Source organism: Bos javanicus, chromosome 3 (genome assembly GCF_032452875.1).
Source record: "Bos javanicus breed banteng chromosome 3, ARS-OSU_banteng_1.0, whole genome shotgun sequence".
In the NCBI taxonomy this organism is placed as follows: Eukaryota; Metazoa; Chordata; class Mammalia; order Artiodactyla; family Bovidae; genus Bos; species Bos javanicus.
In genome coordinates this window covers 46862949-46935037 of record NC_083870.1, presented here as the reverse complement: position 1 = coordinate 46935037, position 72089 = coordinate 46862949, and the positions used below count along the sequence as shown (strand labels likewise).

The 72089-nt window shown below is 39.8% G+C and overlaps 1 long non-coding RNA gene and 1 other non-coding gene across 2 annotated transcripts; both read right to left on the bottom strand.

Moving 5' to 3' along the window:
- Nucleotides 1-18930: 18930 nt before the first annotated feature.
- TRNAF-GAA (transfer RNA phenylalanine (anticodon GAA)) lies at nucleotides 18931-19002 on the bottom strand. Its single transcript has one exon. It is a non-coding gene; the product is annotated as a tRNA-Phe (tRNA).
- An 11550-nt stretch (nucleotides 19003-30552) lies between these two features.
- Nucleotides 30553-64537, bottom strand: LOC133244244 (uncharacterized). The gene is made up of 3 exons (XR_009735340.1): nucleotides 63944-64537; nucleotides 59120-59312; nucleotides 30553-30758 (listed from the first exon to the last, which is right to left on the bottom strand). It is a non-coding gene; the product is annotated as an uncharacterized LOC133244244 (long non-coding RNA).
- Nucleotides 64538-72089: the final 7552 nt, after the last annotated feature.

The following is a 72089-nucleotide window of genomic DNA, read 5'->3' as shown; positions in this document are numbered from 1 at the left end:
ATAAAGGAACAGGATAAATGCCCACCAAACCAAACAAAAGAGGAAGAGATAGGGAATCTACCTGATAAAGAATTCTGAATAATGATAGTGAAATTGATCCAAAATCTTGAAATTAAAATGGAATCACAGATAAATAGCCTGGAGACAAGGATTGAGAAGATGCAAGAAAGGTTTAACAAGGACCTAGAAGAAATAAAAAAGAGTCAATATATAATGAATAATGCAATAAATGAAATTAAAAACACTCTGGAGGCAACAAATAGTAGAATAACAGAGGCAGAAGATAGGATTAGTGAATTAGAAGATAGAATGATAGAAATAAATGAATCAGAGAGGATAAAAGAAAAACGAATTAAAAGAAATGAGGACAATCTCAGAGACCTCCAGGACAATATTAAACGCTACAACATTCGAATCATAGGGGTTCCAGAAGAAGAAGACAAAAAGAAAGACCATGAGAAAATACTTGAGGAGATAATAGTTGAAAACTTCCCTAAAATGGGGAAGGAAATAATCACCCAAGTCCAAGAAACCCAGAGAGTCCCAAACAGGATAAACTCAAGGCGAAACACCCCAAGACACATATTAATCAAATTAACAAAGATCAAACACAAAGAACAAATATTAAAAGCAGCAAGGGAAAAACAACAAATAACACACAAGGGAATTCCCATAAGGTTAACAGCTGATCTTTCAATAGAAACTCTTCAAGCCAGGAGGGAATGGCAAGACATACTTAAAATGATGAAAGAAAATAACCTACAGCCCAGATTATTGTACCCAGCAAGGATTTCATTCAAGTATGAAGGAGAAATCAAAAGCTTTTCAGACAAGCAAAAGCTGAGAGAATTCAGCACCACCAAACCAGCTCTCCAACAAATACTAAAGGATATTCTCTAGACAGGAAACACAAAAATGGTGTATAAATTCGAACCCAAAACAATAAAGTAAATGGCAACGGGATCATACTTATCAGTAATTACCTTAAACGTAAATGGGTTGAATGCCCCAACCAAAAGACAAAGACTGGCTGAATGGATACAAAAACAAGACCCCTACATATGTTGTCTACAGGAGACCCACCTCAAAACAGGGGACACATACAGACTGAAAGTGAAGGGCTGGAAAAAGATTTTCCATGCAAATAGGGACCAAAAGAAAGCAGGAGTAGCAATACTCATATCAGATAAAATAGACTTTAAAACAAAGGCTGTGAAAAGAGACAAAGAAGGTCACTACATAATGATCAAAGGATCAATCCAAGAAGAAGATATAACAATTATAAATATATATGCACCAAACACAGGAGCACCACAGTATGTAAGACAAATGCTAACAAGTATGAAAGGAGAAATTAACAATAACACAATAATAGTGGGAGACTTTAATACCCCACTCACACCTATGGATAGATCAACTAAATAGAAAATAACAAGGAAACACAATCTTTAAATGATACAATAGACCAGTTAGACCTAAATGATATCTATAGGACATTTCATCCCAAAACAATGAATTTCACCTTTTTCTCAAGCACACATGTAACCTTCTCCAGGATAGATCACATCCTGGGCCATAAAGCTAGTCTTGGTAAATTCAAAAAAATAGAAATCATTCCAAGCATCTTTTCTGACCACAATGCAGTAAGATTAGATCTCAATTACAGGAGAAAAAACTATTAAAAATTCCAACATATGGAGGCTGAACAACACACTGCTGAATAACCAACAAATCACGGAAGAAATCAAAAAAGAAATCAAAATTTGCATAGAAACGAATGAAAATGAAAACACAACAACCCAAAACCTGTGGGACACGGTAAAAGCAGTCCTAAGGGGAAAGTTCATAGCAATACAGGCACACCTCAAGAAACAAGAAAAAAGTCAAATAAATAACCTAACTCTACACCTAAAGCAACTAGAAAAGAAAGAAATGAAGAACCCCAGGGTTAGTAGAAGGAAAGAAATCTTAAAAATTAGAGCAGAAATAAATGCAAAAGAAACAAAAGAGACCATAGCAAAAATCAACAAAACCAAAGGCTGGTTCTTTGAAAGGATAAATAAAATTGACAAACCATTAGCCAGACTCATCAAGAAACAAAGGAAGAAAAATCAAATCAATAAAATTAGAAACAAAAATGGAGAGATCACAACAGACAACACAGAAATACAAAGGATCATAAGAGACTACTATCAACAATTATATGCCAATAAAATGGACAACGTGGAAGAAATGGACAAATTCTTAGAAAAGTACAACTTTCCAAAACTCGACCAGGAAGAAATAGAAAATCTTAACAGACCCATCACAAGCACAGTAATTGAAACTTTAATTAAAAATCTTCCAGCAAACAAAAGTCCAGGTCCAGACGGCTTCACAGCTGAATTCTACCAAAAATTTAGAGAAGAGCTAACACCTATCCTGCTCAAACTCTTCCAGAAAATTGCAGAGGAAGGTAAACTTCCAAACTCATTCTATGAGGCCACCATCACCCTAATACCAAAACTTGACAAAGATCCCACAAAAAAAGAAAACTACAGGCCAATATCACTGATGAACATAGATGCAAAAATCCTTAACAAAATTCTAGCAATCAGAATCCAACAACACATTAAAAAGATCATACACCATGACCAAGTGGGCTTTATCCCAGGGATGCAAAGATTCTTCAATATTTGCAAATCAATCAATGTAATACACCACATTAACAAACTGAAAAATAAAAACCATATGATTATCTCAATAGATGCAGAGAAAGCCTTTGACAAAATTCAACACCCATTTATGATAAAAACTGTCCAGAAAGCAGGAATAGAAGGAACATACCTCAACATAATAAAAGCTATATATGACAAACCCACAGCAAACATTATCCTCAATGGTGAAAAATTGAAAGCATTTCCTCTAAAGTCAGGAACAAGACAAGGGTGCCCACTTTCACCATTACTATTCAACATAGTTTTGGAAGTTTTGGCCACAGCAATCAGAGCAGAAAAAGAAATAAAAGGAATCCAAATTGGAAAAGAAGAAGTAAAACTCTCACTGTTTGCAGATGACATGATCCTCTACATAGAAAACCCCAAAGACTCCACCAGAAAATTACTAGAGCTAATCAATGACTATAGTAAAGTTGCAGGATATAAAATCAACACACAGAAATCCCTTGCATTCCTATACACTAATAATGAGAAAACAGAAAGAGAAATTAAGGAAACAATTCCATTCACCATTGCAACGAAAAGAATAAAATACTTAGGAATATATCTACCTAAAGAAACTAAAGACCTATATATAGAAAACTATAAAACACTGGTGAAAGAAATCAAAGAGGACACTAATAGATGGAGAAATATACCATGTTCATGGATTGGAAGAATCAATATAGTGAAAATGAGTATACTACCCAAAGCAATTTATAGATTCAATGCAATCCCTATCAAGCTACCAACAGTATTCTTCACAGAGCTAGAACAAATAATTTCACAATTTGTATGGAAATACAAAAAACCTCGAATAGCCAAAGCGATCTTGAGAAAGAAGAATGGAACTGGAGGAATCAACCTCCCTGACTTCAGGCTCTACTACAAAGCCACAGTTATCAAGACAGTATGGTACTTGCACAAAGACAGAAATATAGATCAATGGAACAAAATAGAAAGCCCAGAGATAAATCCACGCACATATGGACACCTTATCTTTGACAAAGGAGACAAGAATATACAATGGATTAAAGACAATCTCTTTAACAAGTGGTGCTGGGAAATCTGTTCAACCACTTGTAAAAGAATGAAACTAGAACACTTTCTAACACCATACACAAAAATAAACTCAAAATGGACTAAAGATCTAAATGTAAGACCAGAAACTATAAAACTCCTAGAGGAGAACATAGGCAAAACACTCTCTGACATACATCACAGCAGGATCCTCTATGACCCACCTCCCAGAATACTGGAAATGAAAGCAAAAATAAACAAATGGGACCTAATTAACCTTAAAAGCTTCTGCACATCAAAGGAAACTATTAGCAAGGTGAAAAGACAGCCTTCAGAATGGGAGAAAATAATAGCAAATGAAGCAACTGACAAACAACTAATCTCAAAAATATACAAGCAACTCCTACAGCTCAACTCCAGAAAAATAAATGACCCAATCAAAAAATGGGCCAAAGAACTAAATAGACATTTCTCCAAAGAAGACATACAGATGGCTAACAAACACATGAAAAGATCCTCAACATCACTCATTATCAGAGAAATGCAAATCAAAACCACTATGAGGTACCATTTCACACCAGTCAGATGGCTGCGATCCAAAAGTATACAAATAATAAATGCTGGAGAGGGGGTGGAGAAAAGGGAACCCTCTTACACTGTTGGTGGGAATGCAAACTAGTACAGCCACTATGGAGAACAGTGTGGAGATTCCTTAAAAAACTGGAAATAGAACTGCGTTATGATCCAGCAATCCCACTGCTGGGCATACACACTGAGGAAACCAGAAGGGAAAGAGACACGTGTACCCCAATGTTCATCGCAGCGCTGTTTATAATAGCCAGGACATGGAAGCAACCTAGATGTCCATCAGCAGATGAATGGATAAGAAAGCAGTGGTACATATACACAATGGAGTATTACTCAGCCATTAAAAAGAATACATTTGAATCAGTTCTAATGAGGTGGATGAAACTGGAGCCTATTATACAGAGTGAAGTAAGCCAGAAGGAAAAACACCAATACAGTATACTAACACATATATATGGAATTTAGAAAGATGGTAATAATAACCCTGTGTACGAGACAGCAAAAGAGACAGTGATGTATAGAACAGTCTTATGGACTCTGTGGGAGAGGGAGAGGGTGGGAAGATTTGGGAGAATGGCATTGAAACATGTAAAATATCATGTATGAAACGAGATGCCAGTCCAGGTTCAATGCACAATACTGGATGCTTGGGGCTAGTGCACTGGGACGACCCAGAGGGATGGTATGGGGAGGGAGGAGGGAGGAGGGTTGAGGATGGGGAACACATGTATACCTGTGGCAGATTCATTTTGATATTTGGCAAAACTAATACAATTATGTAAAGTTTAAAAAAAAAAAAGTTTATACTGTAAATGCCTATTCAAAAAAACAAACAAAAAACCCTCAGACAATCTAACTTTACAACTTGAACCTACAAAAGAACAAACTAAATTCAAAGTTAGAAAAAGGAGAAAAATCAATAAAGCCAAAAGTAGAAATAAGTAAAATAGAAGATAGAAAAAGAACAGAAAAAAACCAACAGTTTATTTTTTTTTTTTTAAGATTAACAGATTTGACAAACTCAGCTAGATGAGGGGAAAAAGAGAGAGAAGATTCATATAAAATAACAAAGCTAGAAAGAACAGATAAAAAGATGAATATTTCAATTGATGCCACAGAAATAAAAAAGGATTGTGAGAGACTACTATGAACAATTATATGACAATAAATTGGATAACCTAGAAGAAATAGATAAATTCATAGAAATATACAAACTACTAAACTGAATCATGAATAAATAGAAAATCTGAATAGCTCAAAACTAGTAAGGAGACCGAGTCAGTTATCAAAAACCTCCCAACAAAAGCCCAGTATCAGATGGATTCACTGGAAAATTCTTCCCACATTTAAAAAAGAATTAAAACCAACCCTTCTCAAACTCTTCGAAAAGTTGAGGAAAAGCTTCTAAACTTGATTTATGAGGCCAGGATTACTCTGATACAAAAGCCGTACAGAGAAATGAGAAGGAAAACTATAGTCCAATATCTCTGGTGAATATAGATATTAAAATCCTCAGCAAAATAATAGCAAACTGAATGCAACAGCACATTTAATAGACTATACATTATGAACAACTGGAATTTATACCTGGAATGCAAGGGTGTTTCAACATTAAAAAAAAATCAATGTGATATACCACTTTGACAGCACTAATGGTAAAAAAAAATTACATGATAATCTCAAAAGATTCGGTAGAAGAATTTGTGAAAATTAAACACCCTTTCATGTTAAACAAAAACACTCAGCAAACTAGGAATAGAAGGAATGTTAAAGTATCTCAACATAATATAAACCATATATGAAAAACCCACAGCTAACATAATGCTCAATGGTAAAAAACTGAAAGCTTTTCCTCTAAGATTAGGAAGAAGACAAAGATGCCTAGTCTTGCCACTTCTGGTCAACATAGTACCAGAAGGCCTAGAGAGAGAAAGCAGATAAGAAATCCAAATCATTCAAATAAAAAATTAAGTAAGATTATCTCTGTTTGCAAATGATATGATCTTGTATGTAGAAGATTCTAAAGATTCCACAAAAAAACTGTTAGAACTAATTGAGTTCAGCAAAACTGCAGGATACAAAATCAGCATACAAATATCATCACATTTTAAACAGCAAAAATGAACAATTCAAAAAAAATTTAGAAAACAATTCCATTTATAATAGTAGCAAAAAGATTAAAGTACTTAGGATTAAATATAATCAAGGAGGTAGAAGACTTGTACATTGCAAACTACAAATCATTGCTGAAAGAAATTAACACACAAAAATGGAAAGACATCCTACGTTCATGAATTGGAAGACCTTAATGTTGTAAAAATGTTCATACTACCTAAAGCTATCTACAAATTCAGTGCAATTCCTATCAAAATCCCACTGGTAGTTTTTGTAGAAATAGAAAAAACAACACTAAAATTTGTATGTAACCACAAAGAACTCTAAATAGCCAAAATAATCTTGAGAAAGAACAAAAGTGGAAACCTCACACTTTTTGACTTCAAAACATGTACAAAGCTATAGCAATCAAAATAGTATGGTTCTGGCACACAGGCATATAGAAATGGAACAGAAAAGGGAGCCCAGAAATAAATCCATATATATATATATATATATATATATATATATATAAACCCATGATCCTTTACAAGGCTATGAAGATCACACGCACTGGAGAAGGGATATACTCTTTAGAAAATGGTAGTGAGGAAACTGAATATGTGTATGAAATGGAATACAAGATCATGTCATTGACAATGGAATGTAAATGGACATTCATCCTACACACAAAAGTCAACTCAAAATGAATTAGATGCTTAAACATAAAACTTGAAACTATAAAACTTCTAGAAAAAGTAAAGGAAAAGCTTCATGACATTAGACATAGAAATGATTTCTAGATACAAAAAGCACAGGCACTAAAAGCAAAAATAAACACGTAGGACTACATAAAATTAAATTCTTTTGCACAGCAACAGAAACTATCAAGAAGACAAAAAAGCAGTCTACTAAATAGGAGAAGATATCTGCAAATTATATATCCCATAAGGGACTAATATTCAAAATATACGAAGAACTTATACAACTCAACATAAGGAAGAAAACAACCTCATTAAAAATGGGCAGAGGACCTAAAAATACATTTTTTCCCCCCAAAGAAGACATATAGATGGCCAACAGATACATGAGAAGATGCTGAACATCTCTAATCACCAGGGAAATGAAAATCAGTCATGATGGGCTATCACCTCTCATTTGTTAGAATGAGTATAGTCAAAAAGACAAGGGTTAAATGTTGGCAAGGAAGTGGAGAAAAGAGAACCTTTGTTCACTGTTTGTGGGAATATAAATTGGTGAAATCACTATGAAAAGAGAGTGATGCTCCTAAAAACTATTAAAAATAGAACTCTCATGTGATCCAGCAACTCTGTATCTGGATATTCATCCAAAAAAGCTGAAAATAGGACTCAAAGAGATATTTGGACTCCCATGTTTACTGCATCACTATTCACAACAGCCAAAAGGTAAAAACAATCTGAACATCCACTGATGCACAAAGGAAAAACAAAGGGTAATATAAACACAGAATGGAATACTGTTCAGTCTTAAAGAAGGAAACTCTCTCATGTACTACAATATGGATGAATCTTGAGAACATTATGCTAAGTGAAATAAGCCAGTCACAGAAGGACAAATATTGCATGACTTCATTTATATGAGGTATTTAATGCAGTCAAACTCATAGCATGGAAAGAAGATTAGTAATGGCTAGGGACTGGGGAAAAAGGAAAATGGCAATTTCCTAGGCAATGAGTATAGAATTTTAGTCATGCAAGACAAAAATGTTCTAGATATCTGTACAACAAGGCGCATACAGTGAACAATACTATACCACACACTTAAAACTTGTTAATCAGGTAGATTTCATAGTATGTGTTTCAACCACAATTTATTAAATTCTATTATTCAATCTTGAGTTTTTCCATAGTTTAGTGTGTATTCAGTGTTATATACAAATGTTTTATGAATGTTTGGAAAAAGTGTTCTTGTTATTTTTCATTAATAAATCTTATTACTTAATAAATCCTATTGATTACATTGTTTGAACCATCTATGTTACAATTCGGGCAACCAAATCTTCTACAGACTGATAGTGGCTTGTGTTCTTCTATCTATAATTGTATTTCTCTCAATTTCTTCCTCCTCCATGTTTCAAACAACTTTTCTTCATACTTGTGTTTTTATATATATGTTCAACTTAATGCTCTCTTCCTTGGCTTTGCCTTCCTTTTTGTTTCATGTATATATGGTTTCTCTTCCCCTCCTCTCCCTTCTCCCTCCCTTCTGTCCTTTATCCTTTCCTTTCACCCTTCTTTCCTTCATGTTTTTGATGTCTTAACACACCTTTAATCATTTTTTCTTTTTAATTTTATTATATAGACTACTTTCCTTTTATTGTCAAATTTAATATTTTCCCTTTCCAGCTTGTTTTGTGCTTTCTAGTTTCTTTTTTTTTTTTTTTCGTCTTTTGATAAATATGTTTTTCTTATTTTTATTTCGGAGAAGGCAATGGCACCCCACTCCAGTACTCTTGCCTGGAAAATCCCATGGACCGAGGAGCCTGGAAGGCTACAGTCCATGGGGTCACTGAGGGTCAGACACGACTGAGCGACTTCCCTTTCACTTTTCACTTTCATGCATTGGAGAAGGAAATGGCAATCCACTCCAGTGTTCTTGCCTGGAGAATCCCAGGGACGGGAGAGCTTGGTGGGCTGCAGTCTATGGGGTTGCACAGAGTCGGACACGACTGAAGTGACTTAGCTTAGCTTATTTTTATTTTCTTTAATGATGGCAAGTTATTTTAAATTCTACCTCTAATTTGCTTATTAAATACATATGTAATCTTCATTTATCCATTTATTAAAATCAAGAACCAAGAAAAGATGACATCCTCTTATGTGCTGAGGAATTTATCCACCATTCTACTTCTTCTCCACAGAGTGATCTTTGAAGACCATAAAATTTAGAAGTATTGTTTGTGTGTGTATAATATATGTCCATAAAAATCTTGTAAATGTATTTGGAGAAGTTGCATTGATTGATTTTAATACAATGTTCCCATTCTTGATTTCTTGATTTTGATTATCTTTTAGTAAGCAAGAACATCTTTAATTTTTTCTAGAGACATTTTTAAGTGGCATAATTTGAGAATATCATTCTGTTTTCATTGTCTTTTGGTGTTTAATGATTTAGGAAAAGTTGGAGGTTAGCCTGATTTTTGTTCTGAGTCAGAAGCTTTGGTACTTGTAGAATTTTTAGTTGTTATCTTACAATTAGCTTTAATAGCCTGGCTACAGCCAGGTGTGCTTTTTTTTTTTTTTTTTTAATTACCCATGTCTAGGACATAGTGATCTCTGGGTCAGGAAGATCCCTAGGTCAGGAGAAGGAAATGGTAACCTGCTCCAGTATTCTTGCCTGGGAAATCCCATGGACAGAGGAGCCTGGTGGGCTACAGTCCATGGGTTGCAAAAGAGTCTGGTACGACAGCGACTGCTGCTGCTGCTGCTAAGTCGCTTCAGTCGTGTCTGACTCTGTGCGACCCCATAGATGGCAGCCCACAAGGCTCCCCTGTCCCTGGGATTCTCCAGGCAAGAACACTGGAGTGGGTTGCCATTTCCTTCTCCAATGCAGGAAAGTGGAAAGTGAAAGTGAAGTCGCTCGGTTGTGTCCAACTCTTAGCGACCCCATGGACTGCAGCCTACCAGGCTCCTCTGTCCATGGGATTTTCCAGGAAAGAGTACTGGAGTGGGGTGCCAGCGACTAAAGAACAACAAAAACAAGGACATAGTAAGCTCTTCCAGTTTACACACTGTATGTTTTCTTTCAACCTAAGGAAAAATTTCATTGAACATGTATTTGACTGTTGCAGTTAATGACTGATGATGGTATTGATAAGAATTATTCACTGAGTGCTTGAAATGCCTATTTTGAGGCCTTTCCCCAGGCTTCAAGGTTGAATTCTTTCTTCCTTTTGGTTTCTGCCCTCCTAAGGTTGATCCAGTGGTTTGTGTAAGCTTCCTATAAGGTAAGATTTGTGCTGAGTGTTTGTTTGCTTTTCCTTTGATTGGCAAGGCTGAGTGAGGTGGTAATTCTGTCTGCCGATGATTTGGCTTGTATTTTTGTTTTGTTTGTGGTTTAGATGAGGTGTTCTGCACAGGGTGCTACTGGTAGTTGGGAGATGCCAACACTTGTATTCAAGTGGTTTCCTTTGTGTGAGTTCTCACTACTTGATACTTCCTAGGCTTTCATTTCAGTTCATTCCCTCAGTAGTGTCTGACTCTTTCTGATACCATGGAATGTAGCATGCCAAGCTTCCCTGTCCATCACCTACTCCCACAGCTTACTCAAACTCATGTTCATAGAGTCAGTGATTCCATCCAATCATTTCGTTCTTTGTCATCCCCTTCTCCTCTTGCCATCAATCTTTCCCAGCATCAAGGTCTTTTCCAAAGCGTTGATTCTTTGCATCAGGTGGCCAAAGAACTGGAGTTTCATCTTTAACATCAGTCCTTCCAGTGAACACCCAGGACTGATCTCCTTTAGAATGGACTGGTTGGAACTCCTTGCAGTCCAAGGGACTCTCAAGAGTCTTCTCCAACACCACAGTTCAAAAGCATCAATTCTTCAGCGCTCAGCTTTCTTTATAATACAACTCTTACATCCATACATGACTACAGGAAAAACCATGGCTTTCACTAGATGGACCTTTGTGGGCAAAGTAATGTCTCTGCTTTTTAATGTGCTGTCTAGGATGGTCATAGCTTTTCTTCCAAGGAGCAAGCATATTTTAATTTCACGGCTGCAATCACCATCTGCAAGTAATTTTGTAGCCCCCAAAAATAAAGTCTCTCACTGTTTCCACTGTTTCCCCATCTATTTGCCATGAAGTGATGGGACTGGATGCCATGATCTTAGTTTTCTGAATGTTCAGTTTTAAGCCAATTTTTTCACTCTCCTCTTTCACTTTCATCAAGAGGCTCTTTAGTTCTTCTTCACTTTCTGTCATAACGGTGGTATCATCTGCATATCTGAGGTTATTGTTATTTCTCCCAGCAATCTTGATTCCAGCTTGTGTTTCATCCAGCTTAGCATTACTCATGATGTTCTCTGCATATGTTATATAATCAGGGTGACAATATACACCCTTGATGTATTCCTTTCCTGATTTGGAACCCAGTCTGTTGTTCCATGTCCAGTTCTAATTGTTGCTTCCTGACCTGCATACAGATTTTTCAGGAGGCAGGTCATGTGGTCTGGTATTCCCATCTCTCTCAGAATTTTTCACAGTTTGTTGTGATCCACACAGTCAAAGGCTCTGGTGTAGTCAATAAAGCAGAAATAGATGTTTTCCTGGAACTATCTTGCTTTTTTGACAATCCAGCAGATGTTGGCAATTTGATCTCTGGTTCCTCTGCCTTTTCTAAATCCAGCTTGAACATCTGGAAGTTCATGGTTCACATACTGTTGAAGCCTGGCTTGCAGAATTTTGAGCATTACTCTACTAGCGTGTGACATGAGTGCAATTATGCAGTAGCTTGAACAATCTTTGGCATTATCTTTCTTTGGGATTGGAATGAAGATTGACCTTTTCCAGTCCTGTGGCCACTGCTGAGTTTTCCAAATTTGCTGGCATATTGAGTGCAGTACTTTTGCACCATCATCTTTTAAGATTTGAAATAGCTCAACTAGAATTCCATCACCTCCACTAGCTTTGTTCATAGTGATGCTTCTTAAGGCCCACTTCACTTTTCATTACAGGATGTCTGGTTCTAGATGAGTGATCATACCATTATGATTATCTGGGTTGTGAAAATCTTTTCTGTATGATTCTTCTGTGTATTCTTGCCACCTCTTCTTAATATCTTCTGCTTCTGTTAGGTCTATACCATTTCTGTCCTTTATTGTGCCCATCTTTACATGAAATGATCCCTTGGTATCTCTAATTTTCTTGAAGAAATCTCTAGTCTTTCCCATTCTATTGTTTTCCTGTATTTCTTTGCATTGATCCCTGAGGAAAGCTTTCTTATCTTGCTATTCTTTGGAACGCTGGGTATATTCAAATGGGTATAACTTTCCTTTTCTCCTTTGCCTTCTGCGTCTTTCCTTTTCTCAGCTATTTGTAAGTCCTCCTCAGGCAACCATTTTGCCTTTTTGCATTTCTTTTTCCTGGGGATAGTCTTGATCCCTGCCTCCTGTACAATGTCATGAACCTCTGCTCATAGTTCTTCAGGCATTCTATCTATCAGATCTAATTCCTTGAATCTATTTGTCACTTCCACTGTATAATCTTAAGGGATTTGATTTAGGTCATACCTGAATGGTCTAGTGGTTTTCCCTACTTTTTTCAATTTAAGTCTGAATTTGGCAATAAGGAGTTCATGATCTGAGCCACAGTCAGCTCCCGGTCTTGTTTTTGATGACTGGATAGAACTTCTCCGTCTTTCGCTGCAAAGAATATAATCAATCTGATTTCAGTTTTGACCATCTGGTGACATCCATGTGTAGAGTCTTCTCTTGTGTTGTTGGAAGAGGGTGTTTGCTATGACCAGTGCATTCTCTTGGCAAAATCTGTTAGCTTTTTCCCTGCTTCATTTTGTACTCCAAGCCCAAATTTGCCTATTACTCCAGGTATTTCTTGACGTCCTACTTTTGCATTCTAGTCCCCTATAGTGAAAAGGACATCTTTTTTGGGTGTTAGTTCTAGAAGGTCTTGTAGGTCTTCATAGAAATGAAGAACTTCAGCTTCTTCAGCATTACTGGTTGGGGCATAGACTTTGATTATGGTGATATTGAATGGTTTGCTTTGGAAACAGAGGTCATTCTGTCATTTTTGAGATTGCATTTCTGACTCTGTTGGCTATCATGGCTACTCCATTTCTTCTAAGGGATTCCTGCCCACAGTAGTAGATATAATGGTCATCTGAGTTAAATTCACCCATTCCAGTCCATCTTAGTTTGCTGATTCTTAAAATGTCTATGTTCACTCTTGCCATCTCCTGTTTTACCACTTCCAATTTGCCTTTTTTCATGGACCTAACATTCCAGGTTCCTATGCAATATTGTTCTTTACAGCATTGGACTTTACTTCTATCACCAGTCACATCCACAACCGGGTGTTGTTTTGCTTTGGCTCCGTCTCTTCATTCTTTCTGGAGTTATTTCTGCACTGATCTCCAGTATCTTCTCACTGTTTGATACTCCTTAGGGTTAGTTCTGTGGTAACTTAGGGTCTTGGAGTCAGTGCTCCCTCCAAAGGCTCAGTGCTTGATCTCTGTGGTTCCCTCACCCTGACTAGCTTGAGAAACTCACTTCAGCTCTCTGAACACCCTGCCAGTCTTGGGTCCTTCCAACTTTATGGAGTTTTTTCAGGCTTGTGGGGGTCCAAATTCCAGGGCCCAGGTCCTCAAACTTCAGCCAGCACCACCACTGTGGGGAGAGCTGATAACTCACAGAGCTCCCAGGCCAGCTCCATCCTCCTTAGCTTGGCATTTCTTACTTGGGGCTTTCAAAGAAGCTTTCTTTGTTTAAACTTCAATCACAAATCTTTAGGAACCGCAGCATACATTTTTTATTTGCTTATTAAGTCAATGACTTTCCTTGTGAATACTTCCAAGTCAGTTCTCAAGAACAGTCCTTCTTCTGCTCTGTGTCCTTGGAGCTGATGGAACAGGACTGAGTTTACTACAGATGTAAAGGAAAGCTTCGTTCTCTGACAGAAGAATGAAGAGGCACTAGCTGACTTTCTAGAGCATGTGCTCTTTAGGGCTTGAAATGCCTATTTTAAGCCACTATGGAGAACAGTGTGGAGATTCCTTAAAAAACTGATATAGAACTGCCTTATGATCCAGCAATCCCACTGCTGGGCATACACACTGAGGAAACCAGAATTGAAAGAGACATGTGTACCCCAATGTTCATCGCAGCACTGTTTATAATAGCCAGGACATGGAAGCAACCTAGATGTCCATCAGCAGATGAATGGATAAGAAAGCTGTGGTACATATACACAATGGAATATTACTCAGCCATTAAAAAGAATACATTTGAATCAGTTCTAATGAGGTGGATGAAACTGGAGCCTATTATACAGAGTGAAGTAAGCAGAAGGAAAAACACCAATACAGTATACTAATGCATATATATGGAATTTAGAAAGATGGTAACAATAACCCTGTGTACAAGACAGCAAAAGAGACACTGATGTATAGAACAGTCTTATGGACTCTATGGGAGAGGGAGAGGGTGGGAAGATTTGGGAGAATGGCATTGAAACATGTAAAATATCATGTATGAAACGAGATGCCAGTCCAGGTTTGATGCACGATACTGGATGCTTGGGGCTAGTGCACTGGGACGACCCAGAAGGATGATATGGGGAGGGAGGAGGGAGGAGGGTTCAGGATGGGGAACACATGTATACCTGTGGCGGATTCATTTTGATATTTGGCAAAACTAATACAATTATGTAAAGTTTAAAAATAAAATAAAATTTAAAAAAACTTAAAAAAATAATTCATATGCTATCTAACTTAATCATAATAGTGACTATTAGTATCCTCATCTTAAAAATAAGCAAATTGAAGCTCAGGGATGTTAATCAACTTTTCAAAGCCATCACAACTGGAAAATAGGAGGGAATTTGAACCCCAAAGGCCTCACTCAAATAGGTGAGATGAAGACATACAAACTTCAGTTATAAATGTGTCACCAATATGAAATGAATAGTGTGGGGGGTATAGTCAATTGTAATGTAATATTTTTGTATGGTTACAGATGGTAACTAGACATACCCTGGTGATCATTTTGAAATGTACAGAAATATTGAACCACTATGTCACATACCAGGAACTAACAACTAACTAATTGGAAGTACGACTAATTGGTTGTAGGCCAATTATACTTCAAAAACAAACAAAAAAAATTAATAAAAAAAAAGATCAGATTTGTGGCTACCAGAGGCAGGACGTGAGAGAGGGGGAACTGGATGTAAGTGGTCAAAAGGTACAAACTTCCAGTAATAAGATAAATTCTAGGGATGTAACATACAACTAATATAATTAACACTGTTGCACATTAAATATGAAAATCCAAAGGCAATGCCAAAGAATACTCAAACTACCACACAATTGCACTCATCTCACATGTTAGTAAAGTAATGCTGAAAATTCTCCAAGCCAGGCTTCAGCAATACGTGAACTGTGAACTTCCTGATATTCAAGCTGGTTTTAGAAAATACAGAGGAACCAGAGATCAAGTTGCCAACATTTGCTGGATCATTGAAAAAGCAAGAGAGCTCCAGAAAAACATCTATTTCTGCTTTATTGACTATGCCAAAGCCTTTGACTGTGTGAATCACAATAAACTGTGGAAAATTTTGAAAGAGATGGGAATACCAGACCACCTGACCTGACTCTTGAGAAACCTATATGCAGGTCAGGAAGCAACAGTTAGAACTGGACATGGAACAACAGACTGGTTCCAAATAGGAAAAGGAGTACGTCAAGGCTGTATATTGTCACCCTGTTTATTTAACTTCTATGCAGAGTACATCATGAGAAACGCTGGGCTGGAGGAAGCACAAGCTGGAATCAAGATTGCCGGGAGAAATATCAATCACCTCAGATATGCAGATGACATCACCCTTATGGCAGAAAGTGAAGAGGAACTCAAAAGCCTCTTGATGAAAGTGGAAGAAGAGAGTGAAAAAGTTGGCTTTTTCAGCTCAACATTCAGAAAACGAAGATCATGGCATCTGGTCCCATCACTTCATGGGAAATAGATGGGGAAACAGTGGAAACAGTGTCAGACTTTATTTTTGGGGGCTCGCAAACCACTGAAGATGGTGACTGCAGCCATGAAATTAAAAGACGCTTACTCCTTGGAAAGAAAGTTATGACCAACCTATATAGCATATTCAAAAGCAGAGACATTACTTTGCCAACAAAGGTCCATCTAGTCAAGGCTATGGTTTTTCTAGTGGTCAAGTATGGATGTGAGAGTTGGACTGTGAAGAAAGCTGAGCACTGAAGAATTGATGCTTTTTAACTGTGGTGTTGGAGAAGACTCTTGAGAGTCCCTTAGACTGCAAGAAGATCCAACCAGTCCATTCTAAAGGAGATCAGCCCTGGGTGTTCTTTGGAAGGACTGATGCTAAAGCTGAAAATCCAATACTTTGGCTACCTCATGCGAAGAGTTGACTCATTGGAAAAGACTCTGATGCTGGGAGGGATTCAGGGCAGGAGGAAAAGGGGATGACAGAGGATGAGATGGCTGGATGGCATCACCGACTTGATGGACGTGAGTTTGAGTGAACTCCGGGAAGTGGTGATGGACAGGGAGGCCTGGCGTGCTGCGATTCATGGGGACGCAAAGAGTCAGACACGACTGAGTGACTGAACTGAACTGAACTGAAGAGTTCTCAAGAAAAAAAACAAACAAACTTCTTTTTCTTTTATTTTTTATCTATATGAGACAGTGGATGTTCACTGAACCTATGGTAGTCATTTCATGCTGCATGCAAGTCAAATCATTATGCTGTACACCTTATACAGTACTGTTTGCAGTTACATCTCAAGAAACCTGGAAGAAGAAAAATTAAAAAACTGTAACCACTAATTGACACTGTTTCCAAGGGTTCTAAGTTTTAGATTCTTTGATACCATGTGGGCATCAGAGATGATATTCTAAAGTGGTCTTATGTTTCCTGTATGGATTTTTCTGAGTTTTCTACATGCTCCTCCTTGTTCTCAGGTGTTGCTTTTTGCTCTTCCTTAAGTAGAGAGAAAGCTCTCTATATTTCATGTTTGTTTATTTACATGGGGAGTATGTCTCCAGGAACTCTTCCTTTTTACTAGTTGATGGGAAATTCTTCCTGTCAGATTTAGGTCCTAAGGACAGAGTAATGTGTACAGTTCCTACATTCAGTTTCTAGTAATTCTTGTCATTCAGGGTGGGTCTGATATGAATATTTTTCTGTGGTCAGGCTCTCTGCCTGTGGTTGCAAGACAGAGGAATCTACAGCAATTCTTAACACAAATTTAGAATAGTCTGAAGACTACTTTCTGCCAGCATTCATGTCTCCTATCAGACTTCATGTCCCCTCATAGAAAGCATTCTTCTCAGGGACCTAGGCATCCTAAGATGCTGTACACTATTGAGTGACCCCATCTATTTCTGATGATGCTTTTTGCTGTCTCCGTGTAGAAAGCAACAGGTGCATGGGAAGTAGGGAGAGATGCATTATTGAGTCATAGGTTTTGGTAAGACCACCATGAACCCCATAACAAAGGGCAAGTATTGGAGGTGAATCAAGGGTTTTTTTTCTTTTCCATGTTTTTGGCATTCTCTATTATTTTTCGTTGACCTGCAGAATATATGAAATCTAAGTATTTATTAACACATAAGTATCAGTGATAGATTTAATGGAAAAATATCCCCAAACTTTAACATATCTTCTTTTAGAAGTTTTGTTTTATACTCCCATTGCTAGTTTTTGACTTCTTCCAACCATTGTTATTCTTGAGTCACTAAGTTGTGTCTGACTCTTTTGTGACTCCGGGGACTGTAGCCTCCCAGGTTTTTCTGTCCATGGGATTTCCCAGGGAAGAATACTGGAGTGGGTTGCCATTTCCTCTTCTAGGGAATCTTCCTGACCCAGGGATTGAACTCACATCTCCTGCATTGGCAGGCAGATTCTTTACCACTGTGCCACCTGGGAAGCCCTGGAGAGGGGGGTAGGAGGGGCCTGTTAGGGACATACCAGTAAAGGTTTGAAAAAACATCAGATTCTCTAATCTAGTATAGAGCATAGTGTTGTACAGGAACAAAATTTGCTGCCGTGGAGTGGCAGCTGCGTGGTGCTGGAGCGACTTCAAGGAGATACCCCACATCCAAGGGCAGAGAAGCCCCAGCAAGATGGCAGGAGGGGTAAAAATCATATTAAGTACCAAATCCCATACCTGCCAGAGCCACTCAGAGGGCTCAAGCAAACCTTATGCGCACTAGGACCCAGACCCCAAGGAGACTGAGACAGAACTGTGTTTGAGTATCTCCTGTGGAGGTACAGGTCAGCAGTGGCCTGCTGCAGGGGCAGGTGCTCTGGGTGCAGCAGACTTGGGTACGGCATAAGCCCCCCTGGAGGAGGTCGCCATTAACCCCAACATAGAGCTGCCAGAACTTACACAGAACTGAGAAACAGACACTTGGAGGGCTCAAACAGAACCTTATGTGCACCAGGACCCAGGAGAAAGGAACAGTGACCCCACAAGACACTGACCCAGACTTGCCCGTGAGTGTCCAGGAGTCTCTGGCAGAGGCGTGGGTAGGCAGAGTGGCCTGTGCTGCAGGGTTGGGGGCACTGAGTGCAGCAGTGTGTGCATGGGTCCTTATGAAGGAGGTTTCCATTATCTTCATTACCTCCACCACAGTTTACTGAAACTGAAACTGAAGTTGCTCAGTCGTGTCCGGCTCTTTGGGATCCCATGGACTGTAGCCTACCAGGCTCCTCAGTCCATGGAATTTTCCAGGCAAGAGTACTGGAGTGGGTTGCCATTTCCTTCTCTAGGAGATCTTCCCAACCCAGGGATCAAACCTGGGTCTTCTGCACTTCAGGCAGACGCTTTACCATCTGAGCCACCAAGGAATCCTCCATCAGAGTTTGGCCCCAGGTAAATAACAAGGAGGGAACACAGCCCCACCCATCAACAGAAAACTGGATTAAATTTTTACTGAGCATGGCCCTGCCCATTAGAACAAGACTCAGTTTCCCCCTCAGTCAGTCTCTTCCATCAGGAAGCTTCTATAAGCCTCTTATACTTCTCCATCAGAAGGCAGACAGACTGAAAACCACAATCACAGAAAACTAACCAATTTGATCACATGGACCACAACCTTGTCTAACTCAATGAAACTATGAGCCATGCTGTATAGGGCCACCTAAGATGGATGGGTCATTGGAGAGAGTTCTAACAAAGTGTAGTCCACTGGAGAAGGGAATCCCGAACCACTTCAATATTCTTGTGTTGAGAACCCCATGAACAGTACAAAAAGGCAAAAAGATAGGACACTGAAAGATGAACTCCCCAGGTCAGTAGATGCCCAATATACTCCTGGAGATCAGTAGATAAACAACTCCAAAAAGAAATGAAGAGACAGAGCCAAAGCAAAAACAATCCCCAGTTGTAGATGTGACTGGTGATGGAAGTAAAGTCAGATGCTGTAAAGAACAATATTGCATAGGAACCTGGAATGTTAGGTCCATGAATCAAGGCAAATTGGAAGTGGTCAAACAGGAGATGGCTAGAGTGAATATAGACATTTTAGTTATAAGCAAACTAAGATGGACTGGAATGGGTGAATTTAACTCAGATGACCATTATATCTATTATGGTGGGCAAGAATCCCTTGGAAGAAATAGAGTAGCCATCATAGTCAACAAAAGAGTCCAAATGCAGTACTTGGATGCAATCTCAAATATGACAGAATGGTCTCTGTTTGTTTCCAAGGCAAACCATTCAGTATCACGGTAATCCAAGACTATGCTCTGACCAGTAATGCTGAAGAAGCTGAAGTTGAACATTTCTATGAAGACCTACAAGACCTTCTAGAACTAACACTCCTCCAAAATGTCCTTTTCATTATAGGGGACTAGAATGCAAAAGTAGGAAGTCAAGAAATACCTGGCTGCTGCTGCTGCTGCTAAGTCGTTTCAGTCGTGTCCGACTCTGTGCGACCCCGTAGATGGCAGCCCACCAGGCTCCTTTGTCCCTGGGATTCTCCAGGCAAGAACACTGGAGTGGGTTGCCATTTCCTTCTCCAGTGCAGGAAAGTAAAAAGTGAAGGTGAAGTCGCTCAGTTGTGTCCTACTCTTCTCGACCTCATGGACTCCTTCATCCATGGGATTTTCCAGGCAAGAGTACTGGATTGGGTTGCCATTGCCTTCTCCTAGAAATACCTAGAGTAACAGGCAAATTTGGCCTTGGAGTACAGAATGAAGCAGGGCAAAGGCTAATAGAGTTTTGCCAAGAGAATGCACTGGTAATAGCAAACACCCTCTTCCAACAACATAAGAGAAGACTCTACACAGGGACATCACCAGAAATACAAAGACCAAATTGATTGTATTCTTTGCAGCCAAAGATGTATAGCTCTAAACAGTCTTAAAAAAAAAAAAAAAAAAGGACTGGGAACTGACTGTGGCTCAGATCATCAACTCCTTATTGCCAAATTCAGACTTAAATTGAAGAAAGTAGGGAAAACCACTAGACCATTCAGGCATGACCTAAATCAAATCCCTTATGATTATACAGTGGAAGTGAGTAATAGATTCAAGGGATTAGATCTGATAGAGTGACTGAAGAACTATGGACAGAGGTTTATGACATTGTACAGGAGGCAGGGATTAAGACCATTCCCAAGAAAAAGAAATGCAAAAAGGCAAAATGGCTGTCTTAGGAGGCCTTATGAATAGCTAAGAAAAGAAGAGAAGCGAAAGTCAAAGGAGAAAAGGAAAGATATATCCATTTGAATGCAGAGTTCCAAAGAATAGCAAGGAGAGATAAGAAAGACTTCCTCAGTGATAAGTGCAAAGAAAACAATACAGTCCCTGAAGAACTCTAGAGGAAAACAATAGAATGGGAAAGACTAGAGATCTCTTCAACAAAATTAGAGATACCAAGGGAACATTTCATGCAAAGATGGGCTCAATAAAGGACAGAAATGGTATGGACCTAACAAAAGCAGGAGATATTGAGAAGAGGTGGCAAGAATATACAGAACTATATAGAAAAGATCTTCATGATTCATATAATCACAATGGTATGATGTCTCATCTAGAACCAGACATCCTGGAATGCGAAGTGAAGTGGGCCTTAGGAAGCATCACTATGAACAAAGCTAAAGGAGGCGATGGAATTCCAGTTGAGATATTTCAAATCCTGGTTGATGATGCTGTGAAAGTGCTGCAATATGCTAGCAAATCTGGAAAACTCAGCAGTGGCCACAGGACTGGAAAATGTCAATCTTCATTCCAATCCCAAAGAAAGGCAATGCCAAAGAATGCTCAAGTACTGCACAATTGCACTCATGTCACACGCTAGTACAGTAATGCTCAAAATTCTGCAAGCCAGGCTTCAACTGTATGTGAACTGTGAACTTCCAGATGTTCAAGCTGGATTTAGAAAAGGCAGAGGAACCAGAGATCAAATTACCAACATCCGCTGGATCATCAAAAAAGCAAGAGAGTTCCAAGAAAACATCTATGTCTGCTTTATTGACTATACCAAAGGCTTTGACTGTGTGGATCACAATAAACTGTGGAAAATTCTGAAAGAGATGGGAATACCAGACCATCTGACCTGCCTCTTGATAAATCTATATGCAGGTCAGGAAGCAACACATAAAACTGGCCATGGAACAACAGACTGGTTCCAAATAGGAAAAGGAGTACGTCAAGGCTGTATGTTGTCACCCTACTTATTTAACTTATATGCAGAGAACATCATAAGGAACGCCAGACTGGATGAAGCACAAGCTAGAATCAAGATTGCTGGGAGAAATATCAATAACCTCCGACATGCAGATGACACCACCCTTATGGCAGCAAGCAAAGAGGAACTAAAGACCCACTTGATGAAAGTGAAAGAGGAGAGTGAAAAAGTTGGCTTAAAACTGAACATCCAGAAAACGAAGATCATGGCATCTGGTCCCATCACTTCATGGCAAATAGGTGGGGAAACAACAGAAAAAGTGAGAGGCTTTATTTTTTTAGGTTCCAAAATCACTGCAGATGGTGACTGCAGCCATGAAATTCAAAGACACCTTGGAAGAAAAGCTATCACCAACCTAGACAGCATATTAAAAAGCAGAGACATTACTTTGCCAACAAAGGTCTGTCTAGTCAAAGCTATGGTTTGCCAGTAGTCATGTATGGATGTGAGAGTTGGATTACAAAGAAAGCTGAGCACCGAGGAATTGATGCTTTTGAACTGTGGTGTTTGAGGACTCTTAAGAGTCCTTTGGACTGCAAGGATTTCCAAGAGTCTATCCTAAAGGAAATCAGTTCTGAATATTTATTGGAAGGACCCATGCTGAAGCTTAAACTCCAATACTTTGGCCACCTGATGCAAAGAACTGACTCATTTGAAAAGACCCTGATGCTGGGAAAGATTGAAGGCAGGAGGAGAAGGGGACAACAGAGGATGAGATGGTTGGATGGCATCCCCGACTCTATGGACATAAGTTTTAGTAAACTCTAGGAGTTGGTGATGGACAGGTAGGCCTGGTGTACTGCAGTCCATGGGGTTGCAAAGTGTCAGACACGACTGAGCAACTGAACTGACTGACTGACTAACATCTCTTTGGCATACGAATTGTTTTGACCTGAAAATCATCAAGGCCCAGGAAATAGGAAGAATCTTTGGCTTTCCCCCTAACTACCTAAACAATGTAGATAGAACACCTGTTCCAGGAAGGGAATCATCACCTTAGATAACTATGTGTGTGTTCTAAGTCACTTCAGTAATGTCTGACTCTTTGAGACCCTATGGACTGCAGCCCTCTTGGCTCCTCTGTCCATGGAATTCTCCAGACAAAAATATTGGAGTTGGTTGCCATTCCCTCCTCCAGCAGTGTCTCTTGCACCTCCTGCATTGGCAGGCAGGTCCTTTACTGCTAGCATCACCTGGGAAGCCTCATAGGTAACTGTAGTATGAACTAGGTGTGTAGACAGGGATGGACCTAGCAAAGTCGACTTGTTTAAATTCCACTCTGTGTTCCATTGTCTCTGCATGATCCAGAAACACTTATTTAATAAACATTTATTCTTCCATCTCTGTGTCAATTGCCTTCCTCCTTGGAAATCCTAAACTACTACCCTCAGTCTCCTCATTTGTCTTTAGCTAAAGACGGTATTTAAGGTGAGGATTTTAGCTATTATGGGGAATTCCTCAGTTCTCTTGGGTCTCTCCTATGTATCAGTTCAGTTCAGTTCAGTTGCTCAGTCATGTCCGACTCTTTGCGACCCCATGAATCGCAGCATGCCAGGCCTCCCTGTCCATCACCAACTCCCGGAGTTCACTCAGACTCACGTCCATTGAGTTGGTGATGCCATCTAGCCATCTCATCCTCTGTCGTCCCCTTCTCCTCCAGCCCCCAATCCCTCCCAGCATCAGAGTCTTTTCCAATGAGTCAACTCTTCACATGAGGTGGCCAAAGTACTAGAGTTTCAGCTTTAGCATCAGTCCTTCCAAAGAACACCCAGGACTGATCTCCTCTAGAATGGACTGGCTGGATCTCCCTGCAGTCCAAGGGACTCTCAAGAGTCTTCTCCAACACCACAGTTCAAAAGCATCAATTCTTCAGTGCTCAGCTTTCTTCACAGTCCAACTCTCACATCCATACACGACTACTGGAAAAACGTATACACGTTATCAAAATGTTGTGTGATTTTTCTGTTAATTTGTTTCACATCAATTTAATTCTTAGACCAACCAGAAAAAAGAACCTATAAGTTTTTCCAGGTAGGAAAAAAAAGTTATTTTCAATTAGATTTAGCATTACCCTAGATTCTAATAAAATTAAAATAGCTAATATTGCTCAGAAGTTTATTGATGTTCTAAGATTTTTTTTAATGTCCTGATATTGTGTTGTGAGCATTAGAAAATCAGCACCATATCCTACCAAACTCCCCTAGTATGAGCCCATACACCCTACAACCTCTTCTACAACTATGATGGGAGGCCCTCATCTTACTTTCTCTGTGAAATACTTCTGTCTTCATGAAGTCCATTAAATAGACACTGGTAACACAGAAAATCTATGCAAGGGAATTAAAGTATAACTCAAGCATAAGGCTGGAGTGTGAGAAATGGGGACATGGCTCTTAGAAAAGAGGAACAGGAAGACTAGAGGTCCCTGGAGGTTCATTTCAGATCTTTTCACCACCCTGCTGCCTGCCTTTTCATGGTAATATGTTAATCCCAAAGATATGAGAGCTGTTTCAAACCTGGCATCAGAGTTATGCAAGGAGCAAACTGGTTGGTGCAAGGAGCTCCTGAAATATTTGTATACTGTTTGCTGCTTAACTGGGCTTCCCTGGTGGCTCAGATGGTAAAGAATCTGTCGGCAAAGAGGGATACCTGGCTTTGATCCCTGGGTTGGAAAGATCCCCTGGAGAAGGAAACAGCTCTCCACTCCAGTAGAATTGCCTAGAGAATTCCATGGACAGAGGAGCATGGCAGGCTATAGTCCATAGGGTTGCAGAGTCAGATATGACTGAATAACTTCAACTTTTTCTGCTTAACTATCAACATTCAGCTATTCTCACTGGCAGTGATACCTGATATGTCATTACGGCCCAGATATAATTTTATGGCTGTCACTATTGTGCTAAATGAACAACATTGTGCTAAGTAGACCAAAGGACTGGTAAGATTTTGCACTCCTGTAAATCCACACTCATATATGTGTTATTAAAATTATTATTAAAGAAACATATTTTGAATTTATTTTAGATCTATGGAAAACTTGCAGAGATGGTACACAGAGTATCAGTATATCACTGACCCCTCTTCCCTAATGTTAACACTTCAAATAACCATCCTTTGATTGTCAAAGCCAGGAAATAGCCATGGTTTAGCACTATTAACTAAACTCCATGCCTTATTTAATATTTCATACCTGATTTTAATTTCACCCATTTTCCCAATAATGTCATTCTGTTCCAGGATCCCACACTGCATTTAGTTTACTCCTCAATCTCCTCCATGTGATATTTCTTTTTCCTTTCATTGTCTTTCATGACTTTAACACTTTTGAAGTCTATTGATCAGTTATTTTGTAGAATGTCTTTCAAGTTTGTATTTGTATGTTGTCTTCTCATGCTTAGAATAAACATGCTTTTTGGATCAGAAAACTGAAGAAATTACATTGTGTCCTTTTGAGTGCACAGAGGTGATTTTTAAATATTCTCTGTTTAGATACAATCTATAAAGTTGAGTTCCTGTTCATCAGTTCAGTAGCTCAGTCGTGTCAGACTCTTTGCGACCCCACAGACTGCAGCACACCAGGCCTCCCTGTCCATCCCAACTCCCGGAGTTTACTCAAACCCATGTCCATTGAGTCAGTGATGCCATCCAATCATCTCATCCTCTGTTGTCCCATTCTCTTCCTGCCTTCAATCTTTCCCAGCATCAGGGTCTTTTCAAATTAGTCAGCTTTTTGCATCAGGTGGCCAAAGTACTTCCTGTTCATAGAAGTACTTAAACAAGGTGTAGATGTAGGATTTTTGGCTTTGGATATAAAATTGAGGTAGTTGACTTCTAAGATCCTTTTCTGTTCATCAGATTCTATGATTCCACTTCATCTATTTAGCCAGTAAATATACTGAGAATCTACTATGTGCCAGGCATTGAAACATAAATATTTGTATTTAAACAAGTAATATTTTAGGAATATACATAAACAGATACATATATAGCAAAATAAATCTATTCATAGAGGAATGTATAAATTTCTTGGGGAGCTCAGGAAAGCTGAGGGTTAAGAAAATCAAATCGGGGAATTATGTGTTTTTTTCCACACCACCAAGAAATTCTCCTGTACCCGCTGCCGCTGTTAGGTCACTTCAGTCGTCTCCGACTCTGTGCGACACCATAGACGGCAGCCCACCAGGCTCCGCCATCCCCGGGATTCTCCTGGTAAGAACACTGGAGTGGGTTGCCATTTCCTTCTCCAATATATGAAAGTGAAAAGTGAAAGTGAGGTCGCTCAGTTGTGTCTGACTCTTAGTGAACCCATGGACTGCAGCCTACCAGGATCCTCCATCCATAGGATTTTCCAGGCAAGAGTACTGGAGTGGGATGCCATTGCCTTCTCCCCCGTACCTGCTGGGTATCCTACAATTCAACTCATTTCTGATACTCACTGGAGTTCATGTCAGAGTCCACAGGTTAAGGGTTCAATCCTACAAGAACGCCCTCCCCAACATCCTTTAGATGCCAATTTCAAGTCCAGGTTGTTATCTGTGCTTCAGACCCACCAATTGCTACCCATAATCCCCTCCTCAGTTTGATCAGCTTGTTAGAAAGGTTTACAGAACTTAGAGAAATATTTACTTATATATACTAGGTTATAAAAGTATATAACTCAGAAACAACCAGGTGGAAGAGCTGCATCAGGCAAGGTACCTACGAAGAGAGAGCCACTCTCCCTGAACATTCACCAACCCAGAAGATCTTTGAAATTTTGGGGGTTTTGGAGGCTTCATGACATAGGCATGATTGATTAAATCATTGGCCATTGGTGACAGAATTGAAACCTTGGCCCCTCTCCCCTTCCTAGAGGTCAGGGGTGGGACTGAAAGTTCCAATCCTTTAATTACAAGGTTGGTTCCCAGAAACCAGCCCTCAGTCCCTAGGTTACCCAGGGGTTTTCCAAGAATCATTTCCTTAACATAAAAGACACCTTTTCAACTCTGCTTCAAGAAATTCCAATGGTTTTAGGAACTCTGAACCAAGAATGGAGACAGGATCAAATAATATATTTGTTGTTATAAACCATGATATCACAGGAATATGAGAAAACTCTTCTCTCCCTAATCCCCATCTTTATATAGGAAGGAATGTCCTCTAACATTGAACTTGAAGTGGTGGGGAGGTAGCTTCTTACTTCTTCACTCCCTTAGTCAGCTAACTAACTGGTGAAATGTAAGACCCTGACCTTCAGTGGGTCTTGTTTTTTATTGGACATTAATAAATGTGCTTTTCTTTATGTGTGATCCAGAGGCTTGATTTCTAGGACTGTTGTCTTTGAAAACAATAAGCTTTGTTTACAATTTTTGTAAGGTTAATCCCTCAGTGGAGGGGGTGGGCAAGGGTGAGGGAGCTATTTTCTCACTGGTGGCTGGTGTGATGCTTAAGTGTGTTTGTGTCGGGGGTGGCTGTACGAGGCTCTGCTGAATTCTCCAATCCAGTTTTCCCATTAATCACATGGCTACTTCAATCCCTGTTTTGACTCATGTGTCTATTATTCATTGATTTGAATCCAAAGGAAGAAAGATCTGTAATCAGCACTCCTAAAACTCAAATACCTTTGATTGTCAGGACAGGCTTTGTAGAGGCAGAGCTATTGGGACTAGATTTTGAAGATAAGACAGAGAATGTCAAGGGTAGAAGACAGGTATATATTTTGGACACAAGAGTTTTGGAGTGTTTGGGAAAGTAGCTAATCATAGCATCTCTCTTCTCTACCTTGGGTTTAGAACAAATTCTCAAATAAGATAATGGAGTAGCAGATGGAGAACCAAATATAATTTTTATTACTGATATATGCCAACCTGGTGAATATACCTTAGGGTAGGTCTGTAACAGAGGGCAGTGAGTGCAGCCCTTGTTGTGTGTCATTATTCTACACCCTGTTACCAGGCTCGGGTCCTGCTCAGCCATTGGTTGGCACCTCAGTGGGCCCTGCCCTCAAGCAACCAACTGTCAGTGGGTGACCATTAGTAGTCCTGCTTAGCTATTGGTCAGCACTGCAGTGGGCCCTGTCCACAAGCAACAAACTGTCAATGAGGGATCATTAGGGAAGCTGAATGTGAAAGAATTTCAGTCTAACCTGGAACTGGAGAATATGAATGGAGAATCTCACACATCTATCCTCAAAAGAACAGAACTTAAAAACTGAGAAACTGATTTCCTATAAGTGCCTGATTTACAGAAGATGGGGACTTATCTCCTGATCAAAGAACATCTGTCAAAATTCTCCTTCCATTCCCAAGCAGTGAGCTCCCTACTTAGCCTCTGATTGCACCCTCTCCTCTTTTCACTTTGTGTGCATAAATACAGTTCACTTCAGACCCTCAGGGGACTCACCTGTAGCTTGCAGCAGCATGTGTTTCTGAATTGCAATTCCTCAGCCACTCCCAAATAAACTCATTCTGGTAAATCAAGCTTGCCTCAGTTTACTTTTTTATTTAGGTCGACACGCGTAATCCTCAGAATTACCCTGAATTACCCTCATGGTCAGTGATGAACTGGGGCAAGTATCCCAACATGGAGTATATGCATGTGAACAGTATGGGGTGTGTGTGTGTGTGTGCGTGTGTGTGTGTGTGTGTGTGTGTGTATTGAGATGCTGGAAAATAATAGAATATGAGACTAGAAAGAAACGTTGGAATAGACTTAGTTCTTTGGAAAAGCTATATAGCTTGTATCCTATATTAGCTCATTCTCATTGTCATATGAAGGACGCATTGGCAGGAGGGGAGACCAATGGCAGGCAGTTAAGTTCAGCTCTCCATTTGTTGAACTAATTCAGGAGTGAAGCGACTAGCTTATGAACCAAGACAATGGAAGTGAGGGTAGAGTGGACAGGATAGATTTAAGACAAACCAGTACAGTAGAACAGACCGACTTGGTGAACAGTTACATGTGGAAATGAGGGAGAGGAAGAAGATTAGGAAGCCAGTTGAGTCTCCTGCTTGAGGATCTGAATTAGGGAATGTGGGCAGCAGCAGGTACTTATGGAGAAAGGTGCTTATGACAATTTTTGAGCTCCTGGTGTGTGATAGAATGTGCTGGGCATTTTCCACTGGGGTTTAGGAGGTCAAGAAATAATATTCCTCCCAGGAAGCATTTCATCCAAAAGCAAAAGCAAGTCACAACCATCTTCACCAGCTACTGTCACTGTCACTGGGGCTGGACATTTCTGCCTCAGAGCCTCCAGTCCTCACAGCAAAGGAACCAGGAGGCAGCCCACCCAGCTCGCCCCTGCCCTCATCCAGGAAACCCCCCTAATCGGCCAGCAAGGCACTGGTGGACAGTAACACTTTCCCCCAACCCCACCTAGGGCCAAGGAGCGCCCGTGACACTCAGCAAAGACACTGTCCCTGACACTTGCCCTTTTTAGGAGGAAAGGCTGTACTCACCAGGGTGTCTGGGGAGCAGAATGTTCACCTGTGCCTAGTCGGATCTGCCAGCACCTGTCGGGCACACAAGGGAGTGGGAGCCATGCCCTCAGCTTCTCACCCTTGCCACTGCCCCACTAAGGTTGCACAGGTAGGATCTGAGCCCCACCCCTGGTCCAGTGCAGACCTGCCACAAGAGCTCTGCCCTCCAACGAGGCTACTGTCCACCCGAACCCAGTGGTCTGCCTCCAAGAACTCATCAGAAGCTCATTGAGGGTAAAACGTAAACCCTGTGAGAACAGAAGGATTTTGAGCAGTAAAGTTGGATCTGACCAAACCAAGGTATTTCTGCCAATCTGTCTGAGGTTCTCTCCATCATTCCAAAACTCTGGGAACAGAGCAGAGGATGGAGGCAGAAAGGAATCCTGGGAGCCACAGGCCAGGGTGAGGATGTGTGGCCATCCTCCCAGCAAGGGTGCCAGGGGCCCCACCTGAGTTCACTCCCTCACAGATGCTCTCTGCCTGTGCTAAGTCAGACTCTTTCCAAGGACACCCAACCCCAGCCTGGTACTCAGGACCCTGGGGAGTGGCGATGGGAGGGACCCACTCCACTGACTACATTTCGAGGCTTAGTGCTTTCAACTCGATGAACAGTACTGTCCCTTTTGAAAACTAAGGAAAACCCCCAAGCAGGAGAAGCATCAGGACAGGGGACTTGGTCTGCTGTTCACTGCTATGAGGCCAGGACATGTGCCTCCCCAACATCAGGGGTAACATGGCAACCAATCCCCAAACATAGGCGCCCCACAAGCACCAGGCCAGCACTCCTCATACATGTCCCAAGTCCAGAGACATGGGAGCAAGTGTGCAGACCAGAGGCAGATACCTCACCAGGGATCCTGATGGGACCCCGGCCCAGTTTGTGTATGAGTTAATGGTTCTGTGCTGACGTTAACTTCCTGCACCTAGCAGATGCAAGATGCTCACAATTTGAGAGGGATACAGGAAGGTATATGGGAATTCTGTATACTAGTTTTTCACTTTTTTTCCAGTAAAACTAAAAGGTTTAGTTTGTTTTTTAAGTTAAATTCTGAAAAAAAAAAAAGAAATAATATTCTTATTTCTCTCTCCAAATTGGAAACCATTTACGAATAGGACACAGGAGTTAGTCACATGCAGATCAAAGTCTCTGGCCACGTGGACTTGCCCATATTTTTCACCTGAATCAAACAGATTTAGCAACTAGTGAAACTAGACAACTGTAGGCATTTATCACAGGACTGGAAACAAATTAAAAAGAACTAATCCTTTCTAAAGGCAGGCACTTCTGAAAGAAAGAACTTGGAAGACACTAACCTGAGCAGCTTCAAGTCCTTCTGAACTCACCAGAGAACTTCTCCTTTTGCAGGGAGAAATGAATCAAGGGTGCAGAGTTGGAGGAAGTGGTCCTTGGTTTTCTTTCTCATTCTTGGAAGGGGCATTGGGATTATTCACATCTATGGAAATAAGAGGAATAGAAATTAAACATTAGCTCTAGTTCTAACAGGCTTAATTGAATCACTTGCAACAGTACTGAGAGATGGGTATTTTTAATCTCCATTTTACAGACCACAAAACTGAGGCCAGAGAGGTTAAATTACTTGTTACCTTCACATGGCTATTGAGTGGTAGGGACAAGATTTATATACAGCTTTGCTTGAAATGAAATACTACATCTTTTGCCATTGAAATACCACATTGCTTTAGGAGCTGAGTTCGGAAATTTTGAATTTTAGATGCTGACAAGGACATCCAGGTGGAGAGGGAAAGTGGAAATACATATCTGCAGTCCAGAAGGAATTTTAGACTAGAGTTATAAATGTAGGAGGCAGAGGAAAATACATGGATGTTGAGACTTTTGAGGAAGATAAAATTCCACCCAAACTGTTATTTGATAGGAGGAATATGTAGATGACAGCTTTAGGAAAAGAGGATTTTGGGGATAATCAACAGAACTATGGGTTGACGGCAAGTTATATACATACTTTGTTATTACGTTATTTAGTCTCGGTCGTGTCTGACTCTTTGCGACCCCATGGACTGTAGCCCACCAGGCTCTTCTGTCCATGAGATTCTCCAGGCAAGAATATTGGAGTGGGTTGCCATTTCCTTCTCCATATATACATACATAAATTTTACTTAAAGTTCTTCCTTGTAATCTGTGACATATTTCCAAAGATAGATCATTCCTTTCAAAACTATGTTTATGAGTCTCCCAGCATAGGAGGTAATTATGTTCTATAATTGCCATTTCCTCTCTGCTTTACAGAAGCACTGATCATGGGTTTGGATTGACAGACTAGGAAGAAACAGTTGACTTCACCCATGATTGTTTAGCTTCAGGAAAAGCTACAGGACATAATAATAGCATGAGTGGACCAGCAGAGCAAACGTCCCAAGACTTCCAGGCACCCATTCTGATTTCCCTCTCACTCCGCACCTGGAATGCAATGAAAGTGAGTCGATGTAGACAGCCTCAGTTTAGGGGCCCCTCTGGGTCCTTTTAGCTTTCATGACTAGCTACTCACTTAGATCCTCTCAGAATTATAATTCTTTTATTCTGTAGTGCAACTTTCTCACCAATGAAAGTTGCTCATTATTTCCTGAATAATCTTGACAGTAAGGTATAGGTTCTTAGTCTACTATATAGTCCTTGGCTGGATTCTCATTTATTTTGGATCAAGAACAGGCATATTCCTAAAATTTCTTCTGTTAGTGTTATGGGAGGATTTATAGAATCATGTTCCCAGGTATTTCCAAGACTAAAGACCACAGAACCATTTCATCCCAGTAATGAAGAGACAAAATCAAGGGAAATCTACAAATATTATACCAACAATGTAACCCATTTATTAAATAATTATTAGTGCATTCAGTTCAGTTCAGTCGCTCAGTCATGTCCAACTCTTTGTGACCCCATGAATCGCAGCATCACCAACCCCCAGAGTTCACTCAGACTCACGTCCATCGAGTCAGTGATGCCATCCAGCCATCTCATCCTCTGTCGTCCCCTTCTCCTCCTGCCCCCAATCCCTCCCAGCATCAGAGTATTTTCCAATGAGTCAACTCTTCACATGAGGTGGCCAAAGTACTGGAGCTTCAGCTTTAGCATCATTTCTTCCAAAGAACACCCAGGGCTGATCTCCTTCAGAATGGACTGGTTGGATTTCCTTGCAGTCCAAGCGACTATTAGTGCATTAGAATGATCAATTACAAGTAGCCAAAATTAAAAACAAAACTGAAAACAAAACTTCAAGCTGATTTAACTAAAAAAGAAAAATAATTGATTAAAAACCTAAGAGCAGCTATAGTTTCTGATACAGGTTGTTCTAGGGTCTCAGGATTGCAAATGATACATGAGTATTTACTCTCTCTTTTCATTTCTCCACTCTGCTTTCTGATCTACTGGTTTCACAGCTCGGCCTAGCATAGTAATCCCTATAAACTTAAAGCTTGGTTTCTCCAATGTTCAAATCCAGTGGAAAAGAGACTTTATCCTTCTTCCAAAATCCTGCCTCACTGGCTCTGTTTGGAGTACATTCCCATTCTTGAACAAGTCACTGTGGTTCAAGGGAATCTGATGCTCCAGTTGGCCAAGCCTGTAGCTGCAGCTGGAGGCCCACATGAAGCACCAGGACTAAGAACTGGAACAGGATGCCCCAGGGAAATTTGAGCTTATTGGAAAAAATGATGCATGGATGCTTAATGACTGAAAAAAGTCATCTCTGTTTAGGATTCCCTCTCTCAACTTACAGGAATCCAGCTCAAAGTAACTTAGGCATGAAAAAATCTTCATGAGTTCACATCCATGAAAAGTCCAGAGATGCAGCCAATCTCATTCAAAGCAGCAACCAGGAGCTCAAACGCTCTTTCGTGACTCTTTCACTTGCATTCCTTCACTTTGCTTTGGTGTTTAGCATTTAGGCTTCTGCACAAGGTGGGCAAAATGGCAGCTGGGAATCTCATAGCTGTTATTTAGCTGGAAACACTTGACTACTTTAGCATTTCTCATGGGTAATAGGTGTCTTTCCCATTAGCTCTAGAACCCTTGGAGAAGACTTTCTGCTCTGCTTGGGTCAGGTTTCTATCCCTTCATTAATGTCGAGGCCCCAAGATGCCTAGCTATTTTGGCAAGGTTTGGATTCACCATTGACCTAGTGAGGGCAGGACACTGGGACTAACAACTCTGAGTGGGACCAGGAAGCAGCGGTTCACAAAGGAAACTATATTTCAGAAGAAGCAGACAAACCACAGCTAATGCAGTCTATTCCAAATCACTAAGTCATGTCTGACTCTTTTGCGACCCCAGGGCCTATAGCCACTGCAGGCTCCTCTGTCCATGGGATTTCCCAGGCAACAATACTGGAGTGGGTTGCCATTTCCTCCTCTAGGGTATTTTCTCGACCCAGGGATCAAACCCATGTCTTCTGCATTAGCAGGAGGATTCTTTACCATTGAGTCACCAGGGAAGCCCCTCTAACCGGTTAGAGGTGTCCAAAGGATTTAATATTGTGTCCATACATTTTCTCACTCCTCTGAAAGCAAATCACCAAGCACAAGAGTTTTAAACATGAAAAAGAGAAAGATTACTGTGAGTTCCACTTTAGTAGAACATAAGACCTCATATTTATTCACTGGCAGTTCATATTCTTTGGAAGAAATTTGGGAGGAATCATGCAATTCCTTGTAGTAGGCCTGGTATTTTCCTCTGCAATGCTACACTCACCAGATCAGAGGAAATAAAGCTACTAAAATGACTGAGATGAGTTTGATAGATGGAGCTTTGTTAGTTATGATTATTGCTAGTGTTGTTTCCTTTATTAAATTTTTAATTGGAGGATATTTGCTTTACAATGTTGTGTTGGTTTCTGCCATACAACAACATGAATCAGCCATAAGTAACATATATCCCCTCCCTCTTGAACCTCTTTCCCACCCTCTACCCCATTCCACCCCTCTAGGTTGTCCCAGAGCACCAGTTTGAGCTCCCTGTGTTATATAGCAACTTCCCACTAAATATTTGTTTTACATATAGTAATGTATGGATGTGAGAGTTGGACTGTGAAGAAAGCTGAGTGCTGAAGAATTGATGCTTTTGAACTGTGGTGTTGGAGAAGACTCTTGAGAGTCCCTTGGACTGCAAGGAGATCCAACAAGTCCATTCTAAAGGAGATCAGCCCTGGGTGTTCTTTGGAAGGAATGATGCTAAAGCTGAAGCTCCAGTACTTTGGCCACCTCATGTGAAGAGTTGACTCATTGGAAAAGACTCTGATGCTGGGAGGGATTGGGGGCAGGAGGAGAAGGGGACGACAGAGGATGAGATAGCTGGATGGCATCACTGACTCAATGGACGTGAGTCTGAGTGAACTTTGGGAGCTGGTGATGGACAGGGAGGTCTGGTGTGCTGCGATTCATGGGATCACAAAGAGTCGGACACAACTGAGCAACTGAACTGAACTGAACTGAACTGAATGCATGATGTTTCAATGCTACTTTCTCAATTTGTCTCACCCTCTCCTTCCCTCTAGTGTTGTTTCTTAATAAGTCTCTGCTTTACACTTTGAGAGTAACTTTGGCAACATTTTTATTTAGTTGTAATTATTTTATATTAAAGTCCTTTGGAGACGAGCTTTTCAGAAGGGGCGACTCCGTCAGCGAGTCCCTTCTAAATTCATACAACTTTATGAGCAGGACCAGAGGTGAGTAAGGTGTCTTTAGTGAGACGTGTTAGAGATGATTCACTTTGTTTTTCACTGTGTACCACACGTTTCTCTACACGTGAGCCAAGATTTCTTCACTTCCATCACTAGGAATGAGGCCACCCAAGCTGATTAACTCACACCAAGGGTTTAAATGGAATGGAATAAAGATGGCTTATTTAAATCACACGCATTTTGAGGATCATTAGAGCTCTGTGTCCTATGAATAAGGACGATTAAAATTCAGAAGAGTTTTGAGTATTCTTAATGTGCATTTAGTTTACACCACAACGCTGTCTTTAACATACCATTATGATGTGTGCTGTGACTGCTATTCATAATGACACACACTCAGTAATATGCATGATGATACAGAATAAGTTCAAGTGTCTTTACATTATTCTTAATATAATAATGGTTCCGAGGGCTGCATGCAGCTGTGAGTGCATATTAACAGGGGTATCCCACTGTGAATTATGAATCTATAACACAAAATTTTCAGAAAAAGTACTTACTGTGTATGTAAAATAGCTGCCTTTTAAAGCTTGAAACTTGGTCTGGTTAAAATTGCTCCTAGTAATATTTTTAAAAGAAAATATTCCAGAGGTAATAAGTGGACTGAATGGATTTGTGAATGATTGCCGTAAAGTCTTAGGTAATAACTCATAAAACTGCAAAAGGAATAGAAACTTATCTTTTTATGCATGTGTAATATGAAATCAATTCAAATGAATTTCAGTAACAAATGTTCTTGATGTTTTTGCCATCTAAATAGGGATCTCCCTATTTATCTTTTATTCTTGTTGATTGAGTGATACCAAGACATAAAGGATCCTATTTCTTTGCTAATCTGAACTCAGTGCTTATCGGTTCAGTTCAGTCAGTTGTGTCTGACTCTTTGTGACCCCATGGACTGCACATGCCAAGCTTCCCTGTCCATCACCAGCTCCCAGAGCTTGCTCAAACTCATGTCCATTGAGTCAGTGATACCATCCAACCATCTCATCTTCTTTCATCACATTCAGTGATGACAATATAGGCACTACATTCAGTGCCTAAAAATGTAGACAAATTCATGGATTATTTTTTTAAGTTGCCATTTTGACCTTATTTTGGTAATATCCAGACCCACATCCACTCCTCCCCAAAATCTCTCTCAAATTCCAATTATCCCAGTGAATCAAACCAAACACTTTCACCTGACACAGGAAGCTTCTTGTGAACTATTCACTACACTCTTTCCAGACTTATCTTCCTTGACCTCCCACTTCCTCAGAAGATGGACACCAGCATCTTGGAACATTCATTACCTCTTTGCTCTGTACCTCTTTTCCCTCACCCTGGAATGTTTGCTATGTGCCTGTGGACACTTTTCAGTTTCAAGGCATAGTTACAGCCTTGTCTTCTCAGTAACACAACGCTTGATGCAGCCCACCCCAATCACACGCTTAGTTACTCTCTTTACAATGCTGTTTCTGGACTGTGTACACTGCCCTCTGATGTACTTACTGGGTGGCACACTACCAGAACACTACTGATCCCATGGAACTGACATAACCCTGAAATATGTGTAATTCACAGCATCTAGTGCAAAGCATGTACAGTATACATTAGCTATTCTTATGCCTACTGAAATGAATTGTAATTATTTTTAATTATGAGTGTCTCTTATTAGACCGTTCACCCCCTGAGGTCAGGGACTATGTCTTATACTCAGGACCAAGAATGATATTTAGAAAAAAAAAAAAGTGACTAAATGAATGCTTGTTACAAAAATGGGTTGAATATTTCACTAAAGCACTTTGTAAATGATAGAACGATTTTACACACAAGTTATCATTATGGTATTTCATTGATTCTAAGATTCCCTTTTTTGTACAGTTTAACTCCTTGGAAATTGGGACAGGTTGTCATAACTTGATTGACAGCATTCGTTCTTTCTCAATGGAACATAATGATGTTCCATAATGTGTCTTAAATTCAAAGAAACATGGCATTACTATCTTCCAAATAGAGTTAATAAGGTTATTTAAAAATATCTGTTAAGAGTTTTTGTTGATCAGAGTCGGCTGAGTATCATAATGCAAAAAAAAGGGGAAGTCCTACATAGTCCATGGAATTCTCCTGGCCAGAATACTGGAGTGGATAGCCTTTCCCTTCTCCAGGGGATCTTCCCAACCCAGGAATCAAACCCAGGTCTCCCACATTGCAGATGGGTTCTTTACCAGCTGAGCCACAAGGGAAGTCCAAGAATACTGGAGTGGGCAGCCTATCTCTTCTCCAGTAGATCTTCCTGATCCAGGAATCGAACTGGTGTCTCCAGAATTGCAGGCAGATTCTCTACCAACTGAGCTATCAGGGAAGCCCGAGTATCATAATAAATAGTCATAAATTTCAGTAGCCTACCAAAGGTTAAGTCTTCACTCGTGTTCCTATGAAACGTGGGTCAGGGAAGAGATGAGGGGAGTTAGTCTTTCAGAGCCTGTGCTTGTTCGTCTGGAGGCTTCTACTCCACTAGGGTAGTGGCACTTTCTCACAGACTGTCTAAATGAATGGGAGAGTGACAGCAAGAGGACCTTCTTGGAGCCTAAATGAGGCACACATCACTTGCATTCCCATCTACCAGCAAATGCTGTAACATTCCCCCACCCAACTGCAAGAAAGACTAGACTTCTAGTCTAGATGTGTGCCAGGAGGGAGAAGAAAAGGAGTCTGGGAAGCACACAAAAAATTTCTGCCTCAAGCAGCATGAGACACGTGGCAATATTGAGAGCACACACAAATATTTCCACAACTTCAGTCTGCAACAAGCTTATAATTCAATCTCTATTTAGTCAATAAGTATTTATTTAATATCTGGAATAAGCCATGCCGTGTGCTACAGGACATGAAGTATACAGAAACAATGGGATGTGGATCCTTGTGTTACGGATTTATTATTATATCTGAGAGAAGAGGTGAGATAAGCACATAAAGAGCTGTAAGATAGAAAGCGAGAAGTGCCACTAAACAGGAGGTTGTATCTTGCTGGAGGAGTCAAGGAAGGGTTTTGGAAGAGAGACGTGTAGACACAGACTAAAACAAGGAAGACTTTGAATATGATATGAACAGAAAGAATGCCAGGAAGAACGGACAGACTTGGACTCAAACAGGAAGAAGAAGATACAGGCTTGATCTGAGTGTTCCAGAAATTTGCCTGTGTGTGGCTATTAGCATAACTGATGCTACTTGGCATCGGTTCCTCCTGTTCTTCTATTGACCCTACCCAGCACTGCCCTATGCAGTGAATCACTTCTGCCATCAAGGACTTTGTAGTTAACATTGTTTAATAATCATGAGGACCAGGTAGCCCCTACGCTCTGTTAGTCCCCAGTCAATGATGAAAATCTTCCCTGACATATTCCCAGGGCACATGATAATAGTTACACATTCATGAAACTTGACTTAGAAGTGCACATCTTGTTTCCAAGCCCCTACCTCCATACCCTCAGGTTAAGTATGAGATTGTCCCAGTGGCCGCTCACCAGTGTTGAGTGCAGCTATGAATGCCTTTGGATTGTTGTCTGCCCCATCAAGTATGTTACCCTCTAATAAGCTAGTTCATTGATTATATGGAACTGCCTACCTTCTTTTTTGGCCTAAAGATACCTTCCCAGTGAAGTGGATATTTTTTGTTCCTGTGTCCTTCAACAGCCTGGACAAACACATGGTTGCAAAAAGTCAAAGAAAATTTTAGTGAACAGAAGCAGCCTGGAAAGGGATTTGAGTAATGTTTTGAGGCACATAGGATTTTGCTAGGTAAAGCCAAAGGGGGAGAGAGTGCACAACGGAAGTGCCCAGAGGCAAGGTCTCCATGTTGCCTGCTTTGGTTCCATCATGTCAGTAGCTGGGGGAGCATGTATCCCCATCTGCCCCCCTCCCTCCCATCTTATCAGCATACAATGTGGTAAGTCATGTGCCATGGGTGGAGTCTTCAGAGCACTCACAGTGCTTTCCATCTGGACATGTGTACAATATGTCCTCAGTGCAGAAGGATTTATTCCTGACACCCTGTCACCCAACCAAAAGGGCACTGTAGCAATGCCTTTTGTGCCCAGGGCCACACTCCCTTAGTTTACCTCTGATTTCAGCCATGGCTGTGATGGAAGTGGCATGGAAGCCCAGACCTGCCTTGTGCTGGCAGCTTCCCTTCCATTGCAATGGGCCTCTGAAGAACCTGTCAGCCTTGAAGTGGCAGAAGAGTTAGCAGCCTTTGGGGCAGCCCTCAACTAATAATGGAGGGTGTCCAGTGGATAAATGCTCATATTTATTTCAATTCATGTGTTACAAAAATCTTTGAGAAAATCATGTTTTCCTTGTTGGTTGCTGACAAAGGAAGAGAGCTTCTGAAAGTGTTCCAGGAACTAAGAAATATCCAGGACCGTGGCTTAAAAACCTGTTGCTATAGAACTTATGTCCTTTTGGAGCTCTGGAAAGGTCATATATCTTCCAGGGAGTGTCGCGTTTGGTTTTTCATGCAGTTACTGTTCTTTGCCTTAATAAATGCTGCCTCTGTAAGCCTCCTTTAAAATATAAGAGATACCCCTCTTTGTCTAACAGCTATAAAAGCTTATCAGCACCTTAGTAACCTTTACAGGTTTATTTCTGTTTAAATCACTTAATCTGATTTACATTAGTCTTTCTAAAAGAAGCAATATTTTCTTGCTGTATACACCCTTTGAAATTGATATGGTTTAAATCTTCCCATACAGGCATCTCTGAACAGTGACTTTTTCCCCTTAGTTGCCAACAGACTGTGGAGATACCAATAATAACAAAAGAAAACACAGGCTTCCCTGTGTCGACGTCACCTTAAAATCCCATAACTCTGTGTGGCTAAAATAAAAAAAAAAATATGAAAGGAATACCATGTATGCTCCTAGTATAAAAGTTAACTGCAGAAAAAAAAATCCTTAGATATCTACACTGCTACATTGAGACTTGTATTTAGAGGTTCCTTACAGCTTTCATGCTGGTTGATGGAATTCAGCTCACTATGCCTTTGTATTTCTTGAGTTATTTAAATTACTTTTTAATACAGATAACAGGAATGATGAGGATTTCAAGAAGTGAAATGGTATCTCCTGAATGTTTACTATCTACTGTGAAGTATGATGCACACTTTACATGCAACTCACTTCTTCCTCAAATCAACCTAATGAGATTGGTATTATCTCAACCTTATCCCAATCTTTTAAATGATAAATCAAGACTCAGGGAGGTTAAGTAATGTTCCTCAAAGTTACATACTAGTAAATACATATCCATTCAAGGCAAATCTGTTCGACTGCCTTGAAATGACAAACTAGGTCCCTTCTTCTGCTTCCTCATTTCTCACCCTCTCCTGTCTGTTCATCCGTATTACTCCACTTATTCTTTGTACAGACCCATCTTGAATACCTCTTCTGCACTAGATTCTGGCTTACAGGCTTTCAGTAGACTCAAAATGCAACCATTGGTTAAAGCCACAGAGTTACAATAAATCTAAAAGGTTATCTAAGTAGCTTAAAATTAAAATTTGAAATTAAAAACAATTGCTCCTTGGAAGAATAGCTATGACAAACCTAGATAGTGTATTAAAAAGCAGAGACATCACATTGCTGACAAATGTCCTTATTGTCAAGTCTATATGGTTTTTCCAGTAGTCATGGACTGATGTGAGAGTTGGACCATAAAGAAGGCTGAGCACAGAAGAGTTGATGCTTTCAAATTGTGGTGCTGGAGATCTTCAGAGTCCCTTGGACAACAAGGAGATCAAACCAGTCAATCCTAAAGGAAATTAACCCTGAACAGTCATTGGAAGGACTCACACTGAATGCGCCAATACTTTGACTACCTAATAGGAAGAGCCAACTCATTAGAAAAGACCCTGATGCTGGCAAAGATTGGGGGAAAGAGGGGAAGGAGGTGTTAGAGGATAAGATGGTTAGATGGCATCACTGACTCAATAGACATGAGTTTGAGCAAACTCTGGGAGATATGGAAGGACAGGAAAGCCTGACATACTACGGTTCATGGGGTCACAAAGAGTCAAACACGACTTAGCCGCTGAACAACAAAAAAGTAGTTTAAACTTCCTCTAGATACAAGAGTCGGAAGCTAGGTGGAGATGGGAGGCATGCCCCTACACGTTCCAAACACTTTTAGCTCCACTTGAAAACCTTCTATGATCAGAATTTAGGTTCTTTCAAGGTAGTCTATTCTTCAAATCTTAGTTTTAATCTTTTTTTTAAGTGTCTGTTGTAACTAGATTTCATCACACATTCTCTCTCCACTAAAGCAGCCTGCAGGGAGAAAGTTAAACTTTCTCCAGGAGAACAAGTGGCCAGACAGCTTTGGCTCCTACTTCGCTGGATAGAACAGACTGGGAAGGGTCAAATCTGGGTATCTTGATCAATTTCCAAATCAGTGTCAGTCTCTTCTGTCAAATTGAGAACTGATGTTTAGAAAGTCTCATCTTTCAGCAGATTTCCCAAATCAGTTGGGAGGATATCTCTCCCTCCACCCCTCCCTCCTCTTCTTTACCTCCTCTTTTTTCTCTTTGTTATCATCAAAAAATGATATAAATTTCCTATCCAACTATTTGGCTCCCTATTTGACCCATTGTTTCTTTTAGGGATTTTTAAATGTGAAGAGTTCTTTGCTCTTGGAGCCTCTACTGCAGCACCAACTCCACTGAAGGTAACTCTATGCATTCTGATTTATTAAAATTCAATCAGTGAGAGTTAATGAATTCCTAAGGGCAGGAGATCAATCATGTTCTATTTATATTTAATTAATTTCATGTTGCCTCACTTGTCTTTTATAACTACTTTAAAGCATTTGATAAAAGTATACTTGTGAATACATTCTTATCTTAAAATAACTTTTAATTTTTAAATGAATTTTACTATACCTAATTCATAAAAATCTTCATTTTCTAGAACTTTTAGGACATATTCAGTAAATCTCTTATTGATAAAAATCTCATGAAATCACAGATTTCATGCCTCACAAATTTCTTCATTTCATTCAAGGGAGAATTGATTCCATACTTTTTTCTTTTTCTTTTTGGTCATGAATGAAACTCAATTGTAACAATTCATTGCATGTGCTTGTTTATCTGTTTGTCTGTCTTTCCAGACCATATGCTCCTTGTGCTTAGCAGAATCCATGGTACACACAGTAGGTGTTGTAAGAATGTGTTGTTTTGTTTGAAAGACTGGCTGAGTGAGTGAATCTAAGAGGCTGTGAAACTAGAAAAGTACAGAATGTACAAGACATATCAGAGGGAGACTGGCTGGTTACACATGGAGCAAAGGGATATGGCAGATGAAAGAGGTGATGACACATGATTAAATATTGAGTAAAATGAAAGGATGATATAATGTATGCAACTGGGCATTAAGATATTGATAGAGAAGGAAAGTGGGGCTAGGTTGGAAGAAGAAAAAATGTTTTCAGGGAAGTAGGTGGATAGAGAGGGAAAATTGGGAGACCAGAATTAGGGCAGGGGAAACTCATCTCTTTCAGAGGCTGGTATAATAACATGGACATAAGTTCTTCTATTATGGAAGACTCAGATCTTTTGGTGGCCAGGCCAGTTATTAATTTTTCCTTCAAAAAAAAAGTAGGGAGAGGGATTCCCTGGTGGCTTAGTGGTAAAGAATTGGCCTGCCAATGCAAAAGACACAAGTTGAATCCGTAATCTGGGAAGATTGCACACAACGCAGAGCAGCTAAACCCATGCACCGCAGCTATTGAGCCTGTGCTCTAGAGCCCGGGAACTGCAACCACTGAGCCCATGTGCTGCAGCTACTGAAGCCTGCACAACCCATAGGCCATGCCCTGCAACAAGAGAAGCCACTTCTCTGAGAAGCCCATGCACCGCAACTTGAGAAAAGCCTGCACAGCAACAAAGACCGGCACAGCCAAATAATTAATTAACTATTATTATTTTAAAAAGGAGGGAGACCATTTAGGGAAGAGGTCAACAAATTTTTTCTATTGAGTAATTATTTTCAGCTTTGCAGGCTATACAGTCTCTATAGAGAATTCTTAACTCTGGAGAAAATTCTCAATTCTGCTCCTGTGAAAACAGCCAGAGACTATATGTAAGTGGTCCAATTTAATTTTATCTAGAGAATCAGATATTGGCTGGGTTTTGCTTGGAGGCATAATTTTCTAACTCCTGACTTGGAGCTCACAGATTATAGTCAGTGTTGGTCGGTCCTCTGTTTACTCTGTTGTGTTCTCATGGCTTGTGCAATAAATTGGCTTAATGTGAAATTAAGGCCTCTCTGCTCAGAACAAACGAACAACTTAGCTTGCTTACTAATAAACTCCTTAATAGTAAACAGTCTAACTGAAAGGAAAAAAAGCACAATGTGAGGGTTGTGAGTTAGGTTTATTTGGGGCAAAATGAAGACTATAGCCTGGGAGACAGCATTTCAGAAAGTTGTGAGAAACTGTTCCAAAGAGGTAGGGGAGTTATATATGTGATTTTGGTGAAGAGTGAGTAGTACACGCAATTAAGGGTACATTTTTGCAGAAGGTTGCTGCCAGTCTGGTGACTGTGATTCACAAGAAGTAGACATCACTAGAAAAGATTTTATTTATGAGAAGATGCAAGAGTTGGGCTCCTAAAATCTTTTCCTGAAAGTATCTATCTGGAGACCTGTTCTGACAGTTTTTCCCAGAGCAGAGCAGGGCCTCATTTCTGATCTCCACTCTGAACTCCTTTCAGGGGGTGTTGAAGCTACAGTGGCACATAATTTAATCCTTGTAGAGGTATTTTGACAAGTGCCAATTTGTAAGGAACAAAATAAAATCTTTTATTTCCTATTAGCTACAAACCATTTTACTATTCGAAAGTTAATACAATATTTGGAATGCACTCTTAAAATACACCTATCAAGCAGTTGAGAATTTCAAATGATCTATTTTAATCCTTTTGTTGTTCAAAGGGGAAGAGACAAAGAGGAAATGATTGCTTCAGACATGTGAACTGGGGGAAGTGCTGGACATGAGGTGATAGGTGAACAGGCTAGCTGGAGAAGAAAATTAAGTTTGTTCTCCTCATCGTTTGACTTAAAATCAGTACAGTTTGTCTCAAATTAATCATAAATTATTTCTTACAGGGGCATTTTTTGTTAGCAATGACTATTAATGTTCCATGGCTTTGTTTTGCAAGATTTCTGAAAAAACTTTTTTTTTTTTGTTTAAATATGATTGATCACATAAAAAAAGGAGTCTCAGTGGATTCTAACTGTGGTGCTCTTCATTCCTTAGGATAAAAGTTCATATTACTAGAGAGGTAGTATTCTGATCACAATGGCACTGTAAGTTTATATATAAAACTGTCTCTTCCCAACTATAAATGTATGGCAATAGCATCTATAAATAATACATATAGGATCACTGTTATTCTGGAAAAGAAGATAAACATCTTACTGACAAAAAATTTAAAAGACAGAAATTGCAATTAGGGAGACTGAAGCTGGAGATCTGCTACTTTATAGGATGAAAACACAAAGAGGCAGCTGAGAGCTCCACCTCAGGAGCTGAGGAAATAAAATGAGTCAGCATCATTCTCAGGGGCTATAGCCTATAATGTACTGCTTGGTAGCATGGCAAGAGGAAGCAGAGACAGCTCGATAGGGCTCAAGTCATATACTGACTTTGATACTAGATCAGCTTTAACTCCCAGAATGGTAGTTCTGAGCTGTCAGTACAAATCCTGTTTTTTGACTGGGGACCTGAGTAATCCTAATACAGTCACCTATAAAAAGACTAGACATGGTATAGTGAGTGCAAAGAGGAATAGAAAGGAAAAATGATAAAATACAATTGTGAATTTGATCTTGCAACTAAAATTTCATGAATGAAAACTCACAATAGTCAACAGATTTACTAAATGATGAAATTGTTTATTTGCTAAGTCATGTTTGACTCTTTTGCAACCCCATAGACTGTAGTTTGCCATGCTCCTCTGTTCATGGAATTTTCCAGGCAAGAATACTAGAGTGGTTGCCATTTCCTTCTCCAGGGGATCCTCCCAACCCCGGGATGGAACCCATGTCTCCTGCATTGGCAGGTGGATTCTTTACCACTGAGCCACCTGGGAAATCCAAATGATAAGATTACTAAGATTATAATCTTTTGAACATGGCATTATATGGTAGATGGTCAAAATCCTCAAAGAAACAAAGTAAAAATATATGCATAGAGAAACCAGGTATTATAAACAAAAATAGATGAGGATGAGTCATGGGTAAGAGATGATGTTTTTTAAAATATAGCAATTTAGGAAGTAAAAATGTAATCATTGAAAGAAACTCAGTAGATTGAACACAACCAAGGAAGAATGAGTGAACTAGTGGAAAGATCTGAGAACTTAACTTAGAATTCAGGAGATGTAGATAAAGTATAAAAGGAAAGGTAAGAGACAGAGAGTAGAGTGAGAAGCCCAACCCACATGTAATAGGAGTTCCAGAATTAGAAAAAAAAGAGTAGCAGAAAGGTAATATTTTAAGAGTTAATGAAGGACTTAGTGTTTTTCTGAACTGAAAAATTTATCATCAGAAAAGGGCCACAAGCTGAAATTCAAAAATAAAAATAAATCCATATCCAGAGTAACAAAATGTAGACAATAAGAGTAGGAGTTCTTAAATGCTAATGGGGGAAAAAGATATTACCTACATAGTGGTGAAAATTAAGCTGAGAGCAGACTTCACAGAAGTAACAATAGATGTTATGAGTTGACAGAGAGGGAAAATAATTTTCAAAATATAGCTCTGTAACTAGCTAAACTATTGTTCAAAGTAAAGGCAAAATACCATTTTGAGGTACTAGGATTAGGTGAATTCATCCCCCATGTATAATAGCTGAGTGAAGATCTAATCAAGTAGTAAACCAGTAAATTAGGGAAGATATCATCAAAATAGGGATATAAATTAACTACTGATGCTAATATTAGTATTGTGTATGTGCTTAGTCACTCAGTCATGTCCAACTCTTTGTGACCCCATGGACTGTAGCCCGCCAGGCTCCACTGTTCATGGGGATTCTCTAGGCAAGAATACTGGAGTGAACTACCATGCCCTCCTGCAGGGGATCTTCCCAGCCCAGGGATCGAACCCATGTCTCCCACATCACAGGTGGATTCTTTACTGACTGAGCCACCAGGGAAGCCAGTAACCACCAATTCTCTTAAAACTAATGAAAAGTACAAGATCCAAGACAAACAGAGGGCTAGTGTTTAGAGGGTAAAATAGACTTTGTTAGAAAAATATGAAATAAAATAGGATTGTTAAAAATTTTAATGTTGACACTAAAAGAATAGAAATACAAGTATAATTCTAAATTGGCAGAGAGAAAAAAAGAGGGAGTGAGAATAAATGTTATCAATAATAGGCTGGAAGTGAAAGGGACAAAGGAAGAAATATGGAGAAAAGAAAACACAAAAGAATGTAACATAAATGAGCCTAAATAATTCAGTAGTCACAATGAGTTAGTTGATTAAACACACCAAGTATCAATAAAAGTAGGGTGATCAAATTGCATATTAAAAACATTTTCAGGGCTTCCCTGGTGGTCTAGCGGTTAACAATCTGCCTGCCATTGCAGGGAACACAGGTTCAATCCCTGGTCCAGGAAGATCCCTGCCCAGGGCAACTAAGTACATACTCTCAACTACTGAAGACCGCACACCCTGGAGCCTGTGTTCCTCAACAAGAGAAGCCACCACAGTAAGAAGCCCACTCACTGAAACAAAGACCCAGTGCAGCCAAAAAGAAATACATCTTTAAAAAAAAAAAAAAAGCTCCAACTTAAAAAAAATACGTGCAACATCTAGATTTACCAGTGTATCATTAGAGAGGGTGGTTTGGAGGAAGGTAAAGTAAAGCAGGTGTGTGATTTTGGTATCGCTTTTGTTATTTAGCATTTAGATAACTTCAATGTGACTTGCTTACACAGGAAAACCAAGAATAATAAAAGCAGCTGATACCACTGCATTTGTCTGCGCATTACTATGCAACTATGCTTTTCAGGGGATTTCAAATGAGAAGCACTTCAGCTTAAATCCTGATTGTGTCATTCGATTTTGTGACACAGAACAAGTAAGGTTTCTGAGATTGTTTTCTCATCTGTAACATTTTATAAAATCCTACTTCACAGGATTAAAAGTGGATGTAAGTTTAAAGTGTTTATTAAGGTTCAGTATACGTTAGACCCCTTTTTCTGTTTTCCCGTTACTCTTTAATGTGTTCTATTTGGGGCTAAGATAAAGCTAAACATTTGACTTGATTTAAAGCTTCAATAAAGAAGTAAACCTAGAGGCAGCAAAGGCTCATTAAATATCAGTCTACATATGTAGATGGTGTTTGCTTGGAAGCACTACAGGAAACTCAATGATATCTAAGAAAGGGGGGTTTCCAGCTTGCACGTGCTGTAAATCATAAATTGTGCACAGGAAATGAAACACAGGATTAGTGTGTTGAAATTACATAGAACAATGTCTCCCATTGTTCTATGAATATGGAAGTAGTGAAGTGAAAGTCATTCAGTCGTGTCTGACTCTTTGCGACCCCATGGACTATACAGTCCATGGAATTCTCCAGGCCAGAATCCTGGAGTGGGTAGCTCTTCCCTTCTCCAGGGGATCTTCCCAACCCAGGGATAGAATCTAGGTCTCCAGCTTTGGAGGTGGATTCTTCACCAGCTGAGCTACAAGAGAAGCCCTAATGAATACCTGGGGAGCTTGTTAAAATGCAGATTCTGATTCAGTAGACCTGGGTGGAACCTGAGATTTTTCACAGGGTTTCAATACTGATCCACTGTAGACCACAATTGGAGTTCTAAGGACATACATGTTGAGAGAAGGACAAACTTTATAATCTGAATCTTCACTAAAGACACAATGTGCTTTCTTCCACATTTCAGGTAGCTTTCTAGGAAAGCAAACAAGAGATTGTTTCTGTTGGGTTTATAGAGCAGGAATAAACATAGTAAGTAAGTGAAGTCCCTCCTTCGTGTCTGACTCTTTGCGACCCCATGGACTGTAGCCTATCAGGCTCCTCTGTCCATGGGATTTTATAGGCAAGAATACTGGAGTGGGTTGCCATTTCCTTCTCCAGAGATAAACACAATTTGTATTGATATATATTCTTCTTAGTTTGATATTGGAAGTGAGATAGTAACTATATAAATAGAAATTGATCAAAAAAAGTTGTTAGTGAAGAGAGAATTCTGAATGCAGCCACCTCAAAGTTCTCCCTTTGTGCCAACTTCACTGTCAAATTTCCAAGTCTAAGTGTTTCACTTGAAAAATAAATGGATTTCAAAGCATTTTTGTGCCATGACTCTCAGTGGGGTTTTAGAACACATATAAGGGAACCAAAATCCAAAGTAAAACCCTTTGGAACAAGATATAGTACATTCAATTGTTAGGGTTGGATTCAGATAATTTAGTCATGTTTACTTAGGCAACATTCTTTTCCCAAATACTTCTTGCTTCTGGGATCTGAATAAGCCTCTTAGACCCTTGGGCTCAATTTCCCTGTCTGTTATCACACTAATTATTTTTTTTAAAGAAACACTTAAAACTGTTCAATGCTAAGTTCTTAGATTTATGGATTCAATAAAAAACAGTGCATCTTCAATTTTTCAGGGCTTGTGCTGATTTATATGGGCTTTGCTGACACAAAAATTAGATTAAAATTTTTTATTGAATCTTGTCTGAAATGCTTAGACTTGAAGGGAGACTTCAAGAGAGAAAATTCACTTTACTGGATTTGGCTTTGGGAAAACTGAATATAAGCACCAATAAGGTTACTGGTTTATGTCTGGATGTATCTTAGTCCACCCCGCCTATCAGGGGAAGAGATTTCTTCTCTCATTCATAATTTCACCAGAATTAAGTATTCTACTTCATATTTCAAAGTGTGGCAGCCTGATTACCATCTGTGTAGTCAGGGGTTTGAAATTTTCCAGGATCCCAGCAGGTGAACAGATCTCTTTCTGACCAACTCAATGAAAGAATTATCAGGAGATTTCTTTAGTGCCTTTGAAAGAACTTGTTTGTCAGAGCTCAACATTCAAATTTCTGGGTGGCAGCTTCCTGCAGCTCTAATCATAGACTTTTTCTCCTTAGTCACGATTTTCTTCATTTGAGCTCAGTTTGGTCTCTAGAAGTCCAGTAGTGTTTTATGCACTCGGATGAACATTGAATCAGGAGGACAATTAAATGGCTGAGAACAATGAACTCAGGGAACTCTGCCTTTCTTCTTTGTTTAAATCCAGGAATTCTTCTAGCCCCTGCTCTCAGAATGATCAAAACCCTTTGGTTTTCACCCCCCAGTTACAGGCTACCAGCAAAGTGTGGAATTGGTTTCATTACCTTGTGAGATTGCTGGTGACAGTGACTCATGCAGGGATGGTTATTTGTTTCCTGTGATTTTCCTGCCATGCAGGTGGTTGGTTACATAAAAAAAAATTTTTTAAGACGTTATTTTCAGATATGTCCTGAAATAATATCACCTCTGTTGGGTTGCTTAAGGTAATAGGAAACTGAAGGATGAGGGATAGGGGACTTGGTCTTGCATCAGTGGTAGCAGAAAGGTGCTGAAATGACAATGTTAGAATAGCTACAAACAGAATGCAATGCTATCATTGCTAATGCCCACAAAAATTAAACACTGCAATAAAATAATTATATATCGGGTGAACTGTGGTAGTTTTATTAGTATGATTTTGAAAATTTTAATAAAGAATTTATTATGAAAATAATGAAGCAGAAATTTTGATACCTACATTTTTGCTTTTGCCATGATGCTCCCTATCCCATCCCCCACTCCAGGAGGAAATGCCCCTGGTGTTTCAATTCTCTCATCCAGAAGAGTGAAGACTAGATCTGGGAAAATTTATTTTTGACAGGTAAATTATATGTAGTATTTTTGAGGTGGGCTTCCTGGTGGCTCAGTGATAAAGAATCTGCCTGCCAATGCAAGAGATGTGGGATCAACCTTTGGGTTGGGAAGATCCCCTGGAGAAGGATATGGCAACCCAGTCTAGTATTCTTGCTGGGAAATTCCATGGACAGAGGATCCTGGTGGGCTAAAGTCCATGGGGTCACAAAAGAGACATGACTTAGCAACTAAACAACAACCAATTTTTGAGGTGTAGGTTATAAATGAATCTTAACTACTAAAAGATTGCCAGAACATTTGCATATCCATACTACCAGGGAGTTTGAAATATTAAAAAATAAATATCCATTCTCACCTGTCAAATACAAAAGCTTTTCATCTTGACACAAATTAAAAGCCTCATTGTTATTTTCCAAACTTATTTAGTAAACACATGTTGAGCTCAGTTGTCCCTATGAATTTAATCAATTAATAAATTCTCCTTTTGAATTGTGATTTCTCATAACTTAACCAGTGAGGCACTGTAGGAAGGCAAACTTCTGGATCAAGCTCTTCAGATCCTATTATGCTAAGATCTCTCTCTCTCCACTCAGACTGCAAGCCTAGGCAACCACCCAGGGTTCTATGTGAGGGGCTGGGAGGCTGTTAGGAGTCAGGGAACAGCTTTCTCCTGGTCATGGTGCTGCACTCTTCTGAGAACAACAGGGCACTGACCCTGGCAGCTGCTGATAGCCTGTCTGCTGTTTTTCAAAGCTAATCTTTCTTTCAGTTCATTTTTACACTTAGATTTTATTACCATGTAAAGCTACAAATATCAGAAGAGGTAAAGATTTACTCAGAGAGGATATTACTGAGTTAATCTCATGAGATATCACAACACCCATACTTTCATTTTTCAGCCGTTATCAACTGGGTTATTTCATATTAATCAAGGAAGATATGATTTTGCTGAAGAACCAACTGGTGTTGCTATTAGTTTTTCCTGTGTGTGGTTCTGTCATCTTTTCTTCTATGGTAGGAGAATTTCTTCAGACTCAGTCAGAATAAGATCTAGAAAAAGGTGACATGATCTATATCCTTAATTTAGAACTTGTTTCTAATGATTGATTATCTGCATCAAAGGTGAAGTTTTTAATGTTTTCACTTTAAATACAGCTCAGGCAGCATTTCTAATGCATATCTTTTCCATTAAGCATTTAACATTACACTTTTTATTTATCTCTTGAGACAAAAAAACCATTAGTTTATAAAAGAAAATGGATAATTTTTTTGACTGAGTTTGAATGTTGCTGGAATGGGACTAAATTTGGATACGTCTGTGGATTTTAGGTAAGGGACAAGATAGTTGTGCTCATTTAAATAATCATTGGGTCAGATTTCCAGAGAACATCTTACCTGTACAAGAAAATCATTTCACTTATAGTAAGAGCATAGGGGAAGTGAGCTTTACACTCAGTGAAAGTTTCAAATCTACACTGATGAGCAACAAATAAATTATTCTGTAGACCAGGTTAAGACAAATACTTTGTTTTCACTTTGTCCTTATGATTTTTAAACCAGATTGTGGCATATCATACAAATTGTACCTAAGAGAACAGGAAAGAAGACACCTTTATTGATTTAATCCCTCAACTGATATTCACTAAGTGCTTGCTACATCCCAGGAACTGTGCTAAGCCAATTGGTTTCAGCTCATCTTGGTTACTGCCTGACAACAATCTAACATCATCCTGACCTTCCTCCTCACTGCTATTCTACAACTACCAGGTCCCAGGCCCTGAAAAATGTCTCTGGGACTAGTTTATTTGTCCTAGTTGTGATCATCTGTGAGATTTTTGCTCCACTAGTCCTGCGTCATCCCGCTTCTCTTTCTAGAGAACCATCCCTCTGATCCACCCAGGAACCCAAGTGTTACATGTGGAAATGGTGCTCTGGCGATGGCTGTGCTCATTCCTCTTGGGAAGAGGATTGTACATTTCTGGTGTAGTTGCTCTGCTTCCACAGGACATAATGGGACCTGTGATTCATCTGAACCCTCACCACAATGAACTAACAATGGAGTCCTTCTAAAACTTTTTTTCTGACACAAGTACTTTACAATTGTTGAATGACATTTCACTGTTACAAAATGGTCTAAATGAAATGGGACTAGAGATGAAGGATTACTTTAAGGCACTTAGGGGAAGAAAGAAGATGTTTTCTCTGAAACAATTTGCTTTTCAAGGCTACCAGAGACCATCTTCACCTTGAAATGCCTTGAGTAAAAGTGGGCACTAAGCAGGAAAGGATTCCAAGATTTTTCTCTAAATTCCTAATTTTTTTTGACCAGTTGGTTGGCAGGGCTCAGAGCAGTGTGAGCTATCTAAGTTGCCAAAATGGATACTTTTTTCTAGAAAACAGCAAATATTTGAGAATTCTTAGAAATTCTTACAGTATTTATTAGATTGAAAAACAAGATTATAACTCAAATTTTTAAAATTTTCAGTCTGGTCTATGAAAACTGGGAAGAATTTGAAATTAGACTGTAAGATCTCAATTATTTGTAGCTGATAATAGTCTAAGATAAGAAAAAACAAATTGAAGACAAATTTTACTCTCTAGCAGGCTAAAGTCTTGTGTGTGGGAGAAAATTTAAACAAAATTTAAAATTTTGTTTTAAAATTAAAACAAAATGATTTCTCATCCCAGAAAAATGCTCTACAATGGTTAGTAGAAAACTTATTTGAATAAGCATGAAACTGTAATATGATCCACATCCCAGGCAATCTGTTAAGAGATAAGAAAGGAGGGATCAAGATGGCAGAAGGGGAGGACATGGGGCTCACCTCCCCAACACAAACACATCCAAAGCACACCTACATATGAAACAATTCTCAAGGGAAGCTGGAAACTGGCAGAAGAACTCGTAGACAACCAAAACTTCAAGAAAGATTTCCACATAACTGGAGAGGATGGAGAAAAATCATGGGATTGGGAGGGCTTTGAAAGGAAGGAAAGGCCCATACGGGTCACCTTCACCCTGGGGAGCAAGCAGGTTGAGCTGGGTGTCCCGGTCCTGGAGGCCTCCATGGAGAAGACCAGTCCCTCTGGCTGCTGGGAGACCTGCTGGGACAGGGAGAAGGGCTGGAGAATCTAGTCCCCACTTGTGAATGGTGCACGGTGCTGGTCTGCCAACCACAGGACAGAGAGCTCTGCACTGACAGCAGCTAGCTCACCGTGCTCCCCAGCCTGAGTGCAGCAAACACCCTGGACCTGCTTATTCCACACCTGAGCTTGGGGTGAGATCTAGGAGAGCCACGTCTGGAGAAGAAAACTCCGTCTATGCACACAGGCAGGTTGGGGGTCTGGGATGTGGTCCAGGTGAAACAGTGGCTGCCAGGGTTAGCACCAGCTCAAACCAACACCACAGGGGAAGCCCAGACTGATGATGGGAGCAGAGCTGCTTGAATTCCTGTGGCCACAAAGCCCCAGCCTGGATAACACACCAGTCTCACTCACTCCATATCACAGCTGTGCACTGGATCTGGGAGGACCACAACAGGGGAAGAGACACAACCTTGTGCTATGTCTGAGCTGAGCCATGAATTCTTACACAGGCGGCACATCAGACCAGTGTGAGTACATGAGCCTCACTTCAGCGCTCCTGTCCTTTGGGGCAAAGCACACACTCAAGGGAAACAGAGCCTGCTCAAGCTCAACCCTCAGGCTTCTGCTCCAGCAACTGGAGAGCAGACCCTGCCTCTGATAGGGTGGTGACAGCCCCTGAGCAGAAAGGAAGTCCCGCCTCTCACTCTGCACAGGCTTTAGATCCCCTAACACCAGCCACCCTAACAAGGTGATGGCATTCAGCATACCCTGAGGAAAGATGTGGCTGGTGTCCATATCAAAACAAGCCTTAAAAAAAAAAGCCCTCACACCAAAGGCACAGTCTACATAGAGACACTGCCACATGAAAACACTCCCTCAAGACCACAATAGATAAGGGTTTCTCCTATATTCACAGAACAGAGAAAGTTAAGTGAAGAGGCAGAGAAACTATTCCCAATTAAGACAGCCGGGGAAGACCCCCTGAAAGACAAAACAGATCAGTCTATACTAGACAATGAGATCAAAATGGAGTTTATAAAAATGCTAACTGAATTAAGATTATCAATATAAACGCAGATCAACGTTAACAAGAAACTAGAAAGTATTAAAGATGACCCAATCAAAAATAATTCAATTTCTGAGATAAAAAAGCAATCTGGAAGCAATGAATAGCTGCTTAAATGATGCAGAAGAGTGTACAAGTGATTTGAAAGATAGAATAATGGAGATCACCAAATTAGAATAGCACTCAGAAAAAAAAGAAGAAAGTAACATATGAGACCTATGGGAATAAAACATGCCAACTTATATATAATAGGGTTTCCAGAAGAACAGAGAGAGAGAGAAGAGAATCAAAACAATTTTTATTTTATTTAAAGAAATTGTGGGATGCCCCTGGTGTTACAGTGGATAAGAATCCACCTGCCAATGCAGAGGACATGGGTTCAATCCCTGGTCTGGGAAGATTCCACATGCAACTAAGCCAGTGTACCACAACTACTGAGTCTGCAATCTAGAGCCGGTGAGCCATAACTACTGAAGCCCAAATGCCTAGAACCCATGCATCACAACAAATAGCAGCCCAGTAGAACTGCTCTATGGAACTAGAGAAAGCCTGTGCACAGCAATGAAGACCCAACACAAACCAAAAAAACAAATAATTTTAAAAAAATGATTTAAAACAGATATTATGGGTGAGAACTTCCCAAACCTAATAAGGAAACAGATGCAACCCCATGGACTGTAGCCTGCCAGGCTCCTCTGTCAAGGGGGTACTCTAGGCAACAATACTGGAATGGGTTGCCATGCCCTCTTCCAGAGGATCTTTCTGACCCAGGGATGGAACCCACAGCCTTTTGCATTGTAATCAGATGCCTCACTGTCTGAGCCACCTCAGAAAGCACAGGGGTGCCCAAACAAAATGAGCTCAGAGCCAAACCAAGACATATCACAGTTAAAATGGCAAAATTTAAAGATAAAGACAGGATTCTTAAGGCAGCAAGAGAAAACAAGATTTAGTTACAAGGAAACACCCCATAAGGCTGTTAGCTGATTTCTCTGCAGAGTTTGAATATATCATGCAACTCCCTTCTGACTTTTAAAGTTCTGAAAGGGAAAAACCAGGAACCTGAGATAGTCTACCTAGCAAGACCATCATTTGGAATAGAAGGAGAAAGAATTTCTCAAGATAAGCAAAAACTAAAAGAATTAAAAACATTGAAATGTATTCTTATGTATAATGGCATATATGTAGTTATAGTTGCTTTAACAATTTCGGTTTTTAATCTACATAGTGGCTTGCTTAAGTGATATTTCAGTTCAGTTCAGTTCAGTCACTCAGTTGTGTCCGACTCTTTGTGAACCCATGAATCGCAGCACGCCAGGCCTCCCTGTCCATCACCAACTCCCAGAGTTCACTCAGACTCACGTCCATCGAGTCAGTGATGCCATCCAGCATCTCATCCTCTGTCATCCCCTTCTCCTCCTGCCCCCAATCCCTCCCAGCATCAGAGTCTTTTCCAATGAGTCAGCTCTTCCCATGAGGTGGCCAAAGTACTGGAGTTTCAGCTTCAGCATCATTCCTTCCAAAGAAATCCCAGGGCTGATCTCCTTCAGAATGGACTGGTTGGATCTCCCTGCAGTCCAAGGGACTCTCAGGAGTCTTCTCCAACACCACAGTTCAAAAGCATCAATTCTTCGGTGCTCAGCCTTCTTCACAGTCCAACTCTCACATCCACACATGACCACAAGAAAAACCATAGCCTTGACTAGACGGACTTTTGTTGGCAAAGTAGTGTCTCTGCTTTTGAATATGCTATCTAGTTTGGACATAACTTTCCTTCGAAGGAGTAAGCATCTTTTAATTTCATGGCTGCAGTCACCATCTGCAGTGATTTGGAGCCCCCCAAAATAGTCTGACACTGTTTCCACTGTTTCCCCATCTATTTCCCATGAAGTGATGGGACCAGATGCCATGATCTTCTTTTTCTGAATGTTGAGCTTTAAGCCAACTTTTTCACTCTCGACTTTCATCTTCATCAAGAGGCTTTTTAGTTCCTCTTCACTTTCTGACATGAGGGTGGTGTCATCTGCATATCTGAGGTTATTGATATTTCTCCCGACAATCTTGATTCCAGCTTGTGTTTCTTCCAGTCCAGCATTTCTCATGATGTACTCTGCATATAAGTTAAATAAGCAGGGTGACAATATACAGCCTTGATGTACTCCTTTTCCTATTTGGAACCAGTCTGTTGTTCCATGTACAATTCTAACTGCTGCTTCCTGACCTGCATACTAATCCTTCCTATATATTTACCTTTCATATTGGGATTTTTCCTTTTTCTGTAAATTCTTGCTTCTTTTCAATTTAGAAAAAAAAAAAAAACCCTTCAACCTTTCTTTTAAACAGTTTACATGTTTAAACCCTTCAACATTATAATGTATAATGGCAATAAGAACAAACGTATCAATTATTTAAAAGTTAATGTTGAAGGGTTTAAAAATTTTAAATGTTCCAAATAAATGTTGAAGGTTTTTTTTTTCTAAATTGAAAACAAAAATTTACAGAAAAAGGGAAAAATCCCAATATGAAAGGTAAATATATAGGAAGGATTAAAGATCACTTAAGCAAGCCAGTATGTAGATTAAAACCAAAATTGTTAAAGCAACTATAACTACAATACGTATTAAAAGGATAGGCAACAAAGATGAAAAATTGGACATCAAAGAACACAAAATGTGGGGGAGGGCAGTAAAACGATGTGTGTTAGTTGCTCAGTCATGTCTGACTCTTTGTGACCCCATGGACTGTAGCTTGCCAGGCTCCTCTAACCATTGGATTTCCCAGGCAAGAAAACTAGAGTGGATTGCTATTTCCTTTTCCAGAGGATCTTCCCAACTTAGGGATCAAACCCAGGTCTCCTGCATTGCAGGCAGATTCTTTACCATCTGAACCACCAGGGAAGCCCCATATAGATCTTCTAGAATGTGTTTGAACTTAAATGATTATCGGTTTAAAGCAAGTTGAAGTAGTTATGGCTCAGCATACATGAATACCAGGGTAACCACAAATAAAAAGCCTACAGTCGATTCATAAAAACCCAAAATGAAAGGAACTCAAGCATACTACAGAAGAAAATCAAACTATAGCATAAAAACAAAAACAAAGATCTACAAAACTAGAAAACAAAAAGTAAAATGGCAATAAGTACAAACCTATCAACAATTATTTTAAATGTTAATGGATTAAATGCTCTGATCAAAGGCAGAGTGGTTAATAATTAAAAAAAAAAAAGAACCATCAATATGATGCCTACAGGAGATTCATTTCAGGCTGAAAGATGCAGAGACTGAAAGTGAGGAGATGGAAAAGATCTCAGGCAAATGGAAATGACAATAAAGCAGAGGGTAGCAATACTCACACCAGACAAAACAGACTTCGAAGCAAATGCTATAACAAAAGACAAATAAGGTGTTATATGATGAAGGGATCAATATAAGAAGAGGATATTATACTCATTAACATACATGCCAAACAAGAATATACAGTGGAAATAAAACAGTCTTTTCACCAAGAGGTGCTGGGAAAGTTGGACAGGCGCATGTAAATCAATGAACTTAGAATACATCCTCACACCAAACACAAAAATAAACTCCAAATGGCTTAAGATGTAAACAGAAGACATGGCACCATAAAATTCCTAGAAGATATCATAGGCAAAACAATCTCTAATATAAATCATACCAATGTTTCTTGGGTCAGTCCCCCAAGGCAATAGAAATAAAAACAAAAATAAAATAACAGGACCTAATCAAACTTACGAGCTTTTGCACGGGAAAGAAAATCATAAATGAAAAGACAACCTACAGAATAGGAGAAAACAAGTGCAAACAGCCAAGCTGTGACTGACAAGGACAATTTCCAAAATATATGAACAGCTCACACAACTCAATAACAATCATAAAAAAAGAAGAATCAAAATACACAAAAGATCTAAATAGAAATTTCTTCAAAGAAGACATACAGATGGCACATTAAAAGACATACACATGAAGCACATTAAAAGATCAAAACCACAATGAGGTATCACTTCACAACTGTCAGGATGGCTATCACCAAAAAGTCTACAACTGGAGAGGATGTGAATAAAAGGACATTTTTGTACACTGTTGGTGGGAATTTAAATTGGTGTAGCCACTAGGGAAAGTTGGTGGGAATGTACATAATGGTACAGCATGGATTTTCCTTAAAAAAACAAACTGAAAATAGAACTACTATAAGATCCAGCAATTCCACTTCTGGGTACATATCCAGAAAAAATAAGAACACTAAATCAAAAAGATACATGCACTCCAGTGTTCATAACAGCACTATTTACAATAGCCAAGACATGGAAGCAACCCAGGTGCCTGAAAACAGATGACTTGCTTAAGAAGATGTGGTATATACAGACAATGGAATATTAGTCAAGCTAGTTAGTGTTAGTCACTCAGTTATGTCTGACTTTTTGCAATTCCACAGACTGTAGCCCACCAGGCTCCTCTGTCCGTGGATTTCTTCAGGCAAGAATACTGGAGTCGGTAGCCATTCCCTTTTCCAGGAGTTTTCCCTGACCTAGGGATCAAACCCAGGTCTCTTGCATTGCAGGCAGATTCTTTACTGTCTGAGCAACCAGGGAAGCCCCACAATGTAATATTATTCAACCATAAAAAAGAATGACATATTGCTATTTGCATCATCATGGATAAGCTTAGAGAATATCATACTTAGTGAAATAAGTCAGACAGAGAAAGACAAATACCGTATAATATCACTCATATGTGAAATCTTTAAAAACAACGTGAATGTATACACAGAACAGAAACAGACTCACAGACACACAAAATAAATTTGTGGTTACCAAACAGGAAGGGGGTGGGGTGACAATGAATTACGAGTACGGGATTAACAGATACAAAATACTATTCATAAGACAGATAAGCAATAAGGATTTGCTGTATAGCAGAGAGAATGATACCCAGTATTTGTAACAACCTAAAACAGAACATGGGCTTCCCAGGTGGTGCTAGTGGTAAAGAACCTACCTGCAATGCAGGAGACATTAGAGATGGGGTTTCAATCCCTGGGTCAGAAGACTCCCCTGGAGGAGGACACAGCAAACGGTATTCTTGCCTGGAGAATCCCACGGACAGAGGAGCCTGGCATGCTACAGTCCATAGGGTCACAGAGTAGGACACAACTGAAGCGGCTTAGCATGCATGCACAAAACAATATAATCTGCAAAAAAAAAAAAAAAAGAAAAAGTGATTTGCTATGCTGTACACATGAAAGTAACACAATATTGTAAATTAACTATGTGTGAAAATTGCTCAGTCATATCTGATTGTTTGCGACCCCATGGATGATACAGTCCATGGAATTCTCTAGGCCAGCATACTGGAGTGGGTAGACTTTCCCTTCTCCAGGGGATCTTCCAAATGCAGAGATCGAACCCAGGTCTCCTTCATCACAGGCAGATTCTTTGCCATCTGAGCCACAAGGGAAGCCCATACTTCAATTAAAAAAAAGATTTCAAAGGAGAAAGAAATCTCATCCCTTTACACAGCCAAGCAGATTAACTCATTATGTACATGTTTCAAGATGAATAACAAGTAAGTAAGTAAAGGACTCATTTGTCACAAACAGTTCATCCTAACTTTACCTGGTAACTGGGGAGACAGTATGTATAAGCTAATTGGATTTATCTAGAGAAAAAGCAAACCTCATCTCTTTATAACAGGAGGCAATTTTGCAACTTAGAGCAAAGTGTCCACTGAATTTAGGCTCCTATCTTGCCACAGATTCTGGAAGCTAGGGCTACTATCTCTCCTGATGTTTGTACTTCAAAGAGATGGTTCTCTAGTTTCTTCAGAAAGACATGCCTAGGTCAGAAAAGTGACAAGAGGCCAGTTGACAAAAGATCTATCTAGTCTTAAAAATGATTTATATGTATTTCAAAGAGATAAGAAAGCTAATGCTCTGTGTAAAGGGAGGAGAGAGAAGTCTCCCCATTTTCAACAGGGAGAATTAAGCTTCTTATTTTTAATTTATATTTGTTCTTACATGTGCAACTCTGTGGGAAAAAAAATCATTATTTGGTTTCACAATTGTCTGCTAATAAGATCTGTAATGTAAATGTTTACCTCTGGGTATTGAGACTGTGTGCAATATTTATAACTTTAACTCTGATAAATGTATCCTATGAGCTGAGTTCCTGAGAAATTTGAGATCGCTTCTGCAGCTGTCCTCCTCCCCCATGCTCTAAGAGAATAGAGTTTAAGAGATCAGGAATCTGGCTTATGTAATTTTGCATGTGCCATGACCCGTGGCTGCAATTCAGTGGCACGTCCAACTTTTGAGCTTCTTAGTTAATTTATATAGAGTTAATAATTCCTCCCCGGCCTTCCTCTTAATTCAGTTCCTATTGGTACAGATATTCTTACTATGTCCACACAATTCCCTTCTTACTCCTATTTACAACAATGGCTCTTAACACTGAATAGATATTACACTCATCAATGGACCATTTATAAAATAACAATGTCCAAGAACTCATGTCTTTCAGAGATTTCAATTCAGTTGACTTGTTATAGGGCCCAGGCATCAAAATTTTAGATATGTGCTGTGCAGTTTGAGTTTAGAACCACTGATCCAGAACAAATGCTTGGTCCAATAAGCCATTCACCAAAAATACTAATTACCCTCTCTCTGTAAGATGGTCCCTTGCTCATCCATTTAGAATGGTGGAGACTTCCACTTCACTGGCTCTTTTTATAACGGAGGAATATCTTTTGCAGGAAACCACATTATCACGACCACCATCATTTCCACCACCAATAACTGTAAGCTACCTATGTGAATTGTTAGTACCATGCACATTCTGGCATGTAACAACATCTAATAAATCTTTATCCAATGGATGAGGAATGCCTAGTGTCTTGCTGTATCTCACTGCTCGCTGAACCCAGGGTAGGCAAGGTGTGAGCTGAGAAACTGGAAGATAACTGAAGGAATTGTAGGAACTAGACATGTTTATTCTCTACCTGCGGGTGTGGCGGCTGTAGCAGCAGCAGACACGCTGTATTCTCTTATGGTTAACCCAATATAACACACCCTCAGCGGTTTTTCAGGTGAAGCTTACATACCTTTCTACAACAAAAGTGGCCCAAGGCCAAGCGGGTACATCCTGAGGCGCATGCACAGTGCTATCAGTGATCTCACCTGTTATATAACCATGTATTTACAAAACATGGGGCAAGAGCGAGAGGCTGTGGGGTGAGAGAGCCTGACCACCGCCATCTTGGCTAATTTGCTCTTTCCCTACATCTACTAATTAATTAGTATGTGAGGCTTAAAGAGACAGAACTTGGAGCTCTTGTATGTAAAGAAGGTCTCTTCTAAAATTCCAATTCCAACTCTAGGGGTGTAGGATCATAGTAAAATTCAAGTATATGATTATTTTCTGATAAGAATAATTAAGGTGTGATCATGGTAAGATGTTATGCTTTAAAATGGGGGTGAGGACTCAAAGCCAGAGACATTTGAACAGTAATTAATTCCTGGATTTTTAAACACTTCAGTTGTAAGATATCTATAAAGTATTCTGCTATAGACTATCTCTCCATTGAGAAAAAATAACACCCAGAAGCTTTGAAGAAATATCACTATTTCTCTTCTTGGGTAGGACGGTAGTAGAGAGGAAAATAAATAAAGGAGGAAAACTGGGCAAAAATAATGTTTTTAGGGTTGAAGAGAAGCAGGGGAAAGTGTCAGACAACAGGAGGAAATTGACTGAGTGGGCCTTTCCCGATCAAGACAAGGAAGTTAGAAAAGGAGTAGTTTCTTTACACACAAGCATAATATTTTACTAGCCTAATAGACAACTAACAATAATTTTGGAAAGCTTCCTATCCTCTTTAACATATATCTTGTATCTTTGGTAAATGTGCTTCCTGGTGTTTTCCTCACCCTCTGTAGTCCTGCATGGTCTTCAGTGGACAAGAATATGTATAAAATATAATACACACACACACACACACATTTAGAGGGCAACTATTTAACCAGGAGTTCACCTAAGTTTAGCAAACCTTCCCCCAAATGTTCTACATTCAGAAAACAGCTCCTAGCCAGGAGCTGTTTCTGAACCTGAAAAGCTGTGTGCTAAAACCTCTTGCATATTAACATATGAAAGGCTCGAGAAACCTGAAATCATGAAATCTGTTGAACTTTAACTCAGCGTTCTCCAAAGTTAGGAAAGCAAGGAACTCTTTACAATAACTTCCCTGCAGAACTGCTTGCTGCTGCTGCTGCTAAATCGCTTCGGTCGTGTCTGACTCTGTGCGACCCCATAGACGGCAGCCCACCAGGCTCCCCCGTCCCTGGGATTCTCCAGGTAAGAACACTGGAGTGGGTTGCCGTTTACTTCTCCAATGCATGAAAGTGAAAAGTGAAAGTGAAGTCCCTGCAGAGCTAGACATCTGTATTACATCCTTTGAAGGATACTGTGTTAAGTCATTTTACCTGTGTTGCATTTTCTATCTTGTTACTTTAGTTCTATTACTGTGGGCCTTTATTCATCTGTATTACCAAAGACCTAAGAAAATTTTGGAAAATAGGTGATAAAAAGAGGAAAGTGAAGCTACTAGAAGGCGAGAGAGATTCAAAACCAAGATGGTGTTAGATCAGGAACTGAATCAAGCTGGTCAAAGGCTTTTCATATGAATACGCAATTTAGGGAAAAGAATAAGGGAATAGGCTGTCTGGATTCCTGTGTGTGATTTTAGGATTTCTACTAGATGCAGTCTTGGAGAAGAAAATGTCACCCCACTCCAGTACTTTTGCCTGGAAAATTCCATGGATGGAGGAGCCTGGTGGGCTGCAGTCTATGGGGTTGCGAAGAGTCGGACATGAATGAGCAACTCACACACACATACTAGATGCAGTCTAGTCTTTAGACAATACAGTCTATTCAAAAGAACTGGGATGAAAGTGAGCTGAGCTTGAGATTAAAAAAAAATGTTAAAATAGAGAAAGAAAAGAATCCTTCTTTATGACGATTTCAGAAAAATTGTTCTTATTCCTCTCTTGAACATGGTTATGATCCACATTTCATTAAAAAAGAAATCCTGTTCACTAATACTGTTGTTCAATCTCTCTGCTACCTCATTACCAGCTATAAAATTTAGCATAACCCAAATTCAGCTAACTAGATTCCTCTGGCTACAACTAAAGAGCCTTTCTTCATTATTCCATGCTTAGAAAAATAAATGTCAACAAAAGAAGCTAATAGGAAGGATTTATGAGATGTGCAATAATTCCAGCAGCATGACTTTGATTTCCAAAATGCTCTCACATTGAGCATCTAATTTGGTACAGACTAGGCAACTATAATTATCTTAGTTTCCAGATGATGACAGTTAAATGATTTGCCCAAGATCACACTGCTAGGAGAGCCTGAACTTTGGCTCATTTCTTCTGACTCTGAATCTATTTTCATCCCAATACATTTAACAGCTTACTGGCCCTTTGATTTCACAAATAACCCACACTTAAAGTTCACAGAAAAATGATTAGTTAACAGCTAACAATTTTTAAGAAGTTACTATGTTGTGGGCTCCGTTTTGAGTCTTCACACAAACTATCTTATTTCATGTTCACAAAATTCCTACAGAGAAAACGGTATTGCTATCTTCTTTTTACCAGTGAGGAACCAAGGTTTGGAGAGGTTAATGGGCCTGGAATATAGACTCAGGTCTTTTACACACTGGAGCTCACTCAGGTGCTAAAGCTGTTTGTTTTAGTTTTCTATTGCTATTGGAACAAAATATCACAGACTCAGTAGTTTAAAGCAACACAAAGTTTTATCTTACCGTTGTTCTAGAAGTAAGAAGTTCAACAGGAGCCTCACTGGGCTAAAATGAAGGTGTCGGTGGGGTCACATTCCTGCTGGAAGTTCTTGGGGAGAAGTGACTTCTTTGCCTTCTCCAGCTCTGAGAATCTGGTCAGGTCACATTTGTTGGCTCCTAGCGTCTTCCCCTGGAGAAGGCAATGGCACCCCACTCCAGTACTCTTGCCTGGAAAATCCCTTGGACGGAGAAGCCTGGTAGGCTGCAGTCCATGGGGTCGTTAAGAGTCGGATACGACTGAGCGACTTCACTTTCACTTTTCACTTTCATGCATCAGAGAAGGAAATGGCAACCCACTCCAGTGTTCTTCCCTGGAGAATCCCAGGGACGGGGGAGCCTGATGGGCTGCCATCTATGGGGTCGCCCAGAGTCGGACACGCCTGAAGCGACTTAGCAGCAACAGCAGCAGCGTCTTCCCCATTTTGAAAGCCTGCAGTGTTCTCTAAGGCGCCTTGCCAGCTTTCACTAAGAACGCTTGTAATTACTTTGAGTATACCTGGGTAACTGAGAAGACTCTCTCTAAAGGTCTGCTGAGTAACAAAATTAATTCCACGTGCAACTTTCCCTTCGCTCTGTAACTTAACATTTTCAAGACTTGGACATCTTTGGAGAACGTTACTCTGCCAACCACCCTTTTCTGTTTTCACAGAAAGGAAGATTCAGTGAGGTTTGGAATGCAGTAATACATTTAATCAGGTAGAAAATGCCACCAGAAGGTGTTTAAAAGACTTCAAAAACTTAATATGTAAACAAAAATAACGATAAATAATGAAGAACTTTGAAAACATGAATTTTTAATGAAACAACTGGATTTGCATAATACTGTGTACTTTGCTGCATGCTTCCACACACATCTGATGTCTATAGATCACCTACGAGGTAAATAGGTAAGACGACAGTTAATTAACCCTCTTTCCTTCCTACTTTTTTGCTTTTTCTTTTTATCCTGCCTTGTTTAACTATTTTTCCCCCCAAAATAAATTATACTGTGTAGGCCTAGCCTAGTAAAAATGATAACTATATCCTAAAATAAATGCATTAAAAATGTCCACAGCTTTCTATTATTTTTTAGCTTAGTCTTCAAGGAATGCTGTGGGAGGACTCTGAATATTATTTGCAGATGGCAGGCCTTGAAACTGGTTTATCTCATCAATAAAAGGAAAAACAATCAAGGAGACATTGTTAGGAGAAGTAAGAGTGAAGTTGGTAAAAGGCAGGCATTTATTCATTGAGAAATCATATGGAACACTTACTGTATGCCAGGCACTGTTCTAGGCTCTAGGGAAACAGTAATGAATCAAATAGCCAAGAAGCCCTGTCTAGGGGGCATAGACATCAATTTCTAGGAGATAGATGGTGAACAACTAAACAAGTCTGTATATAATATTTAGCAGTGGAAAATGCTGAGAAATCTGAGAAGAGTCACTCAGGGTGGTAGTTGCTGTTTTCTACAGGGTGGCCAAAGAAGACCTCCTTGATAAGTTACTGTTAAGAACAGAGACTGAAAGGAAGTATTAATAAGAGACAGAACCATGTCAATATATGACTACTAGTGTTTCTGAAAGAAGGAACAGCAAGTCCAAAGGCCTTGAGGTAGGAATATTCTTGACATATTGAAAGGAGCAATTTTTTTTTTCCTCAGCATTATTAAGGTACCATATGAAAAGGCAAAAAGATAGGACACTGAAAGATGAACTCCTAGGTCAGTAGGTGCCCAATATGCTACTGGAGATCAGTGGAGAAATAATTCCAGAAAGAATGAAGAGATGGAGGCAAAGCAAAACAACACCCAGTTGTGGATGGAACTGGTGATATAAGCAAGGTTTGATGCTCTAAAGAGCAATATTGCATAGGAACCTGGAATGTTAGGTCCATGAATCAAGACAAATTGGAAGTGGTCAAACAGGAGATGACAAGAGTGAATGTCGACATTCTAGGAATCAGCGAGCTAAAATGGACTGGAATGGATGAATTTAACTCAGATGACCATTATATCTACTACTGAGGGCAGGAATCCCTTAGAAGAAATGAAGTAGCCATTATAGTCAACAAAAGAGTCCGAAATGCAGTATTTGGATGCAATCTCAAAAACAACAGAATGATCTCTGTTCATTTCCAAGGCAAACCATTCAGTATCACGGTAATCCAAGACTATGCTCTGACCAGAAATGCTGAAGAAGCTGAAGTTAAACAGTTCTATGAAGACCAACAAGACATTCTAGAACTAACACCCCAAAGAAGTATCCTTTTCATTATAGGGGACTGGAATGCAAAAGTAGGAAGTCAAAAAACACCTGGAGTAACAGGCAAATTTAGCCTTGGAATATGAAATGAAGCAGGGCAAAGGCTAATAGAGTTCTGCCAAGAGAATGCTCTGGTCATAGCAAACACCCTCTTCCAACAACACAAGAGAAGACTCTACATGGACATCAACAGATGGTTGACACCAAAATCAGACTGATTATATTATTTGCAGCGAAAGATAGAGAAGCTCTGTAGAGTCAGCAAAAACAAGACTGGTAGCTGACTGTGGCTCAGATAATGAACTCCTTATTGCCAAATTCAGACAGAAATTGAAGAAAGTGGAGAAAACCACTAGACCATTCAGGTATGACCTAAATCAAATCCCTTATGACTATACAGTGGAAGTGAGAAATAGATTTAAGGGACTAGATCTGACAGACAGAGTGCTTGATGAACTATGGACAGAGGTTCATGACACTGTACAGGAGACAGGAATCAAGACCATCCCCAAGAAAAAGAAATGCAAAAAACAAAATGGTTGTCTGAGGAGGCCTTAAAATAGCTGTGAAAAGGAGGAAAGTGAAAAGCAAAGGAGAAAAGGAAAGATATACCCACTTGAATGCAGAATTCCAAAGAATAGCAAGGAGAGATAAGAAAGCCTTCCTCAGCGATCAATGCAAAGAAATAGAGGAAAACAACAGAATGGGAAAGACTAGCTATCTCTTCAACAAAGTTAGAGATACCAAGGGAACATTTCATGCAAAAATGGGCTCAATAAAGGACAGAAATGGTAGGGGTCTAACAGAAGCAGAAGATATTAAGAAGAGGTGGCAAGAATACACAGAAGAACTGTACAAAAAGATCTTCATGACCCAGATAATCACGATGGTGTGATCACTGACCCAGAGCCAGATATCCTGGAATGTGAAGTCAAGTGGGCCTTAGGAAGCATCACTACGAACAAAGCTAGTGGAGGTGATGGAATTCCAGTTGAGCTATTTCAAATCCTGGAAGATGATGCTGTGAAAGTGCTGCACTCAATATGCCAGCAAATTTGGAAAACTCAGCAGTGGCCACAGGACTGGAAAATGTCAGTTTTCATTCCAATCCCAAAGAAAGGGAATGCCAAAGAATGCTCAAACTACCGCACAATTGCACTCATCTCACACGCTAGTAATGCTTGAAATTCTCCAAGCCAGGCTTCAGTAGTGTGTGAACTGTGAACTTCCAGTTGTTCAAGCTGGTTTTAGAAAATACAGAGGAACCAGAGATCAAATTGCCAACTGGATCACCGAAAAAGCAAGAGAGTTCCAGAAAAGCATCTATTTCTGCTTTATTGACTATGCCAAAGCCTTTGACTGTGTGGATCACAATAAACTGTGGAAAATTCTGAAAGAGATGGGAATACCAGACCACCTGACCTGCCTCTTGAGAAATTTGTATGCAAGTCAAGAAGCAACAGTTAGAACTGGAAATGGAACAACAGACTGGTTCCAAATATGAAAAGGAGTACATCAAGGCTGTATATCATCACCCTGCTTATTTAACTTATATGTAGAGTACATCATGAGAAATGGTGGGCTGGATGAAGCACAAGCTGGAATCAAGATTTCCAGGAGAAATATCAATAAGCTCAGATATGCAGATGGCACCACCATTATGGCAGAAAGTGAAGAAGAACTAAAGAGCCTCTTGATGAAAGTGAAAGAGGAGAGTGAAAAAGTTGGCTTAAAACTCAACATTCTGAACACTAAGATCATGGCATCTGGTCCCATTACTTCATGGGAAATAGATGGGGAAACAGTAGAAACAGTGTCAGACTTTATTTTTCTGGGCTCCAAAATCACTACAGATGGTGATTGCAGCCATGAAATTAAAAGACACTCCTTGAAATCAAAGTTATGAGCAATCTAGAGAGCATATTAAAAAGCAGAGACTTTACTTTGCCAACAAAGGTCCATCTAGTCAAGGCTATAGGATTTCCAGTGATCATGTATGGATGTGAGTGTTGGACTATAAAGAAAGCTGAGTGCAGAAGAACAGATGCTTTGAAACTGTGGTTGGAGAAGACTCTTGAGAGTCCCTTGGACTGCAAGGAGATCCAATCAGTCCATCCTAAAGGAGATCAGTCCTGAGTGTTCATTGGAAGGACTGATGTTGAAGCTGAAACTCCAATACTTTGGCCACCTGATGCAAAGACCTGATTCATTTGAAAAGACTCTGATGCTGGGAAAGTTTGAGGGCAGGAGGAGAAGGGGACGACATAGGATGAGATGGTTGGATGGCAACACTGATTCAATGGACTTGGGTTTGGGTGGACCCCGGGAGTTGGTGATGGACAGGGAGGCCTGGTGTGCCACAGTTCATGGGGTCACCAAGAGTTGAACACGACTGAGCAACTGAACTGAACTGAATTGGTTAAGGTAGAATTGACGTACATTTTTGTGTAAGTTTATGGTTTCTGATGTGTTGGTTTAATAAACCTATATAGCAAAATGTTTACCACCATAACATTAACTAATACCTACATCCATCACACCATTACAATTCTTATGTCTTTTGGTGAGAACATCTTTTTGGTGAGAACATTCACTCTTAGCACTTTCAAAATTAAAAGACGTCTTAACCATTATCATCATGCTGTACATTAGATCCCAAGAGCTTGTTCATTTTCTAACTGGATGTTTGTACCTTTAACCAGCATCTCCCCATTTTGCCTAGATTCCAACCCCTGGTAATCACCACTCTACTCTGTTTTTATGAGTTTGTTTTTGGATTCCATATGTAAGTGATATCATACTATACTTGCCTTTTTTTAAGTGATGCTGGGCATTGCAGCAGCCCCCCTGTGCTTTTTATTTTTTTAACTAGTATTAGTCTTTTTTGTCTGATGTTTCATTTAGCATAATGCCATCATGATCTATCCATGTTGTCACAAATGGCAGGATGTCCTTATTTCTCCTGGTTGCATAATATTCCATTTTATGAATTGTGTGTGTGTGTATATATATGTATATATATATATATATATATACACACACTTTATATAATGGATATATCACATCTTTATCCATTCCTCCACTGATGGACCCTTTGGTTGTTTCCATGTCTTGTTTATTATGAATAATGCCACAATAAATATGAGAATATGGATATCTCTTTTATTTCCTGTGTTCATTTCCTATGTTTATACACTCAGAAGTAGAATTTCTGGGAAGAATTATTCTAAGTGAGGCAGAAGGATAGAACTAGACAGAAATAGGAAGTGAGTTCAAAGAAGTAGTAGGGACAAGACTATAGCTAATATTTGAGAAATTTGGTTTCATTCTGAGTGAGATGAAAACCCACTGGGTTTTTGGAACAGAGAGGTGAGATCTGATATTAGTTCTGAAAAGGTTACTCTGGCTGCTGAGGGTGAGGAAAAGAATAAGGGAAAGAGAGACCAGTCAGGAGGCCATGAAAATCACCCTATTGAGGGAAGATGGTAGCACCTAAGATGAAGAAGGGGCCAGATTGTGAATTTATTTTGATGGCAAATCTATAAAGATTGCTGATGAAGGGAAAGTGTGGTATGAGGGGAAAGGAGGAGGCGAAGATAAAACCAAGGAGTTTAACTGAGCAACCGAAAGACTAGAGTTGATATTTAGCGCTGGGATGAATGAATCCAGGGACAGAACAAGTTTGGAGAAGAAAATGGGGATTGTGTCTTTGGACATATTAAGATTAAATTTCCCATTGGATAATCAAGTAGCAATGTCAAATAGGCAGTTGGATATGTAAGTCTGGACTTTAAAACTGGATATAAAAGTTGCGAGTCATCTTAAGTCTTTCCTAGTGTGTCTCAATATTTAGCAGTTGGAGAAAAGAGGTGGAAATTAGCAAAATAAGCTGAGAAAGAGCCAGTGAGATAGGTAGAGAATCAAAATAGAGTAACAACCTTAGAGTAAAGTGAAGAAAGTGTTTCCAGAGGGGAGTAAAAATGCAACTGTGTGCTCAGTTGCTTCAATTGTGCCTGACTCTTTGAGAAACCATAGACCAAACGTACTCCACTAGGCTCCTCTGTCCATGGGATTCTCCAAGCAAGAATACTGGAGTTGGCTGCCAAGCCTTCCTCCAAGGGATCTTCCCATCCAGGGATTGAACTCACATCTCCTGTGTCTCCTGCATTGCAGGCAGATTCTTTACCACTGAGCCAGCAGGGAAGCCCCCCAAATGTATCTAATATGGGGAAAAACATAAAATTGAAGACTGCCTGCTGGATGTAACAATGCAGAGGGGACTTTGATAACCTTGGCAGGAGTTTTTACAGTGACATAGTAAAGATGAAACTGATTGGAGTGAGCTCCAGAATGGCAGGGTGAAAAGAAAGAAGAGACAGCAAGTATAGACACCCTTTAAGAATGGCATCTGTGAAGAGGAGCAGTAAAATTGAATAGTAGTGGAGGCAATCATGAGTCAAGGTTTTTTAAAAATATTTTTCTATTTTTGAAATGTTATTTTTATTGATATATATTTGATATATAACATGTAAATTTAAGGTGTACAAGGGAAGATTTATAAAAAAAAATGGTAGAAATTATAGTATATTTGTAGGCTGATGGGAATGAATTAGGGTTTCCCAGGTGGCTCAGCTGGTAAAGAATCCTCCTGCCAGGCAGGAGACCCTGCGTTCCTGTATTGATAAGTTCTCCTGGAGAAGGGATAGGCTACCCACTCCAATATTCCTGCCTGAAGAATCCCCATGGACAGAGGAGACTCCTGGGCTACTGGTAGTCCATGGGATCACAAAGATCAGACACGACTGAGAGATTAAGCACAGCACAGCATAGTACAGGAATGAAGGAATAGGAGAAACTGACGATGCAGGAGTCAGGACAATTGCCAGAGTAAGTGGGTAAGTGCTTCCCTTGTGGCTCAGCTGGTAAAGAATCTGCCTGCAATGTGGAGCCCTGGGTTTGATCCCTAGGTTGGGAAGATCCCCTGCAGAAGGGAAAGGCTACCAACTCCAATATTCTGGCCTGGAGAATCCCATGGATTGTACAGACCATGGGGTCAAAAAGAGTTGGACATGACTGAGCGACTTTTACTTTCACTTTCAAGAGGACGAAGGAATGAAGCTTAGGGAAGCGCTGTCCTCACAGAGAATTAAGAAAAATGACAAGAGGGAAGGTGGAGGATGCAGGACCAGATACAGATAGATGGGCAGGTTGGTAGATGTTCTCATTACTTCTGAGAACTTCTAGCGTCTCAGTGAAGTAAAATGCAAGGTCATCAGAAGATAGTGAAAAGAGGGGAGAAAATTTGAAGAGTTTGAGGAAAGAGAAGAAGCAATCACCTAGGAGAGTAAGGGTGTAAGTATTCCAGGGAGACATGGCAGAATGCTGGTGGTGAATTTCAGCATGGTTCTGTGTTTTTCTCTAGCTCCCCCAGGGATAGGAGACTGAACCTTAATTACAATCCTTGGAGCTGTAGTATTTTTAAAATTTGTAAAGGTATTATTTCTTTCTGGATTATAATAAAGTATTATGGGCTTCCCAGGTGGCTCAGTGGTAAAGAATTTGCCTGCCAATACAGGAGATGAGGGTTCAATCCCTGGGTTGGGAAGATCCCCTGGAGAAGGAAATGGAAACCCACTCCAGTATTTTTGCCTGGAAAAATTCCATGAACAGAAGATCCTGGTAGGCTACAGTCCATGGGATTGCAAAAAAGGGACGTGACAGGATGCTGGTGGTGAATTTCAGCATGGTTCTGTATTTTCCTCTAGTTTTCCAGGGACATGAGCTGCTACTGCTAAGTCACTTCAGTCATGTCCGACTCTGTGCGACCCCGCAGACGGCAGCCCACCAGGCTCCCCCATCCCTGGGAT